Source organism: Hydra vulgaris, chromosome 10 (assembly GCF_038396675.1).
Source record: "Hydra vulgaris chromosome 10, alternate assembly HydraT2T_AEP".
NCBI lineage: Eukaryota > Metazoa > Cnidaria > Hydrozoa > Anthoathecata > Hydridae > Hydra > Hydra vulgaris.
In genome coordinates, this window is record NC_088929.1 from 52,090,734 (window position 1) to 52,162,822 (window position 72,089).

The 72,089-nt window shown below is 27.7% G+C and overlaps 4 protein-coding genes and 2 long non-coding RNA genes across 7 annotated transcripts in view; 2 read left to right on the forward strand and 4 right to left on the reverse strand.

Annotated features, from left to right (window-relative positions):
• Positions 1 to 516: 516 nt before the first annotated feature.
• LOC136086455 (putative uncharacterized protein DDB_G0282133) lies at positions 517 to 24,772 on the reverse strand. The gene is made up of 8 exons (XM_065808752.1): positions 24,305 to 24,772; positions 21,241 to 21,281; positions 7,000 to 7,162; positions 5,107 to 6,046; positions 4,053 to 5,045; positions 3,938 to 3,992; positions 3,577 to 3,613; positions 517 to 567 (listed from the first exon to the last, which is right to left on the reverse strand). The coding sequence occupies exons 1-8, from the start codon at positions 24,770 to 24,772 to the stop codon at positions 517 to 519; spliced, it is 2,748 nt and encodes a 915-aa protein (XP_065664824.1).
• A 7,787-nt stretch (positions 24,773 to 32,559) lies between these two features.
• Positions 32,560 to 42,105, reverse strand: LOC136086041 (uncharacterized). Of its 2 annotated transcripts, none has more exons than XR_010641343.1 (3): positions 41,886 to 42,105; positions 36,319 to 37,565; positions 32,560 to 33,227 (listed from the first exon to the last, which is right to left on the reverse strand). It is a non-coding gene; the product is annotated as an uncharacterized LOC136086041 (long non-coding RNA). The 2 variants fall into 2 exon arrangements; XR_010641344.1 differs by lacking the exon at positions 41,886 to 42,105 and adding an exon at positions 38,564 to 38,893.
• LOC136086040 (protein mesh-like) lies at positions 41,602 to 45,912 on the forward strand. The gene is made up of 3 exons (XM_065808306.1): positions 41,602 to 41,701; positions 41,972 to 42,028; positions 42,886 to 45,912. Exon 3 carries the CDS (start codon positions 42,902 to 42,904, stop codon positions 45,788 to 45,790), a length of 2,889 nt encoding a protein of 962 aa, XP_065664378.1. The 5' UTR covers positions 41,602 to 41,701; positions 41,972 to 42,028; positions 42,886 to 42,901; the 3' UTR covers positions 45,791 to 45,912.
• Positions 45,913 to 50,163: 4,251 nt separating this feature from the next.
• LOC136086653 (uncharacterized) lies at positions 50,164 to 50,659 on the reverse strand. Its single transcript, XR_010641498.1, has 2 exons — positions 50,456 to 50,659; positions 50,164 to 50,331 (listed from the first exon to the last, which is right to left on the reverse strand). It is a non-coding gene; the product is annotated as an uncharacterized LOC136086653 (long non-coding RNA).
• Positions 50,660 to 59,674: 9,015 nt separating this feature from the next.
• LOC136086456 (uncharacterized) lies at positions 59,675 to 61,869 on the forward strand. Its single transcript, XM_065808753.1, has 4 exons — positions 59,675 to 59,866; positions 60,527 to 60,739; positions 60,962 to 61,133; positions 61,511 to 61,869. Exons 2-4 carry the CDS (start codon positions 60,539 to 60,541, stop codon positions 61,867 to 61,869), a joined length of 732 nt encoding a protein of 243 aa, XP_065664825.1. The 5' UTR covers positions 59,675 to 59,866; positions 60,527 to 60,538.
• Positions 61,870 to 71,264: 9,395 nt separating this feature from the next.
• Positions 71,265 to 72,089, reverse strand: part of LOC136086457 (zinc finger MYM-type protein 1-like) — a 2,259-nt gene continuing 1,434 nt past the window's right edge. Inside the window, exon 5 of the mRNA XM_065808754.1 lies at positions 71,265 to 72,089. This exon is cut by the window's right edge and continues 90 nt beyond it. Within this exon, the coding sequence (XP_065664826.1) occupies positions 71,265 to 72,089 (825 nt within the window).

Here is a 72,089-nt window from a genome sequence, read left to right on the forward strand (position 1 = left end):
ATAAATAACAAAAAAATAGGAAATTTTTCAAAGACTAAATTTTTGTGGAAATTCATTATAGCATGGTTTGAAAATAAATTTAATTACAATGCGTACTTGAAAATTTACCAATGATACTATTCATCTTTTAACATTATTGAAACTGAGTTAGTTTATGACATAGTATAAAGCTTTTCTGTTACACAGCAAAAATTTTATGTTATGATGCAAACCTAATCTTCTACTTTTCCATACAAAAAATATTGAGAATTTTTATGGCTGAGGACTGAAGGTATCACCCAACATTAACCACTTGTGTAGGTCAAGTTTGGAGTCATAGGTTTTGCATGATTTCTTTTTTTTATTATTATTTTTGTTACTATATATAATTTATAATAATATATAATTCATAAGTTTTGCAAGATTTTTTTTTATTTTAATGATTAAGTTTAGTTGAAAAATAATGCAGAGAAAAAATATTTTTAAATATATCTAGATTAATAAATCAAAGAAAATGTAAAGTAGTAATCAAAACTTCTAAAAAACTTTTTCTATATCAATTTTTGCTCTTGCAATCTGAACAGTTCTCTAAATATTTAAAATTTCAAGTGTAAACAAAATATTATATCTGATGCTCATAATATATGCACATGCAGCACACAAAAAAAGCCACTCAAATTCTATGCACAGTTAACCCATATATTTATATTCTATGTACACCAAGTCCTATATAGCTATTGTAGCGTATATAAATATACATTTGATGGCTTTTTAGAAAAAATAAAGAAAAAAATTGAGTATAATGAAAAAAAAGATTGCTGCCTCAACCCAAACCCTTAGTAGATGTAGCTGCACTCTTTGAATATGATCCCTATTCAATCGTTTTTAACCGATTTTTTTTTTTAAGCTTTTAATTTTTATTTTACTGCTACAGGATCACACTAATAGTAAATTTTAACTGAAGTGTATAAGTTTATGATATACTTCCTGTATATATATATATATATATTTTATAATAACAATAATATATTTATATTATGATAATAGTATTAATAATTTACTAAAAAAATATTAAAATTTTCTAAAAAAAAAAATTTAATGCCTAACTTATATATATATATAAATATAGTTTGATAACATGCACATTTTTTTTCTTTCCAATTGTAAGAATCTTTTTGCCACTTACTTAATTTTAATTAACATTTTAAATATGGCCTAACATTATTTTGATGTATGTGCACTAGAGTTATAACTTTTAGGTAATTTTTGGTTTTATAGGTTAACCCGATCAAACATGACTTTTGTTGTGAAAATAATTAAAAAGTCATTAGTTTTATTTTTTTTTTTAATTAGGTCACTCGACATAGGGCCAACTTATAATACCAAAATTAAAAAAAGTGATAGTTCTAATGTACACTCACTGCATCTATTCCTAAATAAATAGTATATATACACACACTTACTTTGGAGTATTTAGATATTAAACCCAGACAGTTTTTTCAGAAAACTGTCTGAATTTTAACTCCATTTTAACTCCAAGTAAGTCTCTCAAAATAAAAAGAACTCTAAAAGTAAAGCAAGTCTATCAAAATAAAAAGAACTCTAAAACTAGAGTTTGTTTAAAACATAACAATGCATTTGAGCTTAATGATCAACAATTGATGTCAACATCTTTCAAACAAAAGCTTGAATCTAAGATGCATGTTGTACCAAAATTAGAGCTTGCTTTGTTTTCTTTACCAGAAGTTATTTTTTTGATTTTTTTATGAGCATCTATATCGAAATCTTGTCTAGTTTAATTCATCTTCCTCGCCATCATCATCATCATCATCATCATCATCATCATCATCATCATCATCATCATCATCATCATCATCATCATCATCATCATCATCATCATCATCATCATCATCATCATCATCATCATCATCATCATCATCATTTTATTTTCTCTAATTAACTCCAATCTTTTCATGTTACCCATTTTACCTTTATTAGGCTTTTCCGCATCTGCTCCTACACTTTTTTCCAGAAAATTCTTAAATGTTTATTTATGCTTGAAATAGAGTCATAAACTCTATTTTAAGCATAAATAAACATTTAAGAATTCTTCAATAGTTTCACAAATATTCTACTTCTTTTACTTTTTTCAATTATTTTGATTTTATTTTAAAAAAATTCTTTGTATTCAGTTCCGTTAAATTAAAAAAAAAAAACCCAATTGTAAATCCAATCAACCTATGAATAATAACTCTAAAAAGATTTCCTGCAATAACTCTGCAAACACTCCTTTTTGTAAGACAAGGTCATCATTGTATTTATAACTTAAAACAAAAAGTTATTTAGTTTCAAGTTTAAAAATTCAGACCCAACTTTTAATAGATTCATTGTCATTAAATAATAAGTTTCAGTTTCATGAAAACTCATCTTCAAACTCTGATAAAATGTTTGAGCTACTTTGCTGGTGCTGTTGAAATATAACTTTAATAAATACCATGAAATTTCATTAGAGGTATGTTCTATCATCTTACCCTTAACCATTATCAAATTGAACTTTTCAGCCTCATGTTGAAAGCACACCACAGTTTTTTTTTTTTAAACAAAAGATTTTTTCCCTTAACTTCTAAGGGATTTATCCATTTAAACAATCATTTTTACCTTTTTGGGAAATGATAAACTGATACTTAATTCTCATTATTTTTTGTCACAGTTGAAAACCCTGACAACAAATAGACAATAATGAAGGGAACTCTTTTGGGGTATTGTGTAGTTATAATAAATGAGAAAGGTAGAGATAAAGATGAGCAGAAATGTACCACATTTGTTTTCTACATTAAAAAAAAATAAAACAAATTTATTGTTAAATATTAATTTGGTATAAAAATGAAAAATTTGCGAACAAAATTTTACAAACATTTGCCAAATCTTGTTGAATTTCTATTTAATTATAGAACTTAATGTCTTTAGTTTTAGTGTTTGTTCGTGTATGTTAGTGTTCCTTCGTGTTTTTTAGTGTTCCTTCGTGATTTTTTGAGATTTCTCACTAAGACTAGCAAATGATAGCTTAGTTAATTTTGAAAATATCACCAGTGTTCCTTCTTTTGAGATTTCTCACTAAGAGAAGAAAATGGTCAATTGATGATAGCTATAACAATAGCTTAGTAAAATTTGAATCAGCGATAGTCTCATAGAAAAAGTAGCAAAATACCTGCTGGTAAAGGTCTCATAGAAAAAATGTATTACTACTTTTATTTTTAATTATTATGATTTTTTTTTTCTAGTAGTAGTAGTAGTAGTAGTAGTAGTAGTAGTAGTAGTAGTAGTAGTAGTAGTAGTAGTAGTAGTAGTAGTAGTAGTAGTAGTAGTAGTAGTAAAATACCTGCTGTTAATATCCAACAATTACTATCAAGCTAACAAAAGAACAGAGACCGTCCCTGATAGAATTATAGAAGGTTTTTTAACAATAAAAGCAGCAACAAATCATCTACAGGGATCAATAATTATAAAAAGAATATATTTCATTTCTTGTAAAAGTGCACATGCTTGAAAGTAAGAGTTAACCACATAAAAAATCTTTTAAATACAATGGAAAATTACTAAAATGTTTAAGTTAAATTCAAGCTGCAGAGCTGATCTAGAAAACAACATTCAAACTCATATAAAATATAAAATCAATTGGACAATTTTATTAGTTAAAACATTTTAAAATATTAGAAAAAAGGTTAAAATATTAGTTAAAAAATTAGAAAAAAAGGTTACAAAACTTTAAAAATAAAAAACAAAAAACAAATGTTATGAAATGTAAACAAACTAAAAACAAATAAATAATGTTATTGTATGTTTACTCAATAACTTGTGTTAAACAAAAAAATGTTTTTTTATAGTTTTCATGTCTTTTCTATACTTTTTATGTTTTTTCTATACTTTTTATGTTTTTTCTATACTTTTTATGTCTTACCTATACTTTTTAATGATGTGGTGGAGGACTCTTAATGGAAATAAAAGCTTGTTTTCTGTAAAAAATAAACAATATTATTTAAAAAGTAAAATATAATATAGAAAAATATACTAACCTTTCATTGCATTAGGTGCAAGAACAGCTGCTTGATCATTGCTGTTAGCTGTCAGACAAATTGTGGAACCAGTTGACGTTTTTAAACAAATGCTTACATCATTTGTAAGCGAAAAAGAACTTTTACTTTCTGCTGAGGTTTTGCTTTTATTGTCCATGTTATTAGTGTTTGTGTGATTGTTGCTGCTCTTTGATTGAAAAGCATCTGATGGATTTTTTTTGTCTTGATTAACATTTGATGAATTCCTTGTAAGATCTCCAAAAGCTTTGTTATTCACATTGCTTTGTAATTTGTTTTGCTGAAGATCCCCTATTTTGTTACCTGTTAATTTTTTTTCCATCTTCTCTTTTTCATGAGAGATTTTTGACTTTAAACAGTCAAATTTGTTGGGCTCTTTCTTCTCTAACTCTATTTTATTTTTAGAACCAGTTTCTTCACCCTTTTTAAAAATGTTTGCTTTCGAGATTGTTTTAAGTACTACTCCAGGTATTTTCTTGTCGTCTTTAAGTTTTTCATTTTTTTCTTTTAAATATTTTGATTCTTCATTTTTTCCATTATTTTTAGAATTTAAATTGGAATTGTTGTATGTAATAATATTATTGTTACTATCTGGTTCATCTAAACTTTGCTCATCTGTGTTATTGGAAGTTATTGCATCAATATTTGGTTCAATTGTTTTAGTAACAGAAAAATCAATATGCTTTGTTATATTTTCAACTTCTTGACCAGCAGCGTTACGGGATTTATTGACTTCAACAGATTCAGTGACTTTATAAGACTTAGTGACTTCTTGAGATTTTGTGAGATCAGTGGAACTAGACACGTCTATGGTTTTAGTGACTTCTTGAGATTTAGTGACTTCAATAGACTTAGTGATTTCAAGAGAATTAGTGATCTCAACAGATTTTGTGATCTCATGCGATTTCGTGACTTCATGTGATTTAGATATTTCGCAGGGTTTAACGACTTCAACAGTACTATTGGTTTTATTTGCTATTGTCAAATTTTTTATTAATATTTAAACTTTGTGACTTTTGCACTGTGTGCTTAGTACTGTTATCAAGCTTGTTATTTTCAAGTTTGTTGAAAAACTTCCCAGGTTGAGGATTTTCAAATTTTGCTACTTGATTTAATTTTCCATCAGCAAAAGGTTGTGATTTTTTAATATCTGCTGACCATCTATTTTTTGAATCACTAAGTGGCTTACGTTCAATGCTATTTTGCACAACAGAGATCGGTCTTTTTGGTTCTACTCGCCCAAAATCATTTTTTATTAGTTCACTTTTTGGTCGTGCCCAGGATTCTATACCAGATTCTTTTTTGGTTTGAAAGACATTTTTATTTTTTAATGTTTCACTTACCTTTTTCTCAATTGCTACCTTATGGTCACTAACTACTGTTTCTTTACAATCACTACTTAAGATTTCTTTAACATCTTCAGATACCTTTATTTTATCTGCATGTTTATGATCTTTGCAATCTTTATTTGATTCAACAACAAAATTCTCTTCTTTAATTATGTTATTTACTTCCTCATTTTTACTAATTTTTGCTTCATTGTTATTTATTACATCACCTTTTATTACATTGTCTTCTATTACAATTCCTTCCTTGTTTTCACATACTTCTTCCGCTTTTTTCTCTCCTCTTATTTTACCTTTATTTGCTCTTTCTTTAATATTTAATTCTTTTTTATTTTCTCTTGGTTTCCTTCCTTTCTCATTTTCATTAAGCTGTATGATTTGCTCATTATTTTGTTTGGTTTTTAAAAAAATATCTTCATGATTGTTTGAACTATTTAAAGAATTTTCTAATTGTTTATCTTTAAAAAGAGTTTCATTAATGTTTTTTGAATTTCTATTTGATTTGGTTTTTAAAATTTGAGGTTCTGACTCCTTTAAATCTATAGATAAACTTCTACCTTCTATATTTTCATCATTTTTTGGGTTTTGTGCATTTTGTGTTTTGTTGTCATAATTTCTGTCATTAACACTCTAAAAGTGAATATATTCAAATTAAAATATGTTTTTGTTTTTTTTATTTAAAACATGTAAAATATATAATAACACATATAATATTTAGAGAATCATTTTTATTCAAATCTTATAACCTTAAAAATGTTATTTAATAACTTTATTGAAAAGCACACTGCTCTAATCTAATTGAATTAGATAACTAAAAAATTACCAAATCGTTTGTTTAAATTTTCAAAGATCGAAAAGTTATTTTAGATTTTTAAAAATATCTAAAAAAAAAGCAGGTTAATCCAAGCAAAAAGGTAAACAAATTAAGTTAAGCTTAACTCTTGAGCTTTTTGATAAAGATAAACAAGCATTAATTAATTCTAAATTCGTTAAAGTTAAACTTGTTATGACAATAAAATATAATTTAGTTTAATAAAAAACTATCAAACAATTTTTATAGTTTTATTAAGCTTCTTTTTGAGGGTTTAGATGCAATGATCAATGAGTATTCAGTTTTGAAAAATGTGCTTAAGATATGGCTTTTGATAAAATAAAGTCATTAATGCTACTGCTGCAATTTAACTTAACTCAGAAAATTCTTTAAAATAGAAATTCGGAAAAAAAAAAAGGAAATCCTGTTATTACCATAAAATTTCATTTCAGTCATTTAGTTGAACTTATTTTGTTCTCATGAAATTGTTTTTTGTTTATCAAACCTAATAACCAGTAAAGATCCATTAAAATTGGGATTATATGCTGCACCAAGAAAACAATTTCTTATAAAAATAACATAGAAACTCTCTAAATTACTCCCCAATAATCCTCACAATTACTCTGAAGACAAGAGTAATTGTAGGAAATATTTTTTTAAATCCTTATTAAATAGTAGCAAATGCAACATATGGAAATGCAACATAAGGAGAGTTTCAGAAATCAAACAAGGAGTTAAGGTAAAAAAAATATATAACGTTTCAGCAGTTTACCTTGTCATTTTGATAATCTTTTACAGAATTACCAATATCATTAGTATTGTTTGATGCTAGACTCTTTCTTTCTTTTTGTGTTTCTATTATTTCAAGTTCTACAGTTTTTGCTTTTAATGCCAGACGCTCACGGAGAGTCAGTCTTACTGGTTGATAATCTTGGCTAAAAAGATATTTATTATTATAAGTATAAAATGTAAGAAAGAAATAACTCCCTCTCCCTTGTCAATCTTTCAGAGACCCCCTTCCTTCCTCCTCCTATATAATTAATATTTAATAACACCCTCTTCCCCCAAATAGCATTTAAATGGAAAAAAATCGATTTCTATTGTTTAAGTAATTGAATTTATTAAAAATTTAATATTGTTGATATCAACATTTTTTGACCTCAAACCTCCCCTTTGTCAACAATTGTAAAAATTTGTCAGACCACCCCCTCAGTACTATTTTCTTAACAATTAATAAACCATCTCTTAATTTAAGTCACCTGCCTAAACTTATATACCATCATTTTGAGTAAAATGTAAACTTTTTATTGTTATATCTTCTAAAAGCCAAGTAATTTTTTGAAAAAGTTTCAAATATATTTTGAAATTTTTATTTAAGGAAATTTCTTTTTTTGCAAAACTTACTTTAAAAAATTATTAATTTTTAATTATGACACAACTCCACATAAAATTGGTTTTAATTTTAATTCACTTCACTGGAAATTGGTTTTTCTGAAGAAAAAAAATGTCTCAAATTCTAAGCACCACAACTTTAGGCAAAATATCACAATTTGACATTAGTATGAACATTTAAAAGTTAAGAACTTTCGATATACCTGGAAATTACTTTATTGAATTTCAAAAAATTTCTGGATCATGATCAATGAGTTTTAAAATTCAACTTTTAGTCAATAGTATATATATATATATATATATATATATATATATATATATATATATATATATATATATATATATATATATATATATATATATATATATATATATATATATATATATATATAATATATACATATATAGTATATAATATATATGTAAATATATATATGATGTACATAATATATATATGACATATATACATAACATATATATATATATATAATAACCCTATATAGATTATATAGATATTTATATATATATAAATATATATACATATATACATAACATATATATATATATATATATATATATATATATATATATATATATATATATATATATACATATACATATATACATAACATATATAAATATATAATAACCCTATATAGTTATATAGATATTTATATATATATATATATATATATATATATATATATATATATATATATATATATAATATATATATATATATATATATATATATGACATATATAATATATATATATATATATATATATATATATATATATATATATGACATATAATATATGTAATCTATAATAAAGCATAATGTATATAAATAAAACAGAATGTATATAACAATTTTTCTTTAAATATATATTTTTTACCATTCTGGTGTAACAACCCCCCCCCCTTCCTCCTCATTTATCAATTTTTATTTGTTACTAACTCATTTATTTTCATAACTCCTTTTGTATTAAGCACCCAAGAGTACTTGCCTCTCTCATTTTAATGTGTCAAGAAATATTGTTTATTTGGTTGAAAATGTAACGCGATAATGCAGCAATTGGAGAATATTAAAGAAATAAAACCTATTGTGTATAAATTTTAATGATGGATTACATCATAAGCCACAATAACCATCCATTACTAAGAGTTAGTGTGAGTTAGTGAAAAATGTGCACTGTATATAAACAACAGGATTTTTAAACCACTCAAATCAGTGGTTTAAAAATACTATTGCTAAAATACAGTGCACCTGATTAAAGCAACTCCAGCCATTTAAACATATCTTTTGATATCAAAGAACCATAATATTTTTCAAATTTATCTGCCTATGCCATAATCAATAAGTTTTACCTAATTAACTTTGATTTACAAGACCTTTTTTATGTATTTTTAATTGTAGTTCACGCAAATTTCAACAAAGATCTTAATCTGGGTCCTTAATTTATTTATGGCCTAATAGCCCAGGGCTCGTATTTATTCAAAAAAACACATATAAGTAAATACAAAAATTATGTAAATAAAGTGCAGCCATTTGGAAAAAAAAACCTGTTATGTTATGTTTTGTGAAGTTTTCTCATGGTCTTTTCACAATCGAATCAGTATGCATGGTTGCAGGTTTTATTCAACTTCCTGGAAGTACAGCTTCTGAATGTCAGAGTCATATTAAAAAGTTTGTTGATAACTTTACCAAGTTATAGAGTGACTTCTACCAGCTACAATATACTGATGTACGAAATACTGTTATTTGCAACAAAACTAATACAATTAGTGAAATAATGGTTAGAAACCATGCAATAGTCTCTAAAATCATTGAAAAAACAAAACTGTCTTTTTTACCCATTGAACACAACGCATTGTGGTACTAGAAAAATGTTTTTAGCTCAAGTTTCAATTTTACTGCAGAAATTTTTTTTTTTTTTTCAGTTTAATAGTTAATCTTTACTATAATGTAGAGATTTCAGCTAATTTTATGTAAAAAGATAACTTTTGTAGCCCTACTGTTTCATTTTTTTGTAAATGTTGAATTGAAACTTATTTGCTTCATCACTTTAAAATTTATTTTCTATAAAACTTTTTATGTTATAAGTATAAAGTGTTATACATTTTTGAAAGCATCAGGTTATGGAGATTTAAGAACAAATTCATATTTTTAATTATATGGTTTTGTTTACTAATAATTAATTAAACTAAAAAACGAGCTAAAAAATAAAAGTTCTTAAAGTTCACTGATAGTCTTGAGGTCACTCACGCCTCTCCAAGCGTTAATTTTTAAAATTGATTTTTGGTTCAGGGTTGCCAGGTTTTTTTTCGGGCACAAGCCAAAAACAAAACAAAAATAAACCAGAAATAAACCTGACCAAAAAAAAAAAAATCATAATTTTTTGTTTTAAAGCCTTGTTTATAATTTATATTTTGAAAAAAATGCTTTTTTATCCAAAAGTTTATCCTTGAATATTAAAATTTAATTTGTAAGAGAGTGAGGGAGGAGGAGAAGAATGAGTTAGTGAATGTTTAATGGGGTGCCAGTCCAGCCTTCAAAGCGGCTTGGGAAGAGTACTTCAATCCCAAACACCTATACTAAATCCGACCCTATCAACCTGTATAATATATTTTTTTTTTTTTGCTTGCATATGGATATAGACTTCTTTTCCAACCTTTGCGATAATTGACTCAATAATTGCGATTATTTCAAAGTCCTGGTAAAAAATCATTCACCTTATTAAATAACAAATATACAAAATAGTTAGAAACATAACACATAGACAGCCAAGGCAGTAGGCATCTATGTTGCGGAGGTCTAGGTCTCCAGAAACTTCTAAACGGTCTCACAAAGCAGTTAAAAATTCAGGGGTGTTATTAGAAATTGATTTTTCTTATAAGTTTTTAGACTCGCTCTAATGATGCAATGTCAATTAATTTATGATTAATGACAATTTCTGTAATGATTTTCAATTTCTTCACTTTTTACATCAGTGCGATATAACAGTAGATTTAAAATGGCCTTTTCAAATTGGGAAACAACATTCATTACAGGCAGATTTTTCTCAAAAAATATCTTTTTGAATGTAAGAATTTTCTAATATTTTTGGCAATTAAGGGATAAAAATAAAATTTTAATGACATTACAAGTGAAAGTTTTTAACTTTTTAAGATTTTAATGTAAGCATTTCTTTCACTTATTTTAAACTGTTTCTTCTATAAAATGAAAAAGTTTTGATTTTTTCATTTTATAGAAAAAAGGTTGTTCTTCTATAAAATGAAAAAATGGAAATCTTTCTTTCCCTCTAATTAACTTTTTTTATGTAATAAAAACTTGATTAAATTTATTTATTATTAAATAAACCAGAATTAAACCAGATTTCAAAAACCATACCAGAAAAAACAAAAAAAGACCAAAGACTTTAAAATAAACCAGATTAAAACCAGAATTTCTAAAATAAGCCAAAACAAAAGTTCCAAGCCAAACGATAAAAAAACAAACCAGATTTGAGAAATCTGGCTTTTAAAAATGCCAGATGGCAACCCTGATTAGGCTGTGGTGTCTATAAAATGATTTATTAAAAATTAGGTGCGGATAAGTGCGGTTTCCAAAATTATAGACAAAAAAGTGTAAAATGTCAGAAAACAAAGGCGCTAATACACTTTCGCACCACCTCTAAATTTACAGATTTTAATTGCAGATAATGAAAGATGAAAAGTGGTATTAAATAACAAATTTCATCAAAGTAAAGGACTCTAACTCGATCTCGAAGTTTTGAAAATACCCAAAAAACAAAATATATTCCCCATCTTTTTTTCGATATAATTCACTGTCATAAGTCTTCGTTTTTAAAATTTTAATAGCCTTTAAACTCTCCTTTAAAAATGGCTGGTTCCTATCAGCCTAAATGTTCTTAATTTCGCCTTCGTAGTAAAATGCAATTTAAAAGTAAGAATTATAACTGCAAAATTGTCGTAGTTAATAATAGAATAAGGAAGTTAATGACTTAATGATTAAGGGGGAGGTTTTTTTTCGGGCACAAGCCAAAAACAAAACAAAAATAAACCAGAAATAAACCTGACCAAAAAAAAAAAAATCATAATTTTTTGTTTTAAAGCCTTGTTTATAATTTATATTTTGAAAAAAATGCTTTTTTATCCAAAAGTTTATCCTTGAATATTAAAATTTAATTTGTAAGAGAGTGAGGGAGGAGGAGAAGAATGAGTTAGTGAATGTTTAATGGGGTGCCAGTCCAGCCTTCAAAGCGGCTTGGGAAGAGTACTTCAATCCCAAACACCTATACTAAATCCGACCCTATCAACCTGTATAATATATTTTTTTTTTTTTGCTTGCATATGGATATAGACTTCTTTTCCAACCTTTGCGATAATTGACTCAATAATTGCGATTATTTCAAAGTCCTGGTAAAAAATCATTCACCTTATTAAATAACAAATATACAAAATAGTTAGAAACATAACACATAGACAGCCAAGGCAGTAGGCATCTATGTTGCGGAGGTCTAGGTCTCCAGAAACTTCTAAACGGTCTCACAAAGCAGTTAAAAATTCAGGGGTGTTATTAGAAATTGATTTTTCTTATAAGTTTTTAGACTCGCTCTAATGATGCAATGTCAATTAATTTATGATTAATGACAATTTCTGTAATGATTTTCAATTTCTTCACTTTTTACATCAGTGCGATATAACAGTAGATTTAAAATGGCCTTTTCAAATTGGGAAACAACATTCATTACAGGCAGATTTTTCTCAAAAAATATCTTTTTGAATGTAAGAATTTTCTAATATTTTTGGCAATTAAGGGATAAAAATAAAATTTTAATGACATTACAAGTGAAAGTTTTTAACTTTTTAAGATTTTAATGTAAGCATTTCTTTCACTTATTTTAAACTGTTTCTTCTATAAAATGAAAAAGTTTTGATTTTTTCATTTTATAGAAAAAAGGTTGTTCTTCTATAAAATGAAAAAATGGAAATCTTTCTTTCCCTCTAATTAACTTTTTTTATGTAATAAAAACTTGATTAAATTTATTTATTATTAAATAAACCAGAATTAAACCAGATTTCAAAAACCATACCAGAAAAAACAAAAAAAGACCAAAGACTTTAAAATAAACCAGATTAAAACCAGAATTTCTAAAATAAGCCAAAACAAAAGTTCCAAGCCAAACGATAAAAAAACAAACCAGATTTGAGAAATCTGGCTTTTAAAAATGCCAGATGGCAACCCTGATTAGGCTGTGGTGTCTATAAAATGATTTATTAAAAATTAGGTGCGGATAAGTGCGGTTTCCAAAATTATAGACAAAAAAGTGTAAAATGTCAGAAAACAAAGGCGCTAATACACTTTCGCACCACCTCTAAATTTACAGATTTTAATTGCAGATAATGAAAGATGAAAAGTGGTATTAAATAACAAATTTCATCAAAGTAAAGGACTCTAACTCGATCTCGAAGTTTTGAAAATACCCAAAAAACAAAATATATTCCCCATCTTTTTTTCGATATAATTCACTGTCATAAGTCTTCGTTTTTAAAATTTTAATAGCCTTTAAACTCTCCTTTAAAAATGGCTGGTTCCTATCAGCCTAAATGTTCTTAATTTCGCCTTCGTAGTAAAATGCAATTTAAAAGTAAGAATTATAACTGCAAAATTGTCGTAGTTAATAATAGAATAAGGAAGTTAATGACTTAATGATTAAGGGGGAGGTTTTTTTTCGGGCACAAGCCAAAAACAAAACAAAAATAAACCAGAAATAAACCTGACCAAAAAAAAAAAAATCATAATTTTTTGTTTTAAAGCCTTGTTTATAATTTATATTTTGAAAAAAATGCTTTTTTATCCAAAAGTTTATCCTTGAATATTAAAATTTAATTTGTAAGAGAGTGAGGGAGGAGGAGAAGAATGAGTTAGTGAATGTTTAATGGGGTGCCAGTCCAGCCTTCAAAGCGGCTTGGGAAGAGTACTTCAATCCCAAACACCTATACTAAATCCGACCCTATCAACCTGTATAATATATTTTTTTTTTTTTGCTTGCATATGGATATAGACTTCTTTTCCAACCTTTGCGATAATTGACTCAATAATTGCGATTATTTCAAAGTCCTGGTAAAAAATCATTCACCTTATTAAATAACAAATATACAAAATAGTTAGAAACATAACACATAGACAGCCAAGGCAGTAGGCATCTATGTTGCGGAGGTCTAGGTCTCCAGAAACTTCTAAACGGTCTCACAAAGCAGTTAAAAATTCAGGGGTGTTATTAGAAATTGATTTTTCTTATAAGTTTTTAGACTCGCTCTAATGATGCAATGTCAATTAATTTATGATTAATGACAATTTCTGTAATGATTTTCAATTTCTTCACTTTTTACATCAGTGCGATATAACAGTAGATTTAAAATGGCCTTTTCAAATTGGGAAACAACATTCATTACAGGCAGATTTTTCTCAAAAAATATCTTTTTGAATGTAAGAATTTTCTAATATTTTTGGCAATTAAGGGATAAAAATAAAATTTTAATGACATTACAAGTGAAAGTTTTTAACTTTTTAAGATTTTAATGTAAGCATTTCTTTCACTTATTTTAAACTGTTTCTTCTATAAAATGAAAAAGTTTTGATTTTTTCATTTTATAGAAAAAAGGTTGTTCTTCTATAAAATGAAAAAATGGAAATCTTTCTTTCCCTCTAATTAACTTTTTTTATGTAATAAAAACTTGATTAAATTTATTTATTATTAAATAAACCAGAATTAAACCAGATTTCAAAAACCATACCAGAAAAAACAAAAAAAGACCAAAGACTTTAAAATAAACCAGATTAAAACCAGAATTTCTAAAATAAGCCAAAACAAAAGTTCCAAGCCAAACGATAAAAAAACAAACCAGATTTGAGAAATCTGGCTTTTAAAAATGCCAGATGGCAACCCTGATTAGGCTGTGGTGTCTATAAAATGATTTATTAAAAATTAGGTGCGGATAAGTGCGGTTTCCAAAATTATAGACAAAAAAGTGTAAAATGTCAGAAAACAAAGGCGCTAATACACTTTCGCACCACCTCTAAATTTACAGATTTTAATTGCAGATAATGAAAGATGAAAAGTGGTATTAAATAACAAATTTCATCAAAGTAAAGGACTCTAACTCGATCTCGAAGTTTTGAAAATACCCAAAAAACAAAATATATTCCCCATCTTTTTTTCGATATAATTCACTGTCATAAGTCTTCGTTTTTAAAATTTTAATAGCCTTTAAACTCTCCTTTAAAAATGGCTGGTTCCTATCAGCCTAAATGTTCTTAATTTCGCCTTCGTAGTAAAATGCAATTTAAAAGTAAGAATTATAACTGCAAAATTGTCGTAGTTAATAATAGAATAAGGAAGTTAATGACTTAATGATTAAGGGGGAGGGAGGGCTTAAGGGGGCTATTGCCCCGAAAAGTCTTAATCCACCACTATATTCTATTGAAATAAAAAGCTAAATATACTCTTTACAGCCATCTATAGTTAACAAAAAGGAATACAAGTGTAAACATGAACTTTTGTAAAGGAATACAAGAGAAGCATGAACTTTTTTTAAGGTGGTCCTATACTAATAAAATCAAAATTTTAAAGATACATTCAATTTTTATGATTTTTATACAAAAGTATTTCATATTTAAAGTACAGAAAAGAAACATTTTTTTTTGGGGGGGGGGGGGAATGGGGGGTCTAGACTTTGGGTCCATGGACCCTAAATGTGAACTACGCTCTGCAATAAACAGCCTGTGAACCAATAATGGTATGATCATGAAATTTTCACAGCTTTTGAATATCAGATGATTACACTCACCCTGCCAAAATCAAATAATTTAACAAAATATTTAAGCTTTTATAAGAAAACCGGTTTATGGCCTAAAAAATAACCCTGAAAAGGCTTAGAACCTAGGCCTTATTTTTGAAACCAGTTAACTAACATAAATGATTTTGGAAAGGTGTATGTACATATATATATATATATATATATATATATATATATATATATATATATATATATATATATATATATTATATATATATATATATATATATATTATATAGCTCCTGAAAATTTCAACACAAACAGACAATCCAATCACACGATATTTATTGCAGCGTGCCAGAAACTTATATTTTGAGAAGAACAATAGTTTAGATTTTTAATGAAAAATATTAAAAAATACATATATAAAGGTCAGAAAATTATTGCGAAACAATATGTCTTTGGCATTATTGAAAATACAGAAACAAAAAAAGTGTGAAAATTTTAATATTTAAAAAATATTTAATTAATTTAGGATTATTTAATTAATAATAAAAAGTTTAACTTTAAAATACAATATACAATAACTAAGTTACAAAATACAATAACTACGTTAACATAAATTATAAATTAATTTAATTAAAAAATAACAAAAAACTAAAATCTAAAACACTCCTGCTTCATAAGATCTTCACTTTCATTTACTATATCAGTAAAACCATATTGCACGAAACTGTTTTCTTCTTTGTTTTATGGAGTCGAACGAGTTCTTTTTCATCAACTTTATTCATTCTTGGTATGTCTTGGTACAGTACTGAGTAGCAAATATACCTGGTGTAACATTTAAACATTCAAATATGTCTAATATAGCAGAAATACTATAATTATTTGAAATTACTGCTGATGCAACACTGATTTCTAAATTGGTACAACACTTATTTCTAAAAGGTTAATAAGACTGTTTCATTTTTCTTTCTATTTATTAGAAAAAACCTTGACAAACGAAAGATTTAACATTTTTAATGGGTGGAAGAGAATTTTGAATATTGCAAAATTATTATATAACAACAGATAATCATGAGATATTTCATTTATTTTAGTTTTGAATTTTGTTAAAATCTGATCATGAAATAAATAGTATGTTTATGTTGAGCCTAAAATGAAAAGAAACTAGTTTCAAAAACTGATTTAAAGTTCTACAAAATCAATGAAGATTTTCAACCAAAGTGTAATTTATCGCAGTTATTAAAACAAGACTGTATTACAGCTTATATAGTAGGTTAGCGAATAAATCCAACCAACCCATGGCCTACTATATACACGGCCGGACATGTTGCATAGATAGGACGATTTTTATATATAAAGGTATTTTTGAATATATTCAGTTTCTTTCCAATATAGCACATCTGTTAGTGGTGATTATCTCATGATGTGGGTTGTTTCATAGATACATTTTTTTTGTGCAATTTTATTACAAGAAATGATTTTGGAAATAACTTTGATTTAATAAGAAATTTTACTAACTGTGCTTACTGTTTTTTTACTGTATTCAATTATGAACATAGAGCTCTCATTATCTCTAATTGGACATCAGTGATATTGGTTTTATGAATTATTGTAGGTTTAACACTCAACGCCGTTAATGCAAGTTCTCAAACTTTTTTGTCTTGTTTGTTCTCGGTGATAACAAACATATTTTTTTTCCGGTCTGCAACATTTGTTTTTAAACAATATGATATGTTAAGTTTTAAAAGATATGTTAAGTTTAAATAATATCTATATATAATGTCTAAAACTTAACATATCTTTTGCGATGGAGTATGAAAATATGTATATATATTTTCTACAAAAAAAAAAAATTCAAAATAAATATATTTAAATAAAGTATATATATTAATCTATGATAATCTATGAATTTTAATTAGAAAGTTTTTTGGCATTATAAAATAGGGTGGGCTCACATCACAGTAATGTTTGAATTTTGAGCTTAGACTTTTAAATAAACCTTAAGAGGTTTAACTTTAAAAGTCTAACTAGTCGTATGTCAATTTGTGTGTTCTTCACACTCATACTAATAAAAACATTCATATAAAATGGAAAAAACAGATTTTAACTTGAAATAACTAATTTTTTTCGACCTTTAATATGTTTGCAGACATATTACTGGTTAGAAATTAAACATATAACTTAAAACTTGTTTGAAAACGTTGTTTTCTCAGTTTAATGTTTTATCTTCATTGAGAGCAGCACTATTTTATACCAAAATATGGTCCATCAACTATAAAGCAAAATTTTATATCTAAACTTGAGTAATTAAAAAAAATTTAACTTTGTTTGATTTTAGACAAACTAAAGCACAAGGAGAAAAAAAAAAAATTTTTTTCTAAAAATTATTCGGGTTAAAAAAATGCAGCGAAACATAACCTTTTTATAAAAACGCAAAATTCGTGTATTTTCCAGTACATGCATTAACCGCGTTGAGTATGTTAGGTTTTTTTCCTAGTTTTTTCATTTGAAAATTAAAAAACTTACTCAAAATAAGCATACTGCAATTGTGTTTTAAAGTTTCTAAGTAAAAAATGACTTGCATCATTTTTTACTTAGAAACTTTAAAACAGTAAATTTGTTAGAAAAATATCCTCTCAATCCAAAACCAGTTTTTAGAGAGAAAGTAGTAACCATTTATGTATCAGATATTGTATGCGTTCAATGAAATGCAAGTAAAAGATTTCTAGTATGCAATTTTCGTCATTTTATAAGAAATTCATGAACCATTCGGGACCCCTAAATGTCAACTAATTGATATTAAAAAAAAAAAAAATGAAATATTTCAAAAATGAAGTTTCATTCTTGTTCAAAAAAATAGCAAAAAAAATTTTAGAGGAACCTAAAAAAATGAACTTTATTACTTAAAACTGAAGTAATAAAATCTTTTTAGATTTTTAACTTTTTTGAATTGTTATAAACAGGTTAATGAGATCTTGTCCTTGGAAAATGCTTCTTGTAAACCCTTTTTCTATTTCTTCATTAAATACAGTAAAATTTCAATAGTCATAGCTTACCGTTACTGGTTCTTATCACAGTTCAATTAAAAAGTTAACAAGCTAAAAAAGGTTGCTATTAACAAAGCATTTTTTTTATGAAGAACTTTTAAAACTATACAACCTTTTGAATATTTCAAATCTCCTTTTTGTCTCTCTGATTTAACTTATAGTTCAATATTTTTTGTAGCAACAGGATTTCATAGTTTTCCTATAATTATAGATACGATACTTTTAATGACTTGATTTTTACAATTAGAATATTTTTATTTTACCAAATCTCTTCATTTTACTTTTGAACCAAAATCATAATATTGAACTTTTGTAGATAAAAATTGACTGTTTTTATATATTTATGTATATTGCTAGATATGTTAGTATTTTTAATATTGATATTAGAAGTTGAAAATTTTCGTTTTTATGAAACTTTTATTTAGTCAGTTGATTAATTAATAGGTTAACTAACTAAAGATTTACTTTTAAGTAATTTTTATTTATAATTTTTATTTATAATTTTTATTTATAATTTTTATTTATAATTTTTATTTATAATTTTTATTTATAATTTTTATTTATAATTTTTATTTATAATTTTTATTTATAATTTTTATTTATAATTTTTATTTATAATTTTTATTTATAATTTTTATTTATAATTTTTATTTATAATTTTTATTTATAATTTTTATTTATAATTTTTATTTATAATTTTTATTTATAATTTTTATTTATAATTTTTATTTATAATTTTTATTTATAATTTTTATTTATAATTTTTATTTATAATTTTTATTTATAATTTTTATTTATAATTTTTATTTATAATTTTTATTTATAATTTTTATTTATAATTTTTATTTATAATTTTTATTTATAATTTTTATTTATAATTTTTATTTATAATTTTTATTTATAATTTTTATTTATAATTTTTATTTATAATTTTTATTTATAATTTTTATTTATAATTTTTATTTATAATTTTTATTTATAATTTTTATTTATAATTTTTATTTATAATTTTTATTTATAATTTTTATTTATAATTTTTATTTATAATTTTTATTTATAATTTTTATTTATAATTTTTATTTATAATTTTTATTTATAATTTTTATTTATAATTTTTATTTATAATTTTTATTTATAATTTTTATTTATAATTTTTATTTATAATTTTTATTTATAATTTTTATTTATAATTTTTATTTATAATTTTTATTTATAATTTTTATTTATAATAGTATTTAATATTTTTTAACATAAAAAGTTCAATTAAAGGTGAGCTGAAACGGTATATAGTGTTGAGACAAGTTTTATTTTATTGTTGGAAACCCCGGTATTAACAAGCAGTTATACTCGACCCTCGGAAATTAAGCTGACAGCCACATCTTTTGGCTTTGATGAAGATCCAATCTGAAATGGGTGAACCCAGCTTGAATGCAATTAAATGGAAAACGTTTAACTGCTTGTTTTATACATTTTTGAAAAGAAGTATATTATTTTGGATTAACAAGATAAGTATTGAACTGCCTTGGAACATTTAAAATCTAAATTCCCCTTTTTATTTTAAAGAGAACATTACTGAAAGAAGCAATATAGCTAGTCTTATTAACCGATTACTGAATGAAGCAATATAGCTAGCCTTATTAACAGATTAAATTTAATCTGACTGAATTTTTTTACGTCTTTTTAAAATAAAATTTAATTTTTGTTGTGTTTTATTTTACTTTTTATGTTATATTTATCATTTATATTTATTATTAACAGTTATAAGTTGTCACACTCATGTCTAACATTGTAATATTTGTTTTAAAAGTTTAGTTTGTTCACGGTAAAAATGCAAAACATGGCTGTCATTTGCCAAAAAATAAAACTTAATTTTCTCTCATTCTTAGAGATTAGATTCAATGAAAGTAAGCGTCTGCGTTTCGGAATCGTTTTCTCGAAATGAACCGGGAAAAGCGTAACGAGAGAAGAAATTTCCCGGAAAAAAATAACGAGACAAAGGAAACGATTGTCCCGGAATAAAGTTATAAATTGGGACAATAATTTTGTATCGGAGTTTAAAAATTGTGCCCCGGATAATTACGAGACTAGATATCTAACTTGCACTTTTGCAAAAAAGAAAATTTTTTGCCAACCAAGTTTGTTTTGCTAGCCAGAAATGACGCATAGTGACTCAACAAAAAAGTGAAACAACAAAAAAATCAGTGAAACAACAAAAAAATCGCAATAAACCCCTCACAACTTTTTTGTAAATATAGCGCCCTTTTTATATAATACTAAATTAGAATGATCGTTTATTTAAAAAGTAAAAACAGTTTTTCATAAAACTTATATTTTATATTTTATGGTTAAAAGAAGTTAAAAATTTTAATATTATTTTCAAAGAAATCTAAAAAATGAGAGATTTTTATTTTGTAAAAATGGAGAAATTTCAATATAAATTAAAGTCTATGTTTACTTTTAAGATAATCTTTTAGCTTTATATATTTTTTGAAGAAATTCAAATGTCAATGAACCCATAAAATTCTTGACTTCCGCCATTTTTTAACAGTGGTTAATTATATCAAAATAAAATAAAATGGCGGAAAGCAAGGTTTTTATGGACTCATTGACATTTGTATTTCTTGAATTTGAATTTTATACTTGTATGACTTGTTTCAACATATCAAAAATAGTTTCAAGAAACATACTTTTGTCATCATATGCTACTTAAAAATTTGTTAAAAAGTTTTTATTTGAATAATGATTTACTATTCAAGAAATACTTGATATTTGAAATAGCATTACTTAACAGCTTCAGTATTTCCTGTAATATACAAGTAACATTATTTACTTAAACATTATTGGAAACGTAACGTGATAATTGTCAAAGAAGTAATAACACAAAATGTTAAACAGTGTAAAGTGAAACATGATTTAAAGTACTCAAAAATATTTCTGATATATAATTATGATTTTAAAAACAACAACGACAAAAAGATTAGATCTTATCCCGAATATACGTGAATTAGGAGTGGATAAATTACGATTTTGGAAGGATTTACTAAACAAGATCTGAAGAAATTAGCAAAGGAACCATAAATTAGTGCTACTTTAGATAAATTCATTTTAAAATTTAAGAAAAAAACTAAAACAATGTGGTAGAAATTATGATTCTTAAACAGAAAAAGATTACCAATGGCTTCAAGAAAATCTTTTGACCAATAAAAGCAGCCATTTTGGTTCGGGAAAACCCCATAAGCAATGGTTGGTCCTTGGAGAGCAAAGGAAAAGAGAAAAAATAAAAGAACTGGGAATTGAACATCATGCTCTATTGTTAGTCTCTGCAAGAAGTACACTTTTTAAAAAAAGTCAAATTTTTTATAGATCAAAAAAGTTAAAGACACTTTGGATAAAAAATTTTTCTCAAATATGAGTTTAAAACAAACTCTTGTATTAAAAGTGAATACTGACCTTAGCGAAAAAACAATATTAAATGATCAGAAACTTAGCCCTTGGACACATACTTATCCCTTTCTTCCAATATATTTTAGTGGAAAAAGTGAAATACTATCTCAATTATATTTTTTTCCCACTGATTTCAGTTGTCATCATTAACTTTTATAAAACTGTGTTTACATAGATGGTATAACAATATCAATAATAGCAGCTGAAATTAATAATGGTAAATGTGCCAGATATTCATTTTTTGAATTTCAAATTTTTTGAATTTCAGGATTAACTAGTATGTCTCGTTATGTCCCGTTAAAAAGATGTAAATTCCGGGAAATTGTAAAGCTCCTATTTGGTTCGGTGTAGTATGAGATTTTTACTCCCGCATTTTTTTTTACTCCCCAGTAAAAACCGCATATTAAATTTTTACTCCCCAGTAAAAATCTTATATAAAATATTTACTCCCATTATGAGATTTTTACTCCCATAAATTATTTGGCGGCCAAATGTATTTTGCGACCTCGTTGTATTTTGAATATATTTTTAAACGTTTTAAAGACTGTGGTTTTTTGAAAAGCAATAAAGAAGCGATTCCGTTTAATATAAACACAATTTAAAAATTATGTTGTGTTATCAAAATTATGTTGTGAGATCAATTGACAATATGCTACGAATTATTAATTGAGAAAATGTCCCGTATGACGCTTTAACTTAACTCTTTGTTTAAAACTTCGTAGAACTATTATAAATAAAAATATATATAAAAAACTATATAAACTGCTTCTTCAGACCACTGACAAATATATTCGATGTGCTTCATTAAGGTGGTAGAGACGCGAATAATGATCTAAAAAAAAAAATCATCCTTTTTCACGAAAATCACCCTCACGAAATTTCACCCTTTGGTATGTCTATATTCATACAAATAACATCGGAAACTATAAAAAATATTTCTTTGTCCTTGTTTACACTTTGAAACACTCTGAGTTAGCATCAGACTCTATAGCAATGTCCCTAATTACCGTAAACAAAAGTTTGTTCGTTATTTTCATTTCACAATATGTGTCTTTTTTTACTCTAAACATTCACAAGAATGTATCTGCTATCTATTACGTCTTAAAAGAAAAGAATTATGACGGGTAAAATTATCTGACGGAAAAGATGTATCTGGTAAAGGTCGGCTCACGGCTAATGTGATCAACATCTTTCAAAATTAGGTTGGAATGACTGTTTTTAAATAACGACAAAATTAAAATAGCTTTTTGGAAATGAGGAACTCTGTAATAGCTTCACTTCACCATTGCACTAGTTTTACTTTTGAAGAATATCGTCATATATTTTGCTCCATGGGTGAAAAAAGCTTATGTAAATGGCAGTCTGATAGAGCAACTTGTCAAGTTATATACAAGAAAAAGGTGAATTTACCGTACTTTTACCGTTTGGAGTTTATTAAAACTCTAAACGGTTAAAAAATAAGAAAAAAATGTCAGAAGAAACGAAAAAAAAAAGGAAAAAAAATAAGATCTATTAGAAAAAACTATTTTAAACTAAAGTTAGATAAAGAAAATGCAAAAGATTATTGTGTTGGTGGTTTTTAATGATTTATCTGAGTAGTGTACATGATTTATAGTTTTAAAATTGATTTTCCTCAATTTTAGTTTTTTTTATGAGAAGCTGAGGAAAATAATGATATCTCAATAAAAAAACATTATTTTAGCTTCAAATTTTTAGGATATGTTCATTACTAATGATTTTAGTGCCAGAACCTAAAAAAAATTAAAAATAATCTATAATTACCATATCAAATGAATATTTTATCGCAAAAATAGTTTTTTATACTATTGAGTCTGCTATTTTTGATCGTTTAAATTTGTTTAAAATTTTGGTTTAGGCACAAACTACACTAGTATAATAGCATTTTGCAAAATTTTAACCTTTTAAAATTTTAATTTTAATATTGGTGTAATCTTAAAATATTTATGTTCTTGCGACGTTAACATTTTCACCTATTTTTGCCGAGTCAGCAATTATTTTTTTCCAAATTAAAAAATTATTTGCAATGCGTTTTAGATTTTTATCTATTATGCTAGTAATTCATCAAAGGTATGTAAGTTTATGAACATTATTAAAATTTCTGTAGAGTTTGAATCAATTGACAAAATTTTAGGAACTAATAATAACGAAATGTCCGTAAATGACGCTTAAACATAACTCTTTGTTTGAAACTTCGTAGACCTGTTAAATATAAAATTATAAAAAAAACACACACTATAAAAACTGCTTATTTTGACCACTGACGAAGATTTAATTCGATGTGCTTCAACAATATTTAAGAAACAAGCAATATTTAAAAATAATTACATAAATAAGTGCACTAAATTTTCAATTGTTAATCACAACATCAAAATGAATTCCAGTTGAATTGTCTAGAAATATAGAATAATCACTTAATTTATTAAGCCGTAAACTACATGGGTAGATCATCCATTTTGTTTTTGCTCCATTTTTGCCGTATACTTGTATATCTACTTGCATAAATGAAGCACATCCAATTATCTCCGCATCAGTTGCCCATGTCGCATTTTCAAGCATTTTAGTTTTACAAATATGCGCACGAATTGGCATATTCAAATATCCAGTCATTTCATCCTGTATTTCGTTGCACATATGGTTAACAATTTTGCCTCTAATTGATTCATGATCATCTTCATTACCAGTTATGATAAAAGAAACTGCTCTAAAAAAGCAGTTTCCATCTCCTTTAACTCTATGAACTCCCAGTGGACAAAGAGTTAGGTTAATGTTTCCAAAGGCGACATTGTGTTTGCTAACAACTCCAAACTTTTCTGCAATCGATTTTCTCATATCAAAAGTTGCACATTTTGCTATTCTTTTATTTGAAGCATTTGCTTTTATGTTTACTTTGCTTTTATGTTTACCATTTTGCTTTTATGTTTACCATTTTGCTTTTATGTTTACCATTTTGCTTTTATGTTTACCATTTTGCTTTTATGTTTACCATTTTGCTTTTATGTTTACCATTTTGCTTTTATGTTTACCATTTTGCTTTTATGTTTACCATTTTGCTTTTATGTTTACCATTTTGCTTTTATGTTTACCATTTTGCTTTTATGTTTACCATTTTGCTTTTATGTTTACCATTTTGCTTTTATGTTTACCATTTTGCTTTTATGTTTACCATTTTGCTTTTATGTTTACCATTTTGCTTTTATGTTTACCATTTTGCTTTTATGTTTACCATTTTGCTTTTATGTTTACCATTTTGCTTTTATGTTTACCATTTTGCTTTTATGTTTACCATTTTGCTTTTATGTTTACCATTTTGCTTTTATGTTTACCATTTTGCTTTTATGTTTACCATTTTGCTTTTATGTTTACCATTTTGCTTTTATGTTTACCATTTTGCTTTTATGTTTACCATTTTGCTTTTATGTTTAGCATTATTGCATTTGTTACTTGATTCAACGTCTTTGATAATTGGTTCCGTTTTGACATTATCATCATTTGATAACTTATTAATTACTTCTAGTTGAATGCTGTTATTTTTTAAGGATTTCTCTTTGTATAAGGATAAACTTGTTAGGTTATACTTTTTTTTCAATATTACATTTTTTATATTCTTTAAACTACAGTTATTTGTACTTGAAATATTAGTTACCGTGTATGGCCCTACCCATGACTTCTCAAACTTTCCACCTTTTCTGTCATCACGTTTATGATTTCGCAATAACACTTTTGTTCCTATAGAAATACTATTCTCTGGATTGACTCTTTTGTCATAGTCACGTTTTTGCCTTATTTGTGACTTTTGGATGTTTTCATAAGCTTCATCGAAAATACACTTTTTCCTTTCATTCATTTTATTGAAAGTTTCCATAATTGCTTTTTTGTTATTTGAATCATCGTCAATCAGAGTAGCATTATCATTATAGTCAATCAAGTTCTGATCTATATCAATCGGCAGAACTGGTTCTCTTTGATAAAGTAATGCAAAGGGTGAAAACCCTGTTGATTTGTGTTTTCTAATTCTCATTGAAAACAAAACACCGTCAATGATAAACGGCCATTCAATAGCAGCATCTTCTAACACTTTTACCAAGGTTCGTTTTATGGATTGATTTTTACGTTCTACTAAACCATTTGCTTGTGGATGGTATGCACTCGTCATGCGTTGATGAGTCCCAGTTTTCCTGTTCCCTGTTTCCTGTGAAGTTCATTAGACAGCTCATTCACAAACTCATGACCTTGATCATTTATCTGTTTCAAAACATCCGTGTCTACATATTTGTTTATACAGGAATAACGCCACAGATTTGGCTGTTTTATCAAAGAGAGGTTCAGCTTCTATCCATTTGCTGAAATAATCAATAAGTACTATCAAATATTTATAACCATTTACTTCTGGGAGTTGAGTCAAATCAATCCCAACCTGTTTCATGTTACCTTTTGGAATTGATATGCTTTGTAATAATGGTTTAACTTGAAGTTTCTTGTTTTTTGCTTTTTGACAGTTTTCACATTCTGAAACATTGGCAGAAGTGTCTTTTACCATTCTAAACCAAAAAAATCTACTTTTAATATGTTCTGTTGTTGAATTAATGCCTATGTGGCCAGATAACGCTTAGTCTCATTACAAACATCATTATCATCGTGCACAGACTTAATTATATGGTCAGGGCCGCCGTGAGGGGGTCTAATGGGTTGTTTTGTCCCTGGCGCCAGGTCGGCAGGGGCGCACGAAGCCGAATATAAATAATTTTTTTTTTCATGTTTATTTAAAAAAAAAGATGAAGTACTGGGAAGCAGCATGGAAAATAAGAAATCAAAAGCAGCCGGTCAATTTGACCAGCTAAAACATATAATAGACGGTCAATTGCTTTTTTTAGCCGGTCCATTTTTTTTAGTTTAAATTTTCAACTTTGTAATGAAGTGCTTCATAATTGGACTTTTTTAACAAAAAAAGTAATTAATGCTTTAAAACTAAGAAATTAGCATTACTTTTAAAACATTAGTTTTAAATAAAGCGATTCTTTTTATGTAGCGGAAACTCGCAAATAAAGTGAATACTAATGATTAATTTAACAACCCGCTGAATTAAATGTTTAAAATAACTTTAGTGCACGGAGATTTTCATTCAATTAAAAACGGAGATTTTTTACTTTATTAAAAAAAGAGATTAGATTAAATCCAAGTAGTTTGATATTGATATAAAATATTAAAACAATTTTATTAAATTTATTTCTCTAATTTTTAAAATCTCTCAAGTTTGAAACAATTTTGAAACACGTGATATCGATGTGATAGTCTGATAGACCCAATCAAGAAGAAATTCAAACAGTTCTTTGCTTATGAGCGGATGCTGTTTCAAAAAGAATTAAAACATGTCTGGTTTTAAAAAGAAAGATTCTGGTTGTCAAGTAAGAAAGAATGCTGCTCAAAGAACTGCGAATGAGGAAAAGAACAAACGCACTCTTCAAGACTGTGGTATTACAATTACAAAAAAAGGAGAAGATGAAAGTCCTACTGCTTCAAACTCTTTCCTGCCAATCGATTCAAGTAGTAAATAGTTATCCCCGTGAAAGGTATTTTCCCATTTGATTAATTCGATAAGAAATGAAGCAGCCAGGTGGCGTGAAATTCTACGATGCATCTTAGATGTTACTCTTTTTTTAGCGTCACGAAACCTTAGTTTCGGAGGTAAATCTATTTACAATTATTCTATTTTGATACCGACTATCTTTAAATCTATTTAGCTTATATTTATAAGATTAACTAGATATTTTGGAAATTATAAAATAAAACAAACCCTTCTTTATTCTTTTAAATAAATGTTATAATATTCATAAATCATAATATAAAATCATCATAGAATCATCATAAAATAATACAAATGCTTTTTTATTGTTTTAAATAAATCTATCTTATTATTATAATTTTTAGGTTCATCAAAAATGATTGGAGAAGACGACAATGGCAACTTTCTAGCTACCCTAGAGCTCTTGGCCAAGCACAACAAGACCCTCCAACTACACTTAGAAGAAGTTTCCCGCTGGTCCAAATGAATCTCTCACTTACATGACGTTATTGAATGGAACATACCAGAAAGGTTTTCAGCCGCTCTTCGAATCAGTCTGCATTTTGCTGCGCATCTTCAACACCATCCCTGTTTCTGTTGCGGAAGGCGAGAGATCTTTTAGTAAGCTTGCTCTAGTTAAGACAGCTTTAAGGTCTACAATGAGCCAAGAACGACTCACGAATCTTCTGGTTATTTCCATTGAGCATGATCTTGCCAAAAAGTTGTGCTACGGTGAAGTGATTTCCAAATTCGCCACGAGTAAAGCTCGAAAGATCAATTTCCTCTGAAGTTAAAACAACAATAACTGTTGTATTCTAGACAAATTTTTGCTCTTAACATCCAATAGTGTTTAATGATTGTCTTTGGTCTGTTTCTACCATGTTCTAGTGTCGACTTTATCATTTTATGTATGAGTGTTTAACCAAGTCAAAAGACCATTGCAATTATCTAGAAATAAACTGTTCAAATGTTCATTAATTAAAATTAAAAAATCCTATATTCTTTTATCCTCTTTGATTTGTTATCAAATGGCTTATTATATGTATTGAATTATGGATCTTTAGATCAGCTTTCACTTTCAGTAGGGCGCTTGGGAAATTTTGACCCTGGGCGCCGCAAAGGCTCACGGCGGGCCTGTATATGGTGTTGCTCTTCTTTACACCAAATAACTTTTCTCTATGAAAAAAATATATATTTATTTATGATATTTATTTATAGAAAATTAATAATCAATCATTTATTTTATTCTATAATAATAATATTTATTAATAGAAAATAAATATTAAACTATTATTACAATACCAGCTGTTGCCCGTGACCAAAAAGTGGGCAAAAAAAAAAAAAAACTAAACGCAAATGGATATCACCTACACCATAATCACCATGGTGATAAAAGTCTAGACGGTTTCCATTCACCCAAAAATGTCAAATAAAGACAGAAAATAAATGAAACAGTTTGTGATAAAATTCAATACAGAAAAAAAAATTGTTTATTTTAACAATAATGTTCAATCTATAGAATCGCAAAAAAAATCTCTAATAAAATGACTTATACTTCTTAAAAAAATAAATATTTAACAATACTGAATCATATTGTGAAACATAAATAAAAACAGTGGTGACTAAAACTTTATATAAAAATTTAGATAATTCTTATTCATTCCATTAAATAATACATTTATTATTATTCAAAAAAATTATGGATTAGAGAAAAAATTTAATGAAGATAAGTTGAAGAAGTTAAAAAAATTTAAAAAGAAATTTCTTATCTCAAAACCAGTGACATATCCAGTGAAAATGAGGGCTATGAACTTCTCTCCCCCCACCAGAATCCATTTTTTTATTTATTTTAATTATCGACTCAGTTGCACATAAGAGATTGTTATTAAAACTACAATCATATAGGATTCAATAACAAATTATCCATTGGTTTAAAGGTTTTCTAAGCGGACAAACAAAAAGAGTGGTTCTTGGTGTGATCAGCTCAGAGTGGAAAAAGTCATAGATGGAGTACCACAATAATCAGTTATTGGACCCCTTTTATTTGTCATATATAAATGATTTGACAAGTGAGATAACTAATCATTGCAAAATGAAAATGATATTATGTATAGTTTGAAGCAAATTATACAACTAGATGCCCTTTGTAGTAAACCTATTTTACAAAACAGTGCTGAGTATTTTTATTGTAATACTGTCACTAGGAAGATTACCAGCCAAGGTTTATAAGCTCCTCCTACCCAATTCACATTAAAGTGAGGATTTGATATCAGAGTTTTTCTTCTCCTAGATGAGTAGCCTTCACCACGGCTATGGAGCCTCACCTACCCCAAGGAACAGGTTAGACTCTTGAGCCACGGTGAATGATATTCACATAGGAGATGGAAAACTCTGAAATAAAACCCAACTTTGAAGTGATAAAGGTAGGAAGAGTTCGCTAACTCTGATGGTAGACTTCCTAGTGATGTTGTCACTCAGAAAACTGGTATAAAAATACTCAGTTTCCTGAACTATAAAACAGGTTAACGCTTGGAAGAGCATCTAGTTGTAAAATCGGCTCCAAAATATCAAGTTTAAAAAAAAAAATTCACATCACCTGTTGCACGAATTTACAAGAGGCACATCTGATGGTATGTTGTTGGCCTCAGATAAGGCATGTGAATGAGAAAGTGATGGTATTGAGATTAGGAATTGGAAAGTCAATGTTTAATATAGTATCAGTATATGCACCTTAAACTGGTAGGACAAGGGAAGAAAAGTAATAATCCTATGTTGTTTTTGGTAACGTTATTAAAAATATTGGCCAATGCTTATATTTGGCCAATATTTGAAAAACGTTGGCCTTGTATTTTTATTTCCCTGTAGACGTGTACGCCCCAGTATCTCAGCAAGATAAAAAAATATATATAACACCTGCTGCATTTGAAACAATTATAGCATGTATGTTTAAATATGCTACTACTTCTACAATACACATACTATTAAGTATAAATTTCCAAATAAAAAAATTTATAAAGAATAATTTAACTCACATATATAACACACATGTACTTAAAGGTTGTTGTATCGCAGTATGATAAAAAATAGAACAACAACAACAACAAATAAAGACAACAAATAAATTTAAAAAGAATAAATATTTAACACATATGCATTCAAAGGCAAGATAAAAAAATATAAACATCTCTAAATAAAATAAAATCATACTAATCAAAACTTGCAACAAAAAACTTAAAACAACACCAATCTTATTATAGAAATAATAAAAATACACTGTACTTTTTATTTAATTGATAAGTAATTAATTAAAATTAATTAATAACTAATTAACTGAAAATTACATTAAAAAACATTAGTATTAAATTACAAAATACAAATATATACTTAAAGTAGTGTGTTGAAAAAAAACTTTTTACCTTAAGGCTAGTTTACCCAGATAATACAACTCATTATCTTCAATAACAAATGGCTTTGCTTTTCTTCGAAAGTTTGATTTATCACCTTTACTAATAGCTGTCTTTGGATATATACCTTTTTTCAAGAAATTATAAAGGTCAGTAAATTCAGTATGCATCGCTAAATTAAAAAAAATAAGCAACTGCTTTAAAAGATTTGTTTTTTTAATACTTTTCCAAGAACCACAGTAATTAAATACGTTTTGCCACAAAATATTTTTTGGGAGTAAAAATCTCATAATGGGAGTAAAATTTTAATATGAGAATTTTACTGGGGAGTAAAAATTTAATATGCGGTTTTTACTGGGGAGTAAAAAAAACGCGTGAGTAAAAATCTCATACTACACCGGATTTCGACTGAAAATTTAAAGTTGTCTTGATTTTTATCGCTAATCGGGACAAAGCTTTCAGAATCGTCTCGTCTCGAATAAAAAAAAATAACGAGACGCAGACGCTTAAATAAAAGTAAATTTGGTCCACTTAGTATACCCTATTATACCACCAAAGAACTTTCTTTTTTTTTTTAGTTGTCAAAAATATCAAAAAAAGCAAGTGTGATGTCTTTCAATTATAAATTAAGTGGAAGTCATTTATCCCTGTCCTTTTGCTTTTTTTTTATCAATATATTACCTTAAGCCAGGTTTAACGCAATTGCTAAAACATAAAGTATGGGAAACTGTTTTATAAAAAAGATTATAAAGTTTGTTTGAAGTTTCTCTTTCATTGAAAAAAAATAATCTAAAATGAGGTTTATTCAACAAATATAAATAAGCTAATGCAGCTTAGCATGACGTGATTATCAATTTAGTTGCCAGGTATTAATGATATTATTTATTAATTGACCAAAAAGAAAAATGTGGACATGCTCACCATTCATAACTTGAAAAGATTTTACTATTTTGTGCTTTAAGGTTACAGCTTTATCGTTTAAAAGATAATTGAAGAGTAAGCGAATAGCTTTATTAGAATAGCGTTAGTATCCTCAACTTCTTTTTTTTTTTAAGTTTATTTTAATTGCTATGGAAACAGCAAATATCAAATTTACATGAATATTGAAATCAGTCAACATAAAAGATTGCGGTTGAAAAAACCTCGATTCGAAAACAACCGAAAAAATTCCAAAACAAAAAACATTAACTGTCTTAAATGAAATTCAACTATTTTGTAACAAAAAAAAAACATTTAAAACTGGCAAATCTCCTTCAAGAGAAAAAAAATATCCACTGTTCGAAGCATTTACAAAATTTGCAAGACTTCTGATTTTTGATTTTCTGAAATCCAATTTTTTTTTTTTCAAAATTTTATCGACATCAAAAAAAGTTTCGGTTTTAAATAATAATCGAATCTCATCCTTAACACACGAATTTTTTTTCATAACTGTTACTATTGACAACAACAAAAAAACCAACTTAATTATTTTATAACTCCGTTATTACTATATTACTATCATATTTATATTACTATTATATTTATTATATGATTAATATAATTATACTATTACATTTCCATAAACTTTTGAAGTATTTTAAAAATTTCTTTAAGTTTTAACAAACAATAAATACTCGCAACAAAAACTCCAAATAAAAATGAAAATCGTTCTATTTTTTCAACAATTTTTGTTTTACTCACTTCAACTTTTTCAACACTTCGATGTTATAAAAACTTTTTTGTATTACATATACCTCTATACATACTTACATTATATTTAAAATATTAAACATTTTTTCGGGTTTCTTTGATTTTTGATGGTATAAAAATTTTTTTCCACAGTACCTGATCTTAAACTTCTTCAAGTTCGAACCACGAAGCCATTTACAAATGGCGTTGATAAAGTTCGTGTCGTCGTGAAGTTAAAGATCTAGTTTTTCAGTGAGGTGAATCCACGGGAGGACGAGACTTTCGAACTCGTTCTTTGTTACGAAAGTATACCTGAAGTGCATAAATACACTTTCAATTGCATGTTTCGGTGTCCATCCATTGATCTTTATTGGATGATATAAGCTGACACGTTGAACGTTGGTCGAACATAAATTGATAAGTATTTTCTCATCCTCAGATAAAATATTTTTCAAAACATTTATTCGAGCCAACTTGCGTCCTGCATATAAAAATTTCTCCATAAAATATTTCTGATGTGAAACTTCATAAGCAGTTTTTCCATAATTAATGAAAATCTCCCATTCTCGTTCATTGATTGATCTTTTTAAGTCCTCGGTTAACAATGCTTGTGCTTCAAAGAAGAATTCCATGAACATCTTTCGCTCTTTATCTGAAAAAAAATATTATTTTTTTTTTTTAATGGTAAAAAAACAAATTTGCTAAAAAACATTAAAACGCTAAATTCCCCTTTAACGCTTATGTTGGGGAAAGGTACATATGATGGCAAACTTAACTTTAAGGCTTCACAGAGTCATTACCTGAAAACGTAATAAATAATCTTTTAACATGGGTGCATTCCCTCCATCATGTGAAATAATAATGAACCTAAGAATTTTTACTATTTTGTTTTTTTATAAGCTTATACCATTAAACAAATAAATACAATTTTGCCATCATAAGCAACTAACTGCTCCTATGATGGCACACTTTAAATAAGTTAGACAGAAAAGAACTATTTTTGCTTTTATTTATGGAAGCACAACTTATTAGTAAAACAAATTTAAAAATAAATATTTGGTCTGTAAGTATAGTTCACTTTTTTTACTTCTATGCCTGCATATAAAAAATGACACCAAGATTTGCATTTTGGACAAATCCATGGTTCTTTAGAGCAAGATAGAAAATAAAGTTCATTACAATACAAACATACTCTATCAGATTCAAAAGAAAATTCTCAAACTCTTGTACTTTTTCTTCATTCTTAGCCTGATCACTTTTTTTTGTTGTTAATCAATTGCAGCGCCCAAACAACCAAACTTCAAAAACATTTGGATTGAAGAAAATATTCCAGTTTTGGCTAACGGGTGATGCGGAAGTTATCGGACAAATCCTAATTTCATTATTTGAGCATAATAATTAGTTTCTGTGGTTTTATGCGTAGGAATAAACGTTCTATAAAATATAAACTTGATTATTTGAAACACAATTATTTAAAAAGAGGTTAAATGCAGCTGAACGAGAATCTTATCGAAAGCGACGAAAAATGTTTTTTGTAAATAAACCTAATATATAAAATAAAAAAAATCGTAAATCATTTTGAAAAGGAAGGGTTTGCTCGAAGTACAATATATGATAACCTAAAAAGACTTGAAACTGTTCAATCGTTTTCTGATAGAAAGCATCCTGGTCGTCCGACATCCTGGACTAGAGAAAAGAAAGCCGAATTAACGAGACTTGTCAACAATCGAAAAGGGGTCAGTCAGAGAAAAATAGGTATTAAATTCGGTGTAAATCAATTGACAATTGGTCGTCAGGTAAAAAAAATAAATATTAAATATAGAAAACGTGAATAGACTCCAAAATACACTATAGAACAACAAAAAAGGCAAAGAAAAGAAGCAGGAAACTAGTTAACCAACTCTTTAACACAAAATCGCTTCTAGTCATCGATGACGAAAAATACTTTTTTTTTGCAGGGGACAACATGCCTCGACGTTCTGGATACTACACAAACAACAAAAAGACATGCCCAGAAAGTGTTCGTTTTATAGGAAAAGAGAGATTTCCAAAAAAATTATTAATGTGGATAGTCATATCTGACCGTGGTATGTCCGAGCCATTGTTTCGCACTTCCAAGGCTGTAGCGATCAATTCATCAATCTATATTAACGAATGTTCAGAAAAACGACTTCTTCCATTTATTCACAAGTACCATGAAGACTTTAACTATTTATTTTGGCCAGATTTAGCAATTTCTCATTATTCTAAAGATTCTCTAAATTGGATGGACCAATAGGTGTATTACGTTGATAAAGAATCCAATCCCCCAAATGTGCCTGAATCTCTTGATCATCTTGTAATGACCAAGCCATTCAGGCTTACAAGTACTCAAAATGCTTTACTGCCTGTTGGAGCATAATCTATCAACTCATTTTTTTTTGTTTTTTTGTTGAGGAAAACTAAAGATTGATGGCTCAAAAGTTTTAACTACATTCATAGAACATGTTACAGTCAAGTGCTGACCAAGTTCAGCACTACTTAGTATCCTTATTTATTTTTGCCCTTTAGTAGCCAATATTTTTTAGGGTCTTTTTTGCACTGTACCAAAGCCTTATTTGTCGACATTGCATATGTTTTCAGAAAGAAATTTATACTGTACCATTTTTATAGACGGTTTGGTAAAATAACAGTTGTTGTTTTTATTAAAAGCTTGTGAATGAGTAAATGATGAATTTTCTGGTGTTCTCAATGAGATTTGTGGATTACACTTTAAATATCGGTTTAACCATTATTTACCAGCCATTCTAAAATCTTGATCAAAAATGTTTGAAACAATTCATTTTGATTACTTCAAACACCAGTTGCCCTAGATCTTAAGTGGTTAAACTAAAAAACCTTGCCTCCATATCCATTAAGTGCATACTTAATTCATCTTCTAAGCCATGATTAGTATTGTTATATGACCTCCCAAATCTCCTTTTGTAGAGCTATTGCCTTTTTCATATCTTCCATGCAATGTTGTGGCAGGAATATTGAAAGTTTTGGCAGTTAACTGCCATCCACATATGCATACATACATATATACATACATTACATACATACATACATATATACACACATGCATGCATGCATTCATACATACATACATACATAAATACATACATACATACATACATACATACATACATACATACATACATACATACATACATACATACATACATACATACATACATACAAACATACATACATACATATGTAGACATACATGCATGCATGCATAATATATACATATAAACATATAAATATTGAGTTCATTCATATTTATCAGCACAGTTTGAGCTCAATAACTTTATGTAAACTCCTAAAATAAAATATTTTCTTAACTTTTAACAAGTCAAAAATTGATGTTATAACTTTTTTATGGTCAAATACAATAAAACATACTTATATTTACTTTGAAATGCTTATGTAAATCTTTTTGACATACATCTAAAAATTTAGAAGCAAAAACTAACTTTTATTTTAAAATGATATGCATATAAATACAACTAAAATATTATTTTCATTTATTGATTATGTAATTTAGTTATGTATAGCTTTATTTATTTTAAATATTTTACTCATTAATAAATTAACTTTTAAGAGGAACAAATACCTTAAATATTTAACTCATTGTTAAACTCATTATAACCATAACAAACTAATAATGAAGACTCAAATAAAGTGTAATAATTCTTTAACATTTTAATTTAACTTACCAAGTACAGCATTAAGCAATGAATTCCTTTCTTCATTTGAGTCCTTCAAGTTAGCAAGAAATCTCACAAAACATCTTTCGTTTTCATTTGCTAGTCCACAGATCATTGGCAAACAGCTACGTAACTTTTTGTTACTGATAATCTACTCAGTACTCAAATGATTGTGTGCATGAACCAAAGCACAAAACTCCATTAGAGTGAGGTGAGCAAACTGATATTGAGAACCGAGTTGTGATTCAACTCTTTCAATAAAACCCAAAAGCTCATTTTCAACTTCATCAAAGTTATTGACAATACCTTTCATTTCATCTTGGGAGAAAATAATTTTACCTTGATTGAACAACTCCCATGCAACTTTACAAACTCTTAATACATGATGCTTGTTACTTTCACTGCGTTGTTACTCTCACTGCGTTGTTACTCTCACTGTGTTGCATCACACTATGAACTGTTTCATTGCTTTTACAAATGTGTTTTTGAAAAAAGTATAAAAAAATAGAGCAATACAACTCAGTCATAGTGTTGAAAGAATAAGAATTACTTGCAGCAATAACTGCACACGTTGCTGATAAATAAAATGGAACAGATGCCATGGCTTTAGCAAAGTAAGACTTCTTTTTTGTTGCCATAATTTTCAATATACTTATTAACTCCCTCGTCATTTAAACCCATTATCTGAATGGTTAACTTGTCAGTACATTCTCTAACTTCATATTATATTGTGATATAGGTCCAACTCTTCCAGCAACAACACATTTGTATTTTTGAATATTCAATGCTTCTGCTAACACATTAATAATATGTTGTTTGCTTGGATTATGATTTAACAATTCATCTAAGTGAGCAAACTCACCCAATCCATTTATCACAAACAATATAGAAAAATGCTCAAAAACATCACACTCTCTAAAAATATCTTTGTAAAAAACTTTTAGCAGCTCATTTATGGTACTTTTTGAGCAAACAAGTTTTTCCAATTCCAGCAATACCAGATATCAAGAGTAAGGGTAGTTCCTTTGAAAATAGTTCATCAAACTTGATTGGCTGATAAGTCAATTGTTTCTGAAGAAATAACTCTCGCTCAGAAATACTTACAGTGTCTTTTTCCACATCATCTGCATTTAGTACAGTCAATTCAATGAACTTATTTAAGAGTTCAACTTTAGCTGGAGTTTTTACTAAGTGCAAAATTTCATCCATTTTTCCATAAGTTTTAAGACAATGATTTTTCAGTGCCTCACGCATTTCTAAAAAAACATAAAAAAAACTTTATCTTAGGTTTCTAAAAGACTTAATGCAAAATTGCAAACCAAATCAAAATTTAAATTACTATGAAATAGAACATCAAAAAAATAAATTACGATAAAAATATTTGTTATTGCTTTTTTTAAAGGAGTTTTATAAAGAACTCTTTTCTTAATAACTGGATACTAATTCTGTTTCACATATTAATAGGAGCACTATTAGCATAAGCTAAAGATGAAAAACAAATGTTATTATTCATAAAGGAAATATACATAAAATACATTGATCTTTTAAATTTTTTTTTAGAAATGATATTTAATGAACTACATAAAAGACAAGGAAATATTAAACTGATATAAAAGTTTTTAAAAAAGTTAAATATTATTACTCATTTAGATTTTTACAAAATATGCTTTTAAGAGATCCTATTCAAAATCAATTCTAAAGACTCCTTTTTTAATCCTTATCCATCTGTTAAAATATGAATGAAATAAGATAAACTAAATGTTACTTATATTAATATCCTTTTTATAATTTCATACAAATTTCTACAGAATATTATTATAGAATATTATTATACAGAATATTATTATCAGAACTTTATTACAGTTATATAATATTTTTTAAAAGTAAAGTTTTAATTTTAAAAATGCATTTGATTTACATCTATTTTTAAGATTTTTTCTTTTTGTTTAACTCAAACTCAATTATTAAAAATATATAAATTTCAATGATACATTTTTTTCACACATTAGCATTAAAAAACTGCATTTTGAAGAAAAAAATTTACTAAAATAGATTGCATGAAAAACCAGCTATATCTTGCTAAATTAGTTTTCAACGGCCAATAGTAAATTATATATACATATAAAAAAAATAACATTGTATTAGTTCATTTTTCAAGTTACTCACAATTAAATCACCATATTTTGAAAATAATTTTTTAAACTTAGCCTTCTCACTCATTAATCATTTATCTATGAACTCATCATACAAAAACCTTTTAGGACTTTAGGAACCAATCAAATCAATATAATTCTGAACCTTCATACAAGTCAATTTCATTTTTGTCACACAACATTTTCAGGGGTTTACAAGAATACCAAAAAGTTCCTTAGTATTTCCAATCTTCATACTGGAAATCTGAGTGTCTTCTTTTTTTTTGTACTTCTGCTATCTTCATTTGAAAGTCTTTATATTTTCAATCCTATTTCAGTTTATGTGGTTTTTTTGTCTTTATAAAATGTGTTGAACGTAGCTTATATGAATCACTTTCTTACTTGATGGAGTAATATTATTCATTTTAAAATGTATTTAAACAAAATTTCCTAAAAATTATTTTTAGTAAAATTTCAAATTCTTTATTATACAACTTTAAAAAATATTTATAGATATTCAAAAAATGTTTTCAGATTAACTTGCTTTTCAAGTTTATACTGTCCTGCATCAAAAGCATAAAAGTTGCATGAATAGAAATTAAAATCGAACTTCTCAGATTTAAACATTTAAATAAAACACAACTAAAAAAAATAAGCATTTTGAAATTTTATTTCGCTAAAATAAAAATCAGTTTTTAAAAAACCTGCAAACAGGATTAGTAAGGTCCAGTTCATAATCTGATTTTATTATAATTAAAATCATTTAAAATTCAAACAATAAGAATTTTCAATTTACAAAAACCTCGCCCATGCTTAACTAATAACTTATCTGCTTTAGATTCGGAAGAAAGCTTCATGGAGCTTTCTGTGTCATATCCAATTGATTTATCAAACAAAGGATGTTTGTTTAAAATGATTGAAAGCACTTATAAATTTTTACTATAACTTTCTATAGGTGTTTAAAAAAAGTTAAAATATTTTAAACTCACAATAGGTGATATATAAATACTTAATGAGCTCTATTAACTACCAAAAAAGATAACACTGGAGAATCTGACAATTTTAAAATCATAAATAAAAGGTAATATTTGATTGTTCCATATAAAATGTCCTTCGGTTATAAGCCGAAATAGATAGGCTGTTATATTTTTATTGTTACTAAAAAATACATCCCATATAGCAATTTTTCATGTTAAAAAAAAAAATTAAAAATTCATTTCACTAAACTTTCTATAAAACTGATATTTAACAAAACTACTTAAGCTCAGCTAAACTTTTAACAGTGTCATAGGTTAAAAGCGCGTAACTTAGTAATTAGTAAAAGGCAAGATTTTAATAAACAGCTGAGGTCATGCTTTTTCGTGCTTCTATCTTTTTACTGAACCAATTCTTGTTGCAGGTGAGATAATGCTTTTGCTTAAACATCTAGTTGCGAAAACGCTTACTGAATTTAAATTGAATGAGGTTTTTTCTCAATAGAAGCAGAAAACTTCTATTAAAAGCATTATCACGATGTTTCTTAAAAATGTATTGCTGTTTACTGTCCTCCAGCTCATTGCCTTACACAGACTCAGGCCTTCTCTGTCCGGAGAAGATCCTATGGAGATTTGTCCCAGAGTTTGCCTTTCCTTCATGAAGTGACAAAGACTCCCTACTTCCGAGTTGGCATTCCTGATGACTGTTTATAGGAAGGCGAGCCCCATGTTAATCAGGTTTACTTCCTCCGTCAGGTAAAGTACTTTTTGTTTAAGAACTATCTTAAATATTTCATTGTAAATTTCATTATTCTTCTTTTTTTTTTTTTTAGATTTACTTCCTTTCGACTATAATGCCAATTTGAAGTTGAGATGTTCGACGCTAGCCTACATCATCCCGTTTAACGTTTTGGTGACAGATTGTCTATAACCCCGACGGATCTGTCTTGAGAATTCTGAATTATCGAATAAAACGAGCTTGAACGAGTTTACTTTCCATTTGCACTATGATTGGAATCACGTTCTTAAGTGAGTATACGGTCTGCTCACGTGTTTGCATTCTTGCAAAGACGATTATAACCACTCTATGTTATTTGGTTATTATTTTGACCTGCGCTAGTATCAGTATAAATAATTTAAAAAATGACATGAACTACTCGCAAATATTTTTCGATCTTGCTGCAGATCCATTGTAAATGTAAATCCACTGTGCTGAACAGTATGTGGTGCACTTGGCAGAAGAAACAATACTTATTCATTTAAAATTATCAAGAGTTTCCAATCACTGTTGGATTCAGTGGTATTTAATTTCCATGAAAATCGATGAAACAAAAATAATCTCTTAAAAGTTATGCTTACGCAAGCGACGATTCAACCTTCTTGGGTATTTTTTACGAGTTTTCAGAAGAACAGTTTTTTATTAATAAGTTATTGCAGTTTGACTTTAGATTCTTGATCTGTAGCTAAAATTTTCTGATTTTCTCCGTAACAAAGGTTTATTTCCCAATTCTACGCTGACCAGATGTCACGTGATATTATTCTTTGAAGTATGCTAATTATAAGATAATATATTAATAATAATAATAATAATTAATATAATTTAAATAATATTTTTAGGGTAATAGCTAATTTAATATATGAAAGGATGATAAATAAAGTAGGTTCTCAGGTTTTGACGAAACGATTTTTCCAGTAAACATTTTTAACAAAGTTTGTTTGAAGTATAAAAAATTATTGGAGTTTTTAAAATATTCTCGGCAGAGATGAAAGAGTACATGACTCAAAAGAAGTTTGAAGTTTATTTAATAATTTTTCTCATTGTGAAAGGTCATTGGAATGAAATCGCAATTCTTTTGAAGGTAAATGCTTTTAAAAGTATTTGCGTGAATAAAAAATAGATTTCGTTTGTGCATATAGATACATAAAATAATGGAGCAGTTGCATCATTTGCATAAAGCATTTTATTTGAATATGATAAAAAATAATTTGACACGTTTTAAAAAAAAATTTTTTGAAAATTTTGAAAAAAAAAAATGTTGAAAATTTTGAAAAAAAAAATGTTGAAAATTTTGAAAAAAAAAAATGTTGAAAAAAATGTTGCAAATTAAAAAAAAAAAAAAATGTTTAAAAACAGAAAAAGCAGTCAGCTGAACAAAAAAAGTAAGGAGGATGACGTAATTTAAAATGTTTATCTAAAGTTATTCTAGCTATATGGACATGAGGTCAGGATTGTGTCGCAAAACAGAACAAAGTCCTTATTTACAGAAATAAGAAGCCGAGTAAGAAGTAAGCTTTAGTAAATTTAGTAAGCTTTAGTAAGCTTTAGTAACTTTAGAATAAATTACTAAATTACTTTATTATTAAATTACTAAAATAAATTTAGAACAAATTACTAAATTACTTTAGAATAAATTACTAAAATAAATTACTTATTTTAGGTTGAAAAAAAATCTTATAAAAATATTTTTACATAGCTTTGATTGTGTATTTTTTCCCAATACGATTCTCAACTTCTTTTAATATCTTCTTCATTTTTTCTTCCTTATTTTCATATAGTTGGTAATATATCTTTCCTGAAATGATGAAAGCTAATTCGGAAGAAGAAGGAGGCAGGTAATTTTTGACTTGTATAGGTATGATTGTTTTCCCGCACGTTCGAGCATGTGTGTAATACACACATGCTCGAACATAGATTCATGCAAATACCCATGGTTTCTCCATGGTTTTTTTTTTTAATTTCCATGGGAAATTTCAAACGGGTATTCTTAAGAAAAAAATAGTTTTTTAACAAACAAATGCAATGGTTTTTGTTTATCAGATCTTTATAGATAATTCTAAGAATTATTTATTATAAAGAATATTGGTTGACAATTATTCAAAACGTAAACAAAACTTGAATAAAATAAACACCAAACCAGCTAAAAACAAGCAAGTGAACCATTAATCCAACAATAATCTATTTAAACTTTATTATCGAAAAAACTAAAGATAACATGAGATGGAGTATTTTGCATTTTAAAAACAAGTTTTTTGCTAAATATGCTTAAATATTTTTATTTGAAAAACAAGTTGTTTGGTAAATATGCTTAAATATGCTTGAGTATTTATAAATTGTTGAAATATGCTAACACGCACACACTAGCCATAAGCAAGTGTAACTTTAATAATTTTAGAAAGCAGTTTATAGATTGTTTTTTCTTCTCGCGAATACTCTCGCTCTACCATGTTTCTTTTTAAAACATTCAATCTTAACTAATAAAGAGCTGTGATGGTTGGGTTATTTTCATATGTGATCTTTAATTTAGTTTGTGTATTTGAGTTTTTGTCAACTTTCACATCTATTTTTTATTAAGTCTTAAAGTAAATATTTTCATTATAATTCTACTTACCTTTAAAAACATTGACAAAATTGTAGTAAATGTTTGAGCGGTGGCGGATAAAATTTACTTTTTCTTTATGCTTTTTTATAGGTTGTGTTTTTAGGCCATGCTTAAAATTTGGTTTACAATAAACTTGCTGGTAAATGTTGTTAGTGGTATAATAGAGAAAAGTGATTTTTACTCATATGGGATTGCTGCAAATGATAACATTTTGGCATCCAGAGATGACGCATCAACTAGAGTTCCTATTTCATTTGAGTACCCGTTCTTCGGCTCCACCTACCAAGAAGTTCACATAAGTACAAATGGCATACTATCATTTGGAGCTGGTTATACTAGCTATTCTCCCAGTCCCTTTCCGCTAATTGAAATGCATGCAGTAGCAGCATATTGGACTGACAGCGACCCTTCAAAAGGAGGGCGTGTCTTTTATAGAGAAACAACAAATCGAACTGTTCTTGGTAAGATTTCTCAAGAAATTAAGTTTCGTCTTATCAATTATAATACATTTAATGCTGAGTGGGCACTTGTTGTCACTTATGATCAAGTGCCACCATTCAGTTGTGGCTGCAATACTTCGTGTTCAAGTAACGTTATATACCAAACAGTTTTAACCAGTGATGGAGTCAACTCGTTTGCAATTTTTAATTTCAACCATCTTGGCTATCCTACCGCCTCGGGAAATTGTGTAAACTTTGCTCAAGTAGGATTCAATGCAGGTGATGGAAAGAGATTTTTTCTAATGCCAAATTCAAACACTGCTAAAATCTCAGAAACTGCTCTTTTTCAAAGCAATGTTGGAGTACCTGGAAAATGGATATTTTCAACAGATGCCAATGACATTATTGAACAATGTAACACAAAAGGTCAGCTGGAAATATTTCCGAGAAAGATACTTTACTTTGGTGGTCAAGAACTTAAACTTTCGGGGGTCTGTTACGAACAAAATAGTTCTAACGTTTCAGTTTTGTTTGATGACGCTCCTGTGTTATGCAAATTCGGACAATGGAAATACTTGCTTTGCAGAGTTCCACTTCTCAAAAAATTAGGGAAAATTGCAGTGTCTCTAAAATATAATTCAATTACATACAAGAGCTTTATCATATCTGTTGGAAGAGATGACAACACGGTAGTTGAAAATATTAACGAGTTTCGAAACGAAATAAACTTAGACGATAATATCACAATTGAATGGGATCCTTCTAATCATGATCAACAAAGTATTGAGTTCACGGGGCATCAGATAGATTACTATATTGACTATCAAGGAGCAATTGTTTCAGAAGAGGTAAATGTTCTTCAATACGGTAGTTTTCCCAACAACGGAAAAGTTTCTCTGAGCCTGGTTAAAACGCATCGACATCGAAGAAATGTTAAACTTCAACTAATTAGAAGCGTTTTTGCGTCAGGTTATTTTACTTCTACGTCTGCTATTACGGCTTTGATTATCATAATAGGGAAAAAAATAGCTACTCTGCATTGTACTAATTGGTACGATAGCCAACCGTCATCTGCAGAAATGAGAAGAATTGTGGAAGTTGCAACACAAACTAGGCCTTGTTTGCCAGCAATCCCTTCAACGTTTCCTGATAAAATAGATAATTTTGTTATAGACGAAAGTTGCAACCCAAAAAGTTTCAAAAATAACTTGATGTGCAACTTGTTTCATCCTGGCGCAAAAGGGTGCTATAGGAGCACAAGAAATGAAGGAGCACCAGCGGTACAATGTTGCTACAGCGATGACAACAAGCTTCTATTAGGAAAACCTGCTGGCGGAACTCTTGACTTTGCCGATTCGGAAGTTTCTCCCATGAAACACTTTCAGAAAGACGTGTTGCCTTATCTAACATGTTGCAAACTTGGAGTCGATCAGTGCGATAAATATTATGAGAAGCGACCCAGCATAAACCCTGGAATTGTTCGACCGCCAAGATCAGTAAACGCAAACGGAGATCCTCATTTTGTTACACTCGACGGAACCTCTTACAGCTTCAACCCAGTAGGCGAGTTCGTTTATTTGACCACATTAGACAGCTCCGATATCATTCAAGCTCGTTTTTCTCAGTACGTTGACCAAAATGGAGTAGCAAAAAAAGCCAGCATTTTTTCAGGATTTTCAATTAAAAGTAAAAACTCTGACTCTATTCAGATAGAACTAAACAAAAATCAGATATTTGTATTTAAGATCAATGGACAAACAATGCGATTGGATTTTGGATTCTGGAGCTTTAACGGAATAAGTTTAGAATATGAAAACAATGCAACTGTTGTTGTGCAAACCGACTCCAAAATTCGGTTAGAGATAGTAGCCCTTAATAGAGCTCTTCACGCAATTTTAAGTTTGTCGGACACTTTCAAAAATCGGATTAGTGGCTTGGTTGGAGACTGGGACGACAACTCAAGTAACGATCTAAAATTACCCAACGGAACATTTATTCCCACTAATTCATCTAACGAAATCATTCATTTTAAATTTGGAATGGCTTGGTCAACATCTAATGAAACCACTTTGTTCACCTATCCTGCTGGTCTGTCTTGGTTTGATTATCAAAATAGAAACTTTGTCCCTGATTTTTCAACTCCGACGGATCACCTTCAGTGTAAAGGAAATAAAGATTGTAACTACGATATTCAAGTTACCGGTAACGTCAATTTTGGAACAAGTAACATAGCTATTCAAAAAAGATTGACTGATTTAAAACAAACGTTCCAAAATGTAAGTCAAACGTGTCCTTCAAATTTAATCGTTACAAATGGCAACGTCAAAGTGAGAGTAGTTGAAAATACAACGCACTATTCACTCATCTGTCTAGATGGATTCAAACTTTCTGGCAAAAGAACATCACATTGCGTATCTGGCTCATACTCTCCCATCGGCCATTGTGATCATCCATCTAACTCTAACGAAAGATTAGGAATCGTTTCAGGTCTTCTTATTGGATGTTTAATCTACAATTATGTAGAACAAATGAGACTTACAATTAAAAACTTTTAATATACAGTTTAACAAATTATAAGTAAGTTCGATAGAAAACCAGTTAACAAACATTTTTTATGAGTATAACATAATTGATTATTTTTAGAGATGGCTTTTTTGATGTGCTGTTGTTTGCTAAAGTGTTTTTTTTTTATATGCGTAGACATAGGTGTAGCAGCATTTTGCATCAGAGGTTTTAATTAGAACTCGTGTAATGGATAAAGAAAAGCAAGTCAAAACGACCTCAAACCAATAATATATATTTCTCAAACAACGACGAATCGATTGGGGTATATTATTTACTTTGAACTCAAGTTTTTATGACATGTTTAAAATAAAAGTTAGTTAAAGTTATCAACTAATAAAATTTAGTAAAAAAACTGCTCCAAGAAATTAGTTAAAATCGTGATGTTTAGGTAAAATTCAATTAGTTAATTTCAGAACTTGAAAGCTTTTTTCAATATTGTCATCGGATCGTTGGAAATGATATTGGTACGTTGTGCCAATAAAATTTTCACTGATTAGCCAACACATACTTGAAGATTTGTATGCAGTAACAAAGACCAACTCATCCATTTTCTATTTATGATTAATTTTTGTAAAATTTAACAAGGAGAATGCTTTTTAAATCTATCGCGAAATAACTATAGCGTAAACAAGGTCGAAATTTTACATGAAAGAGTGCCGTAAAATGGAGTTGAGGCCACTGCACACAAAAAAACAGATTTCTTATATACGAAACTATGTTTGAATTTTGTGTGGATAAAACTGAGTGCATTAATTGCAGTCTCAGATTTACAATTAGAACGGGGATTGTATCGCGATTGATTTTATAGAATGAAAACGTATCTCCCAAGCAGGCAAAAAGATATCTAAAATGCAACTAATATTGTTTATGCATCTAAAAACTGGCCTAAAAGATATCTGAATTCACGTCGTGAATAAACGCTAAATAGACGTCTATCTTATAGAAGTCTTTTAGATGCATTTTATACGATAAAAAATAAATAAAACAGACGTAAATTGCACTACTTTTATGCATCTAAAATGATGCATCTTTATCAAATAAAATGCATCTAAAAGATATCTGTAACATAGATATCTCTTTAGCATTCATTTACGACGTGAATTCAGACATCTTTTAGATTAGTTTTTAGATGTATATTAAATGCATTTTAGATATCTTTTTGCCGACTGAGTTAAGTTCAAAAAGTATTCAAAAAACTACACAGTAAACAAACAATTAGGTTCAAATTGTCGAAATTTATTTATTAATGTTAAAAAACAATAAAAGTTTACAATAAAAAATAATAATCTGTATTGAGTCCGCCAACTCGCACTTCAACGTCATCGGTATCTAAAATATAATATAATGTAATAGCGTGAATATAAATGCACCAATGTATTAAAAGATATGTATAATTACTAAAAAACTATGTTTACATGATATATACATGTATATAAGTTTTCACTCAGCTTGATGCTAAATTTTAATTAAATAACAAATGATAAGTTTCTCTGGTACAAAGTAACCTTATTAAATTATTTCATCCTATTAATTAACCTCTTCATCTTCAATTATCTAAAGAGGATATTATTATAATAACTATTATTATTATTATTGTTATTAATATTATTTAATATTAACAACTATACTATTATCAATTATTATTATATATTTTACGGACAAATGTTCGTAGCACGGAAAAATACTCGTACAATTAACATTATTATTCGTACAACTAGCATTACGAGTAGTTCCGGGTAGTTCCGTAGGATTAGAAACTGCGTTGTTGCGAGAAGATACGATGAGTCGTATTTTATTTGCAGTTAAAAATTGAAAACTCAATCGTAATTTTCATATTACTTTCTTCGTTAGATCATATTTAAATTCCTAAAAACTACAGTTTTTAAAAAAATATTTTACCAAAGTTTTTTTTCAACTTTGTATCTGCGTAGTCTTTTTTTATCGTGAATTATTATTTATAAAACAGAATTACAATTTAAAAATACTGTTAACAAAAAATTTAGCAATCCAATTAGCAATTAGTAAATTAGCAATAAGTTCAGGAGCTTAGTAAGTAACAAGAGTAAAAGTTATATAATTAATTAATTATATAACTATTATTAACCACTGTCACACCAATCTCAGGTGGTTTCATCGCAGATCTTGTTTGGTTGCTTTTCATTCAACGAAACCAATTCAAGTTTTTTTTAATAACAATTTTGAAAATTATGCAAATTAAAAATTACGCGCAACAATTAAAAAATCAAATTAATAAAGCCATTAAGCCTAATATAAGAAAAATGTTTGTTAAAAAGTTTAAAAAGTATGTGTTTGTTTTTTATCTAGAGTTTAGCCGAAAGCTCGTATAAATATATTTTGTGTATAAATAAATTTAATATGAATATGTTTTTCCAATTAAATAAACATTTAATGTATTTTTTGCTGTTTAGAAAACTTTCAAAGTTTTTTCCTATAATTAAAAAGAACATGCTTAGTTAAAAATAAAATAAAAAATGACAATTGTGAATTTTTTTATTTTTTGTTTAAAAGTTTTATATTAAAAATTTTTTTTATAAAAAACATTTTCTTACAAACGTCATATACTCCTTTACATTAGTGCAAAATTTCAACACTCAATCTTTAGTAACAAAAAAGTTATTGATTTTTGATCCAAAACAGACCTTTATTTTCTACAGTGCAATGACCAGCTCTTAGAACTCTCTACTTATGAGCAGCTCTTAAAACTTTTCACTTATGACCGGCTTTTAGAACTCTTCACTCTTCACCAGTCTTCTTCTTCACTTAAAAGATTAGAGAGCTTAAAAATTTTTTTTTGAAAAAAAACCCAGCATTTTAACCGCCTCATCAGATAAAAGAAATGTTTCCAGACATAGGTAACAATAACTTAGAACAAAGCTTCTGATATTGAAGAAATACTCATAAGAACTGCTGTTGAAAAAGTAAAAGAGTTTTTAAATCCTTTTGTTTTTATTAAGATTGCAAAGAAGCTTGAAAAAAAAGAGCAAATTGAAAACCAAAAGAAAGAGAAAAAAAAGGAGGACAGAATTCAGAAAAAATTGTACCCTTTAACAGAAAAAGCTGAGTCATTAAGAAAGTGATGATAATGAAGTTCTTGGTTTATGAACATTATTTAAATAATTGCGAAATATATTTCTCGGAGATAAAATATGTTTCTTGGAGATATAATGTCTTTCTTGGAGATAAAACATGTTTATTGGAAAATAAATATGTTTCTTGGAGATAAAAACAAGCATATACTCATAGAGATTACTACTGAAAAACTTAATGAAGCATTATCTGCTTGTGTTACAAGCTACAGTATAAGCCTAGTAAACACACAAACGTCTTCTAAACGTCAAAACAACGTTTCAACAAAACGTTCAGATTTGGTCAATTATCCGTTTAGAATGAAATCCAGATTAACGTTTAGAACAAACGTCCATAAAACGTCTATATTCAAACGTATTTTTGACGTCTATAATAGGATTATTATACGTATATATAAAGCGTCTAGATTTTGTCTAATTTACATTTAAATCTAGTCTAATTAACGTATATAAAGCGTTTAGATTTAGTCTAAGTAAACGTATATTAAACTTGTCTATTAGTTTCTTTGATTTAGTTAACGTAAATTTAATTTATTAAAGCTTTAAAACTAATATAAGTTAAAATTACGTTATAACCTTTTAACTTTATATAAGTAATAAGAGCTATACAGGTCGTGAAATTTATAAATAGGATATAGTTGTAAAAGTAATAAAATTTATAAATAAGATATAGTTATAAAAGACCTGGTCTTATTTTTTATATTTTTTATAACTATTATAATATGTTTATAAACTTTTATACTACTTATACTATACTTTTATTTTATAAAACTATGTATAAAGTATAACCTTATATAAAACATTTTCATATAGTGGGGAGTTAGAGGGGGGTTTAGAGAAAAAATGTTTGTGCAATGTGCTTGTTTATGTTTCGATAATTAAAAAAAATTAAATGATCAAGCTTTTGGCAGTGGTAGTATTATATTAAAAAATTTCTATCAAATATTTTTTAAATATCATCTCAGGAGAAAATAAAAGTTTATATTAATATTAAGATTATTTATAAAATTAATAAACTCATAAACAAATATTTTCGATCACTGGTTTATGTATTATCAAAAAACTTTCTAGAATACCGTCTACCACTTGTTTATCATGCACCTGTTTGTGCAACATCATCTTTTACATTCTTATCCTAATCGTCTTATTTCGTAACCTGATTTGTAACCGCAAAAAACTATTTTAATTAAAATAATTTAAATGTACATTCATAAAATAAAATTAGAATTACACAGAACAACTTTACATATAGAGGATTTTCTGAATGGAAGTTTCCGAAATTTCCTGTACCATCCATGTTTATTTTTGACAAAAATAAACATGGAAAATTCCGAAAGTCGCGCCATATTATATGCAGTGGCTTTTACCAGCTCTGTTCAACCAATTTTCTTTAGCAAATGTAACTAAATTAAGCTAATATGCATCTAAATTTAAAAAAAATAAAAAATTTATTTATTAAACCTCTTAATTAATGCAAAGATGAATACCTACTGCTACACTATCATACTAACGCTTACAAAATGAATTAAAACTGTTTATAAAACTTACGAAAAAAGTTCTTGCAGCAGGACTTTCATAACGAGAGACCAGCAACTCATATTTTTTAACTGTGTCAATGTTGCAATCAATAATTTCTAAAACATCTGAGTCCATTAAGTTGTTGGCATTTAGGAAGGTAGATTGTCGCGATAAGAGATTTTTAACTTTTTAGCTTCCGACACTCGTTTATTATTTATTAATCAGTCGTTTTGCTTTCAGTTACTGTAAGGAAGTGAATATTGTAAACGCATTTAAATTAATTATTTAGCCAATAAAAAGTAATTTTTTAATAATTTTTTTTATTTCGTTTTAATTATGCCTATTTAAACCGCGTGACTTAAGCTGTTATGTGAGTCTTCTGACCAATGGCTATATTGCTATATTATAATATAATAAACGTTTATTAAACGTCGATCAAACGTTTAGAATAACAACTTATATTAGTCAATATTGTAAACGTTTGATTGACGTTTAATAGACGTATAAATTAAAAGATTTAAAGCGTAGATTTTAAATCTATAAATGTTTACGTTTAATTAAGGTCGATTAAAGGTTTATAATGTTGACTAATGTAAGTCGATATTCTAAACGTTAAATCGACGTTTAGTAAACGTATATATAAAAAAGTTTGAAATATACGTTTCAAATCAAGCGTCAGTTTTTAGTCAACACTGTAAAAAGTAAGGGTTCTTACCGGTTCCTTAAAGAACTTTTTGGTTCTTCATGTGGCTCTTCGGTTCTTCAAAGAACTTACGGGTTCTTATTGCTGCATTTCGGTTCTTGAAAGAACCTTCGGGTTCTTAAGTTGCTTAAACGGTTTTTCTAAGAACCTTTGGGTTCTTTAACAATGCTTTAAAGGTTTTATGAATAATTTACTCGATCCAAAAATTGCTAAAAGGTTCTTTAAAAAACTCACGTGTTCTTATCCTTATATTTCGGTTATTTTTTCAACACTTGTAAGTATTTTTTAATTATTATTTTTTCAATCTCTCTTTGCATGTGCAAAGTTCAAATGTATGTGCTAGTCAGCTGATTATAAATTTCATAGACTTAAACATTCTTTGATTTTTTTAGTTTTGTTAGGTAATCTAATGGGTACCTATAAGTACCTATTAGATTACCTAGCAAAATAGAATTTCAGGCCATACTTTGAACTTCTTTTGATCAATAAGATTACAATACTATAGTATAGTAACCTAATTGATCGAATAATATACTATATAGTATAGTATATATACTATATAGTATAGTATATAGTATAGTATATACTATATAGTATAGTAACCTAAAAGTTCAGAGTATGGCCTGAATTTCTTGTGATCTATTTAGTTATAATCTCTTTTCTGCCCTATACTATTCACTATAGACGGGTTGGAATTGTTTTGAATTTATCCGTTGATGTACGCATGCGCAAAGTCTTGGCAGTCAAAACAAATCGTTGTTGGTTAATTTTTTGCTGGACTTCGTATGAAACTTCTAAAAATGTGGTCAAAATCTTTGTATTTTAGCATGTTAAACGGTAGTGATCAATTAGATTACAAGAAGAAATTAACATTAACAAACAAGGAAACGTTACCGGACCAGTATCCAATCGATAGACGATCGAACTGAAGCCAATAAGACTGCTGTTACTAGTAAACTGTATCAATGGAACCAAGTAAAGAGAAAGGCTGAAGCATAATCATTGCAAAATATATCCTTTAGTAGACCAAAATGTAATGATTTACCATGTGAAATAAGATCAGCTAAAAGTACTGTAAAAATTATTCCATCAATGCAGAAGAATCCGTAAAAAAATTGGGTTTAGATAAAGTTCAAAAACAACCAAAGGTTATGCCTAAAGCAGCGTATTTTAATTACGTATTGTCTTAGAAAAATACTAACGGTGTATTGATATCTGATGAGACAGAAGAAAATCTATGTCCAGAACCTTTAACAAGTCTGTTTGATTGATTGAAGCAATTAATTTAGATGATTCTGTTTTAATAGAGATGTTTTTTAAAATACAAAAAATACAAATTAACTTACACCTCAAGTTCATTTGATTTTTTTATCTGAAATTACTAAACTGTAGAGTTTATCCAGTACATTGAAAATTCACAGAGCAGGGAGAATTACAGCCTCTAATTTTTATAAAGTTATGCATTTCAAATATAACAACTCAAGTAAGTCATTGCTTAATAAGCTAATGTGTTATACGAAAGCACATAACACACCTTCCTTAACTCATGGAAAAGAAATGGAATGTAACACTATGAAACCATTATGAAAGAAAAACACAAAAACTTCCAATTGACAACTTCAGACCTTCACATTTTATACAATAAACCATACTTAGGAGCTTCACCTGACTCTATAGTAAGCTGTTCTTGCCATTCTGTCGGTTTGCTAGAAATAAACTGTCCATTCAATTATCTAAATGGTTTAGTGAATTGGGAAACAGATAAAAATTTCCCTATTGATTCATTTGAAAACATAAAGAAAAATCATTAATATTATGCACAAGTGCAGGGTTAACTATATGTTCTAAATAAAGAATATTGTGATTTTTTTGTTTGGGCTTCAAATCGTTATTTATTAGTTCGAGTTACAAGAGACTTAAAGTTTATTGATGAAATGATGCCTTTGCTCCGGAAATTATTCATTGAGTGTTTACCTCCTGAAGTTGTTACATACAAAAATGATTTATGTTTAGACAATAAACAAAAGTATTACTGTATTTATAAAGGACCCTGTTTTGAACCAATGATAGCATGTGATAAACCAGGTTGTAAAGTTGAGTGGTTTCATTATTCTTGTGTGAAAATTACACAAGCTCCAGATGGTCCCTGGATATGCAACAGTTGCTTGAAATAAAATTATGTTTAATAGGGTTCTTCTGTCTGCACGATTATTTTACAATGTATTTCGGCTTATAAAAAACGTTTATTTTCATAGCCACATATTGTTAAAAATATGATTTGGTATTTAATTTTGCCTTTGAAATAATTTTTTTAAAGATTTAGACATTTATTTATCAATTCTTTTATGAAGCTTCAAATATTTTCCTTTTTTTCCATTAAACTTTGTTTTTTGTTTTAAAACTTTTTTTTTGAAAGACTTTAAAGGCTTGGTTTAAGGATATTTTGGTATATGAGTTAAAGTTACTTATGATATTTTTTGCTAGTTCTCATAAAAAAGTTTTGTAAAATGTTTCCTTTTTCAAAATAACGTTAACAAAATCAAAGTAATTTTTTTTTATATTGATTGTGTCTACAATTAGAGATGTGTTTTTTTTGTGCTAATCTTGTTATTTTTTAAAATATTTTTGAAGGTTTCTTTTTTTTGTGTGTGTGGCTAAATGTCAGATTTTGTGTAGTTGCAATTCTTTATTTGACCAGTAAAAGTGTACTAAAGATAACAAAATACACAAAGCTCTGTTGTTAACAAATAATTATTGACTTTGTTTTATCAAAATCTTACTTAATTGCCTTCATTTATTTTTTATTTTAAGTTGCTCGGACTAAAATACAATTTATCTTTATGCGGCAATAACATTAGTTTCTGCAAGTTCTGATATACTCTTGTCTTATAATAAGATGTTATAATTACATAACAAGGTTTGAAAACTACCCTTTTATTCCTGATAGATTTACGCTTACACCAAATACATTTAATAGCCTACTGTAAATTTGCTTAATTTCTTATTGATTATGTTTTGCTGGGAAAAAAATCACTACTGTTTAACATGGTAAAATACAAAGGTTTTGACCACATCTTCAGAAGTTTAATACGAAGTCCAGCAAAAAATTAACCCATAACAATTTGTTATGACTGCCAAGAATTTGCGCATGCGTACATCAACGGACAAACTCAAAACAATTCCAACCCGTCTATATAAATAAAAATATAAAACTCATAAAATAAAAATAAAATAAAAACTAAAAATAAAACATAAAAATATATATTTTTTGTTATTGATATTGTTATGATTTTTATATTTTATATATATATATATATTTTTTTTTGCATTATCCTTATGATAATCACTATAATATATATAGAAAAATATATAGTAAAATATATACCTATATATTGTAAAATATATAGATAGTACTTATTATATTACTGTATTTAATATTATTATTACTATTTATTACTATTATTATTACTATTTATTTTTATTTATTTTTTATTACTTATTATTATCATCATTATTATTATGCTATATTTATACCATCATAGGTCTTTACGCGTCATCAGTTTATAACTGTTTGTAAATGTCCCGCACGATTGTATATATACAGTTATTATTTAAGTGAAAATATATTGATTTGATTTTGATTTGATTTGATTTGATATAGTATAGGTCAGAAAAAGATTACTTTATGGGTAAGGTAACCTTATACAAATTATTAGGTAACCTAGTAAAAATAATTATAGAAAAATTTAAATTTATTTCAAATAAGAAAAAGTAACGGATAATGGAACCTATTATTCTTATTAAATAGGCCTTTGACTTTTTATTTATTAGTTATTATTAAAAAATTTATGTTGCAGAAAAATTAGTATAATTAAGGAAATTTCAGTGAATTTGGTTTGGAAAGTAGTTGGCCGCTCTGCATTTGAAACCCTAAAAATTTATAAATGTGTGTATACATATATATATACATATATATATATATATATATATATATATATATATATATATATATATATATATATATATATATATATATAAATGCAGCATTTGACGCAACTGATGACATACTGATTTAGGGATAGGCAAGGGCTTCAGTACATACATTGACTGATTTAGGGAAAACCCGCAAGGAAATTGGTAACACATAGGCAAAGGGTTTGGGCTGGGGCAGGGATCAATATTTTTCATTTTCTTTGTTTTCCTTCTCTTTTTTTTTTAAGAATTAAAGCGCAGTTTTTGTGACATTATGATGCATTTGTATATATATTGTATATAAATGAGTTATATACAATATATATACAAATATATACAGTTATATATATATATATATATACAATTATATATATATATATATATATATATATATATATATATATATATATATATATATATATATATATATATATATATATATATATATATATAATGTATATATATATAACTTATTTGAAAAATAATTATAATACTCATTTAATGTTTTGTTTATAAATGGCTTCAGCAATATCCATTAAATTTGTTTTTTTCATTTGTAGCGATTTTCATGGCTACTAATGATGTTCCAATACCATTCTTTAATTGGACAGTTAATGACACTTGTAACTATTTGGACACAGTAGACCTAAGTGTTTTGAAACCAAAGTTTGTTGGTTAGTATTTATTAATTATTCTAATTTATTTTTTAGATTAATTTTTGAAATGTCGAGTATTTCAAGTTTCATCTGCTCTTTTTGTCAAGTTAAAAAGTTTATTTTAAGTAAATATTTGACTCACCTTCAGATATGCCATGAAGCTGACGCTAATTTTACTGTAGCTTGTGGGCTTAATGGTTGTCATTGTACATACAACACAATAAAAGGTTTAAAACAACACATGCGGATAAAACACAATCAAATATATTATGCTGACAGAAACAAGACAAGTGTTGATGAAAGTTTGCATTCATCTGTTAATGAAAACTTAGAATTACTCAATTGTAATTTTGACAATGAACTAGCAAGTTCAACACTCAATCAACCATTTAACAGAGATAAGAATGATTTTTTTCTTAAACTGCAAAAACATTGTGCAATGTTTGTGATTGGTTTGGGGCAAAAACATTCTATTCCAACAATTGTTCAGCTTGAAATCGGTAATGAAGTTCATGCATTAATTAATTACTTTTCTTCTAATTATGCGGATTGTCTTAAAAGTTACTTGAGTAAAGCTGGTTTTACTCTTGATCCTAATGATGGCCTTTTAGAAATATTAGAAAATGAGGCTTTGTTAGACAAAGTCTTTTCAGTTGTTAGTTCTGAAGGAAAAATTTTGACTTATTGTAAATCAAATTTAGGTTTTGTTGCTCCATTGCAAATTGAAATACAAGCCGGTGATGATAAACAGATAATTAATGATAGAAAAAATGATAATGGAAATGGTTCAACCAGCATTACACAAATTATTGCTCAAATCTCTTCACAAATTACAACAGACACATCACCAACTATTAACAGTACCGGATGCTTAAATAATTAAAAGAAATTTTTTCAATATATTCCTATCTTAGAAGTAATTAAGAAGTTTGTTCAACATAAGGATATTTGGGCTTCTATTCATAGAGCAAATGAGAATGAGGACCAAACTAATGATTTGCTATGCTCTTACGCAGATGGTAACATTTTTCACAAACATGCTGTGTTTTGTAAGAAGAAGCATGCATTGCGTATTCATATGTATATAGATGAGTTTGAGGTGTGTAATCCAATTGGATCACACCGCTCCACACATAAGCTTTGTGCATTTTATTTTTTTATAGGTAATTTAGAACATAAGTATCACTCTCAATTAAAGTATATACACCTGTGTCTTTTAGTTAAAGAAAAATATATAAAACAATCAAAAACATATGCAGAAATATTAAAACCTTTAATATCAGACTTGATTGAATTGTGTTTAAATGGCATTGCACTAAATATTAATGGTGAGAATTTACAATTGTATGGTGCACTTGCAACTATATCAGCCGATAACTTGTCAGCTCATGCACTTGCTGGCTTTAGATGTGCTTTTAATTCTGGACACATTTGTCGCTATTGTATGTTACAATATGAAGATGAAGAAAAACTTCTGCAAGAAACTGTTTTAACATTAAGAACTGAAACTCTCCACAAATATCATTTGCAAGGTATCAATGCTGGAATAAGTGGAGGTGTATATGGAGTTGTCAAGAGATGTCCGTTTTTAGACCTGTCATATTTTAAGTTAACTGAATCATTTCCTCCAGATTTAATGCATGATTTACATGAGGGAATTATTCCTTTGATCCTAAAATTGTTAATAAGTAACTTACATTGTGATGGAATTGTAACTGTTTCTCAGCTTAATTATGAGATTGAAAACTTTAAATTTCTAAAAAATGATAAAAAAAATAAACTAATTATTATTCCTTTGACAGTACCATCTGGTACTGGAAATATTGTTGGCAGCGCATCTGAAAAATTTAATCTTTTTTATTTTTTAACATATTTGATTGGGGATCGAGTTCCTATAAACAACAAGCATTGGAAACTCTATCTTTTATTACATGATATTGTAGATTATTTAATGTGTTACAAAATCTCCAGGACTGTTTTGTCATACTTGCAGCTGCTTGTAGAATCGTTTGTCCAAACATTTGTTGAAATATTTCCAGGAAAGTTGACACCAAAATTGCATTTTTTGTTGCATTATCCTCGTTTAATTAAAGATTATGGTCCTCTTCGTTATTTGTGGTGCATGCGCTTTGAAGCAAAGCATCAATATTTTAAAAAACTGGCAGGTGCAGTCAAAAATTTTAGAAACATAGCATATATCTTAGCAAAACGTCATCAACTTCATCAATGCTGGGAGTTAGAAGCTTCCAACTTCTTGAAGGAAACCACAGAGAGTTCAGGAGAATGTTCAATTTATTTTAATAATCTCTCGGAATGTCATCGCTCCAAAATTATTTGTTTTTTTGAAGTTTCAAATTTCAGTGATTCAGAGATTTTATGGAAGTGCAATATACTTACCATTGACTCTGTTAAGTATAAGATTTATGATGTTGTGTTGGTTGGAACACTGCATGGAGAAAACATTCCCCTTTTTTTTAGGATTATGTACATTTATAAATTAAGAGAAAGTTGGTTTTTTATTGGAAAAGTACTTATTTGTGAACAGTTTTCTGAGCATTTGCATGCATATTCTGATAAAGAAGATATAGAACTGTCTGTATGTCAACCATGTAATATTATTGACCCTCAATTACTAAATTCGTATATTTTAGCTGACGGAAAAATGTATATCTCTTTAAAGTATAAATGTTTCTAAGTTAAAAAGTTGTCTTAAATATTAGATATTTTAACATATTTAATGAAAAATCATTAAATATGTTTTAGAAAAATGTTGTTTTTTTTTATATTGATTTTCATAATTTTAATTATTCTTTATTACTGAACTTAACTAAATTTTTTTTTTTAATTATTAACAATTGGGACTATAAAATACAGTTTGATTTTCTAATAAACTTGATTTTAATAGCCGCTAATATTGACGGAGAAACCCTAGAAGGATTTACAGAATCAATGGTAGGCGAAGTATGCAAAGATGACTTCAGGCTAAGAGTAAAACTTTTGAAAGCAATAGCAAAATTAAAAAAGCCAAGGTATTGTAATTTAAACATATAAATTCATAATGTATGATTTAATCAAGAATAGGTTCAATCCTTCTTTGTGTTATCTGCACACTGTGTATGATTATTTGTTAATTATAGAATTTTATCAAATTACTAGTACATCAGATGTTATTGTAAATCTTGGTGTCAACAAACAAAATGATGCCACCAATGTTGTTGTAGCAGTCAATAATGACAGGCTGTCATCCTTTGGTAACTGGCCTATCAGGTATCCTCTGCCTTCATTTCCAAGACGAGTTCAAGATGCATTAAACAAAGAGGATAAAACAATCATTTGTGCTGCACGCACATGTCTCCGTACACAACTTATACAGTCATTATTTGAGGATATTACCTCAAAGTACACATGGTGAGAAAATTATGTTCTAAATATTAGTGTTTTATTTTGTGAGAAATATTTGCATTTACTATGGTTGGTAAAGTTTGACTAAACTTGGTGTAGGTTGTTGTTTTGAGATATAATGTTATTACAATTTGAGACAGTGTTGAATTGCTTATAATTTTGTTTATTTATAATATTTTTTAATCATTTATGATATTTTTTAATCATTTATAATATTTAGGTACCCAAACAGCATGCAATATTCAGGAGTAATTGGTGCTTTATGTGCAAAGTTTAGTTACTTGTGTGATTACACGATGCCAGGTTGCAGAAAAAATGGTTCAACTAGTGTAAGTTTCTTGAATTATTAAAGATTCTACATATTTTATTTGTAAAAGAGTTAAACAATTGATTTATTTTAAGGTACAGCCTAAGTAACTTGAAAAAATTGAATAATAATGTTGAATAGTTGGTCAAAATAAAATTTATTTTTAATTTTATTGCACATTATTATTTTGCAGTAATATTTTAAAATGTATTTAGTCAATACTGCTAGAAAGTTTAAAAAATAAATTAAAAAAAAAACGAATACCATTGGTTAACAATGAAGATGTACTTTTGGCAAAGAAAAAATTTGGCAGAAAAGGATATGGAAAGAAACACAAAATTGTTGAAGACAGCAAAATAGTTGAAGAAATCGAAAGTACACCCAGACAAATTCGAGTAACAGTATGAATTCATTTGCATATATTTTACTTTATTTTGTTAAAATTGTTGCTTAATTTAAACTAGTTGCAATTAAAAGGTAATACAGTAGTGTTTTTTTCAGAATTCATTTCATATAACAGCATGGTTTTAAAGAATATTTATATATAACTTATTTGCTTCATGTATTTTGTTTCTTTCCTATTCTAAATGGCAATAAAAAACTAAACAATCAAATTAAACAAAAATTAAACTTAATTTAATAGCAACTATAATTGCATATTAGGGTGTAAAATATTAGGGTGTAAATGTGTTGAAACTCATTTTTTACTGCTACAGTTATAATATTAAAGTTTTACTTTATTTTGTCTTATTTTTTATGAAACATGAATATTTTCAAGTATTAAGTTCCCTATTTATCCCCAAGTTGCACATTGTGAATAAAATTGTTTTTAAAAAAATAAACTTTTAACTAACTGCAACCTATTGTATTTTCAAAGTACCCAAAAACTTTAATTTTATTTTTCTAAAAAATAAATTAACCCTGATTTTGTTTATTTGTATCTTATTTTTTATTTATTTTTGTTATAAATAAAATTGTAATTCCTAGTATAATAGATTAAGTTCATTTTTTATATTTTCTAAGTAAAAATAATTTGCTTTATTGTTGTTTAATCTCCATAGTACTTTCCACTAATGGAGGATGAATTTGAAGATGAAGTTAGTACAATGCTTTTGTTAGACGAAATGCTACACGAATCTTCAAAGATGCGTCTAAATTATGAAATGATGTTAGATAGACAAAAAAGAACATGCACTCATAGAACAAAAGATATACAAAATAAATCTACCATTGACATAATGGCTGCATATCCTTGGATGAGTCTACCAAAACTGGTATATTTATTTTACTTTTGCTGTAACTTACTCCACATAAGCCTTTGGTGTTAAATTTAATTTAATCCCCCCCCCCCCTCCTGGAGACGCCACTGACTGCATTAATAATAAAAATATTTTTAATCTTTATATTTTTAGGCTGTTTTTAGATTTATAGTATGTAACAATATTTTTTTAAAAGTTGAATCTTCAAATACTGTTATAGTTTTTTACAAATTATAGATTTTGGCTGAAGTCAAGATTCTATTTAATAAAGATTTGGATAGAGAGCTCCGTGTATCATTAGCACGTATTTCAAGTAGGGTGTTGGATATTGTAGGCAAGAAGCAAGATCAGTTGCTTTCAAGTATTCTTACTACAATAGAAGGCGAGAAAGATGAAGTAAAAAAGAAAGGTTTAGTTTTTTTTAATTTTAATTTATAAGTTTTTTTTACCAAATCTAACATACCCAAATTATGCACTGTAAACATTCATATATCAAGATTTCAATAATTTAAAAACTTGCATTTATTTTGTGACCTTTTGTGTGTGTGTTTGTGTGTGTGAAAGTGGGGTAAAAACTGTTTATTTAGCATAAACAGTTTTTAGTCTCTAGATAAATAACAAAATAATGTCATTTTTTTAATATTTTATAGAAATACTTATTTAAAATAATTACTCTACGTAAATAAATACTCTATGTGAATCATAAGGTATCCTTTTAACAAATATTTGTAGATATAAGTAATATCTAATCCGCGACATTTTTTTAAGTTTTAATTGTGTTTTTAGAAATGATGATGAATACTGCCGTTCTCATGCTTCCACGGTTATTCAAAGGAGATTGCAGCGACCATTTATTCGTTGCGGGTAAAATGCCGGTAGTGAATTCGCCAACCATTGTGTTTGACTTTGAACAAAAAAATATGGCAACATCTCCAAAAATTACGATTGTATTAGACTATGTCGAAGTCATGCGCGATGACTTCGGGATAGACAACGTTCTTGCTTTAGCATGTTTGATCGGAGTTCATTACCTGTATAATGCGAAATATCATCCAAAAATTTCAAACACGCTAAAATTTGTGCAACATGCATTAATTGGTTTGTCAAGTGAAAGCGACAAACCAATTAATGCATGTTGCACATAAATTAAACGCCGTCTTACAAACCTTTTAATGAAATGAACTTAATTATTTTTGCTATAAATTTAATAATAGATTTATTTATGTATTAATTGTGTTAATTAATTCTACAAAATATTTTAGTAATAGCAATTCATTGTTTTTTCATTGTTTAAAATGCTTTTCCCATATAGTTTTTTGACGCATCTTTAGCAATCTTTAAAAATTGATTTCTAATTGTGTCTAAAATAATCACAACAATATGGTAGGTTTATTAGAACCTAACAGGGTTCTAATGGTTTAGGCTGACGGGGCACTCTAAAGGTTCTTCGCTAAAACCTAATATAAGGTTTTAGTAAAGAACCTTTCCTTAAGGTTCCACCAAGAACTCTTCTTTAGGGTTCTTGCAAAGAACCTTAAAAAAAGGTTCTTATTTGAACTTTTAGGGTGCCCCGTCAGCCTAAACCATTAAAACCCTTTAAAGTTCTTCGGAGCATACCCTTGTTCGGAGAGTGAATAATAGGTTGCTAAACGTTTTATCTATTTTTCGACCGATTTCGATTAAATATTGACCAATTCTAAACCAATCTGTGTTTACTGGGAGTCGTAGCCCAGTAAACACAGGTTGGTTCAGAATTGATCAATATTTAATCAAAATCGGTCGAAAAGTATATAAAACGTTTAGCGACCTATTATTGACTAAAAATCGACGCTTGATTTGAAATGTATATTTCAAACTTTTTTATATATACGTTTACTAAACGTCGATCTAACGTGTAGAATATCGACTTACATTAGTCAATATTGTAAACCTTTAATCAACTTTAATTAAACGTAAATATTTATAGATTTAAAATCTACGCTTTAAGTCTTTTAATTCATACGTTTATTAAACGTCAATTAAACATTTACAATATTGACTAATATAAGTTGTTATTCTAAACGTTTGATCGACGTTTAATGAACGTTTATTATATTATAATATAGTAATATAGCCATAGGTCAGAAGACTCACATAACTTAAGTCACGCGGTTTAAATAGGCATGATTAAAAGGAAATAAAAAAAAATTATTAAAAAATTACTTTTTATTGGCTAAATAATTAATTTAGTTTTCAAGATTCACTTCCTTACAACAACTGAAAGCAAAACGACTGAATAATAAATAATAAACGAGTGTCGGGAGCTAAAAAGTTAAAAACCTCTTATCGCGACAATCTACCTTCCTAAATGCCAACAACTTAATGGACTCAGATGTTTTTAGAAATTATTGATTGCAACATTGACACAGTTAAAAAATATGAGTTGCTGGTCTCTCGTTATAAAAGTCGTGCTGCAAGGACTTTTTTCATAACTTTTATAAACAGTTTAAATTTATTTTGTACGCGATAGTATGATAGCGTTACAGTAGGTATTCATCTTTGCATTAATCAAGAGGTTTAATGAATAATTTTTTTTATTTTTTTATTTTAGATGCATTTTAGCTTAATTTAGTTATATTTGCTAAAGAAAATTGGTAGAACAGAGCTGGTAAAAGCCACTGCAAATAATATGGCGCGACGTTATGAAATTTTCCATGGATGGTACAGGAAATTTCGGAAACTTCCATTCAGAAAATCCTCTATATGTGAAGTTGTTCTGTGTAATTCCAATTTTGATTTATGAATGTACATTTAAATTATTTTAATGAAAATTTAAAATTAATGCTAACTATTTTCCCCCGAGTTTTTTGCGGTTACAAATCACGTAACGACGATTAGGATAACGATGTAGAAGATGATGCTGCACAAACAGGTGCATGATAAACAAGTGGTAGACGGTATTCTAGGAAGATTTTTGATAATGCATAAACTAGTGATCCAAAATATTTGTTTATGAGCTTATTAATTTTATAAGTAATCTTTGACTTAATCTTAACGTAAACTTTTATTTTCTGCTGAGATGATATTTAAAAAATATTTGATAGAAATTTTTTAATATAATACTACCACTGCCAAAAGCTTGATCATTTAATTTTTTTTTAATTATTGAAACATTTCTCTAAATCCCCACTATATGAAAATGTTTTATATAAGTTTATAACTTTATATATAGTTTTATAAAATAAAAGTATAGAATACGTAGTATAGTATAAAAGTTTATAAACATATTATAATAGTTATAAAAAATATAAAAAATAAGACCAGGTCTTTTATAACTATATCTTATTTATAAATTTCACGACCTATATAGCTCTTATTGCTTATATAAAGTTAAAAAGTTATAACGTAATTTTAACTTATATTAGTTTTAAAACTTAAACAAATTAAATTTACATTAACTAAACCAAATAAGCTAATAGACAAGTTTAATATACGTTTACTTAGACTAAATCTAAACGCTTTATATACGTTAGTTAGACTAGATTTAGACGTAAATTAAACAAAATCCATACGCTTTATATACGTATAATAACCCTATAATAGACGTCTAAAATACGTTTGAATATAGACGTTTTATGGACGTTTGTTTTAAACGTTAATCTGGATTTCATTCTTAACGGAAAATTGACAAAATCTGAACGTTTTGTTGAAACGTTGTTTTGACATTTAGTAGACGTTTGTGTGTTTACTGGGAGAGGTCTTTTAGCATATTAACTAGAATTCTCCATGATGCTAATGTTAATAGTGAAAATGATTATATATCTCTCTATTAATTCTTTATAGACACCAATATGTAAACATTAAGAAATAAGGGTGATTTTATTAGAAATGAAATCAAAAAAAAGTTAAAAGGCAAACGATTAATGTTGCAAGTAGACACTAAACTGATGAGCAGAAAAGCATTCTTACAAATGATAGGCTGCCATCAGGCTGGAATTAAGTGTATCCAGATGCTCCAGATTTCAAAGACATTTCTTTAGGTGTTCGTATACTTGAAGACTCAAAGAGAGTAGTTTAGGCAAGAGAGATTTTTAACATTCTTCAATACTGTTATTATGTAGATAAGGTTTGAAGCTAATTGAGATACAACAAGTAGCATGGTAAATACTACAGAGTAATAGCAACTCTTACTAATATTATTTACTTCAATATACTTCATATTATGTGTAGACATCATATATATGAAATTTACATTTCACTTTTTTTTAAATTCTTGTTCGGAGGTATTCTTAGGCGCTTAAAAAATCAGAAAAAGTATCGGTCATTAATAAGAATAAAATCTTCTAGTGAAATTAGGCTATAAAAACCAGCGACCTTTAAAAATCTCGTTATTTGTCAAAATTTAGGGTTAGGTTGAAACAGGTTCATAATTGAATATAGTTTGGTTTTGAAAATGTTTTGCCTCGGAATGATCTTTTAGTGCATGTAAATTTTAAAACGTTATGGCAACACGAGCATTCTTGAAGCTAAGTTGTAGCACATATATTCTTGCCACATGTACATTCTTCCTTACATTTGTAGAGTGCTATAATTCGTTGTTGTTGCTTAGATTTTCTTTCTCTACTAGCATGCACCTTTTTGGTTTTGTCTTCCTTAATTGATGAAATCAAGGAGATATTAATGGATGGACGTTTAACTCATTGTTTAAAAGCCAAGATATGCGCGCCTGCAATTGTTATAAATAACATTAGCCAAACAATAGGAAAAATTTGCATCACGTGGAAATACTTTTATATGATTATACATCAAAATGGAAACTTCTCATCTACCCAAATAATTAAAAAAATTTTATCATGTAAAGTATTGAGATTAATGTATTTTAATATTTTGTTAAAAATTATTTTATCAATTACCCATGAATAACTTCTGTATAACTATATAAAAAAAAGTTTTTAAATTATACGACGGTTCTAGAACTCTTCTAGTAAAAAAAAAGTTCGAAGAACGAAAAATATATCAAAATAAAGTTGTTAGACAAAAAACGATTTGATCAATCGTCAAAAATGAGAAGTTAAAATCTTTATAAAAATAGTAAAGTCAAAGTATCGATTTATATATAGTAAAAAGTATAGTAATGATTGCTAACAATCTTTAGTTCAATCTAAAAATGATATATGATACAACCTACAACACGTAGAAAATTATTTTTACTTTACAATATTCATGTTAGTGTATCGTCGGCTTACTAAGAAAACCTCCTAAGTCCGATTTTTTCATTTTTGAGGTTTTGACTTAAATTGGTTAGTTTTCTTAAAGCGCAGCTCTATGCAAAACCACATAAATCTAATTGCCTCGGAAATATATTAAACTGCTATCTATTGTTTATGGTCAAAGCCTTCTAACCCACAGACATATAATTATTTTACTCGTAACCTCCTATGTCTAAAATGTATGTCAAAATTATCCACTACTGCTCAAAAATTTAGCACACATTAGATTTAAGTTGCGTTTTTTTCTTTAAAAATGAAATAAAAGTAAAAAATAAGAAATTCAGGGTTTTTTAAAAAACGAAACATTTATTTGACTTTTTTAATTACATTAAGAGAAAAACAACTAAAAAAAACAAATGTCTGCCACTAAATATCTTTAATCAAAGTTAGTATATAAAAAAAAAATTAAAAAAAAGCTGCTCATAAGTTTAGCACACCTGGATTTAAGTTTGCTTTAATAGCAAGATCAATAAGGGATATGTCCACCTTTGTTCTTTATGCATAGTTAACATATTCTTTTAATTGAATCAAAAAGTTTTCGGCAATAATCAGTTGATAAGCTGTCGAACGACTCTTTCAAACTTTCCCTAAGATGTTCAGCTGATGTTACGGGAGCTTTAGTGAGTTTGCGGTCCAGTACAGTCCATATATTTTCGATTGGATTAAGGTCAGGTGATCTAACTGGCCACTGAAGTACCTTAATGTTGTTTTCTTGAAACCAAATAGTCACCGTTTTCGCCTTGTGACAAGGAGCGTTGTCTTGTTGAAACTGCCACTCCGACTTATTGCTAAAAAAGATGTCTCTAGTCGGGATTAAATGATTTTCAAGCGTTTCTATATATTTATGTTGATCCATACAATCAACGTATAAGTAGCAGAGACCTGGGCCGTCATAAGTGATGCAACCCCATATGCCTAAAGAACCTCCACCACCTTGTAGTCGCGGCACAATGAAGCGACTACGAAACTTCTCATTATAGTGTCTTCGGATAATCACTCTGTTCTTTCGGTTAATAACTGTAAAGTTTGATTCGTCACTAAATATTATTCTTTTTAGTTCATAATTAGTCATTTTTAAAATAGCTCTACAAAATTTGATACGTTTTAACCGATCAATTAGTTTAAGCAGTGGTTTTTTAGCAGCAATATAGCAACAAAGTTTTCGATCAATCAATCTTCTATTTACAGTTTGTCTTGAGATATGATTTTTTAGAGCCAAATTTACTTCTTGTGCAATCTCTTTGGCTGAGTATTTAGGGTTTTTTCTTGCAATTCTATAGATACTATTATCATCGGTGATACTTGTTATTCTTGGTCGTCCAGATCGGTTTTTGTCTGCAGTAGTGCCAGTTTTTTCAAATTTTTGAATTGTTCTGAGTACACATGAACGAGATACAGACTTTTTCAGAGTTCGAGCAATTTCAGAACTGTTGAAACCACCAAGGTGTAGTCCTACAATACGCTGTTTTATTTCAGAACTAATTGATTTTTTTCCCATCTTATTGGTCAAATTATGGACAAAATTTAAGCGAAAAATACCAAGTTTATTTCAAATGAGATAATACATAATATGTATATCTTAGAAGCTTTTGTACAGTTAAAAAATAAAAATGGATAGTTAAATTTACTTTTTAGTAAAAATTTGACGTCAAAAAGTAAAGAGCGGCAGTTAAAAGACAATAGAAGTGCAAGTGTGCTAAACTTATGAACTTTTTTACACCGCTTTAATTAGCGGTCTCTGTTTAAGTTAAAAATAGATGGTTAAATTAACGTAATTTTTTTTTCTATTTTTTTTTCTGTATAAGGTATGTTTTAATTAACTGTAAAAAAAAAAAAAACTGAAATGGCATAAGAAGTTTACCGCCTAAAAATTCAATTAAAAGAAGAAAAATGAAACTTAAATCTTATGTGTGCTAAATTTTTGAACAGCATTGTAGGTTAGAAATTTAGCTCATTTAAATTTATTGTATTTTGAGTGTGTTGGCTGTAATTTGAAAGTGCAAAATGGATAACTCTACCAAAATGGAAGTAATGTATTTTTATTGAATTTTTAAACAAGTGATAGTTATTAATTATAATATTAATCTTAATATAACTTAAACGAGACATAGAAGCTTTTAAGTATTAATTTGTTTATTTTAAAAGAGACAGAAGTTTTGATCAGAATTATTTTTTGAATTACTTGAAGTACTAAATTAGTTTGATTGAATTCATTTTCTATTAAAAAATTGCTTACACATTCCCTTTTTATTTTCAGTTTATCTATCCCAACTCCAGATCTCGTCGTATTTTGTCGATGATCGATAGTAATAGCAACAATATCGTAACTGATAGACTGAATAATGAGACTGACTGTATAGAAAACTGATAGACTGAATAATGACACTGACTATATAGAAAACCTTAATAACGAAATAGAATTAGCTATTATTACTTTGAGAAGTTCAGATATAAATGACGATGATAATTTTTTCCGTTCCGCAACAGTGCACTGTGCACAAAATATTTTTTCGAACACTGAAAATTTTAGTGTAAATGAATCTCTATCACAGTACTTTCAAGAAAAGGAAAATTTGGATAAGGACAACTGTAGTTCCTTTATACCACTGAAATTTGTTTAAGTAAAACAAATATTGAAGGTACAGAAAATTTTGTTATAACGGTTATTATGGACCAGATAATGAAAATGACTTGCCCAGTAGTTGTGTCATTCCTAGTGATACTAACAAGGAGTGTACTGAAGTAAAAGAAGAAGGACAAGTTGAGAAAGAAAGACTAAATAACGCAAGGAAAAGAAAACGAAGGGTAGATAAGAAGGATTGGGAAAGAGAAAAAAATAAAAGTAAAAGAGAAAAGAGACAGGAATATTATGGATTAAAAAAAAACGCAGAAGGAAAATGGGTAACTGATCAGATTTTAATCATTTCTGGAAAGAATTGAACTGGTGTCAGAGAAGTAATTACGTAGCTAATTTAGTCGATAGTGTTGCCCCAAAAAACAAAAAGAATCAAGTTAATGAAACATCACGCCGTTCAAATACGTTCTTTTGTTTCCTTAAAAAAGACGACGTTCGAGTTCGAGTGTGTACAAAAATGTTTATAAATACGCTATGTATAGGTAAATGGACTTTACATAACTGGGCTATGCATAAAGCAGACGTAAGTCCAACAAAGCCAGGCAAAATTATTAATAAGAAAGATCCAATGAAAAAAAAAGGTTTACATCAATTTTTTTCCCTTCTTCCAAAAAAGGAGCCCCCTATTGTCGAGCATCTTCAAGTAAATTATATCTAGAGCCTATCTGGCAAATTAAATTGGCATTATACAAAGAATATGCCAAGCATTGCAAAAACAGTGACCAACAAATTTTATCTTTCAAAGTGTTTTATGAAGAATTAGATAACAACAATTTGAGTTTTTTTCACCCTAAGAAAGATCAGTGTGATTTGTGTATACGATATAAGTGTAGCAATACTTCTGAGGAAGCGTATACTTCACATATTCAAAGCAAAATAAGAGCACGAGAAGAAAAACAGGTCGACTAGGATCACGCTGAACATGTATATACCCTAGTTCTGGAAGCGATATTGCTTAGTCCAATACTGAAAGTATCGAGCCTTTATTATAAGAAAAAGCTAATAGTTCACAATTACACTATCTTCATTTTAAAAACCAAAAATGACTATTGTTATTTGTGGCACTAAGGAGAAGGTGGAGTTAAATCCAATGAGTTTGCTTCTATTATGCATATTTTCCTTGAAACCAGGGCCGTATTTAAGATTTTGGCGCCCGTGGGCAACAAAATTTTAGAGCCTGCTCCACCACTTTGCTTATAATTAAATTCAAAACTAGTTGGTAAGTAATACTACTAATACTAATTATAGGGATTTGTGGTGTCTGTATTTAGTATTAAAATAAAATAAAATAAAAAAAAAAGCTAATGCAGTGGCCTGGTAAATATTATTAATATATTTTAAAAATGTAAAAAATAACAGAATAATATAGGTAATATACTAATAAAATATAAAATAAACATAAAATATATAACATATTATTAAATACATTTTAATATATAAAATAATTACTTCAGTTTTATTTTCTTGCTAGGTAAAAAATAACAGAATAATATAGGTAATATACTAATAAAATATAAAATAAACATAAAATATATAAGATCCTATCAAATACATTATAATATAAAAAATCATTACTTCATTTTTTTTTTTTCTTCCTTGTTTTGCCGCAAATGTTTTTATCACATCTGAGTAATTTAAGCTCTTTGTAAGAGTAGCTTCAATGTTAAGAACTGCAAGACTATTAAGTCTTTCTGAAGACATAGATGATCTTAAATAGTTTTTTATTCTACGGAGTGTAGAAAAAGACCTTTCGGTTGGACAGTTGGAGGCCAAATTACAAAGGAACATTCTTAAAGCTACATCCACATAAGGAAAAATTGTAACTAATTGTTTTTCTTTTATAAATTTACTCATATCTAATAGGGTTTTAGGAGGGTTGGTGGTTAATTTTAATACACTTTGAAAATGAACACATTCATTTTCAAAGGATTTATCTAGATCTTGTTTGTAGATTTCAATTTTTTTGCATCTTCCCGTATTTTTGAAGGGTCTAGTTCATATATTTTTAAAATAAAGCTGTATTTAAATATTATACTTTGAGTTTGTTTTTATTTAAGTTTTTAATTTTATTGTATTTTATAAAATTGAGTTGTTTTTTATTCTTTATCAGCTTGCTATTTGTTGATCAGCTAACTTGGTGTGTATCCATTGTTGTATTCAGGCCTGAAGTGATTTCAGCTATGCTCATGTTTGGGTTGCGTTTAGCAAGTATTTATTTCTGTCCCTTTCTGACATTTTTTTAAGAAAACCAGAGCGATATTTGTTATCAACTGTGCCAAACTCATTATAGTTTTTAAACATTGTTTTATCGTTGCATTCGCTGATCTCAAGCTGATGTTTGATTTCTCAATTGCTGAGACCATAAGCAATTTTCATAAGCAGATTTTCTTTTGTTGAGTTCGACTGTTAAATTGTCACATATGACATAAAATGTATTAATTTTAAAATTGTTTTGGCTATCAAATGTATGACCAGGATCATTGGATTCATCAAAATGTTTTTTTCGTTTTTTTTGTTTATTTTCAAATTCTGGAATTTTATTACAATCTATAAATTTTTCTTTTGCTTTTTTCACGCCAGCCCAATTTGTTTTCAAACTATGGCAAGCATCATCTCGACAGACCAACGAGTATCTGATAAACTCTTAAGAGTGGAATTATTGTATTTTTCTTAATAAGCTCCAGCGATAAGTTGAAGATGAGAAATAAACATATAGGTTTTGGATAAATGAAAAAAAATTGTTTGCTTCTTCGCAACAACTAGCAGCACACATTCCAATGAGGTTTAGCGAATGAGCGGAACAGGGAACAAAATCAACAAAGGAAATAACATCTTTAATTCTTGCTTGGACTCCGGAATATATGCCAGACATATTTTTGGCGTTATCATAAGACTGGCCCCTAAGAAAACAAACATTTAAGTTATATTTCTTCAATATAGAAAATATAGCGTCAGTTAACGACTCAGTCTTATGCCCAGCATCGTCAATGAACCCAATAAAACGTTCCACTGGTTCTCCATTTGGTAATACATACCTTATAATAAAAGAAAATTGGTCAATGTGAGTTATATCTGGGGTTGAATCAATACTAATTGAAAAGTATGTTGCCGCTTTGACTTCTTTAATTATTGTTTCTAGGACTTTTTCTAACATTATACTTATGAACTGTTCATAAGTATAAAAAGATAAATATGATGTATTTCCTTTACCAGGATTCCCATATTTACTAATATGCTGACACAAAAAAGGATCATATTCTGCAACTAATTCCATTGCCATAATAAAATTACCAATATTAGCAACAGAAGATCCATACTTTTCTTCAGCTCCCCTAAATGGTAATCCATAACTAGCTAATGACTTCACTACAGAACATACTCGAGTTAGCACATTAATCCAATAATTTGTCTCTATTTTTAATTGACGAGTAATTGTAGTGTCTATTCGGCCTAAATCAGTTGCCCGTTGTTTCATTTTGTA

Coding starts and splice junctions, on each gene's coding strand:
- LOC136086040 (XM_065808306.1), top strand. CDS start 42,902: ATGCTTAAAATTTGGTTTACAATAAACTTGCTGGTAAATGTTGTTAGT.
- LOC136086456 (XM_065808753.1), top strand. CDS start 60,539: ATGGAGGATGAATTTGAAGATGAAGTTAGTACAATGCTTTTGTTAGAC. Junction 60,740..60,961: donor GGATGAGTCTACCAAAACTG/GTATATTTATTT, acceptor TACAAATTATAG/ATTTTGGCTGAAGTCAAGAT. Junction 61,134..61,510: donor AGATGAAGTAAAAAAGAAAG/GTTTAGTTTTTT, acceptor TTGTGTTTTTAG/AAATGATGATGAATACTGCC.
- LOC136086455 (XM_065808752.1), bottom strand. CDS start 24,772: ATGAGAAAATCGATTGCAGAAAAGTTTGGAGTTGTTAGCAAACACAAT. Junction 21,282..24,304: donor CTGGAATTCATTTTGATGTT/GTGATTAACAAT, acceptor TGTATATTACAG/GAAATACTGAAGCTGTTAAG. Junction 3,993..4,052: donor TGCACCTAATGCAATGAAAG/GTTAGTATATTT, acceptor TATTTTTTACAG/AAAACAAGCTTTTATTTCCA.